Below are 60,948 nucleotides of genomic sequence, written 5' to 3'. Positions count from 1 at the left end.
GGGAGGAAAGGGAAAGAATCTCAAGCCCACTCCACACTGAGCACTGACTGTAGAAACCAAGTTGGGGCTGGATCTCACTACTCTGATCACGACCTGAGCAGAAACCAAGAGTCAGATGCTTAATGGACTGAGCCACTGAGGCACCCCTACCTTTGACTATCTCTTTAAGATAAATTAAAAGAAGTAGAGTAAGTGGATCAAATTTCGATCCATTGGGTAGCTTCAATTTACACTCCTAGCTGCCTAGATGGCAATGCCTACTCACCAGTATGAGTGTTTTAATGTTTGTTAATGTTCATGTTTTAATGTTTGTCAGGCTGACTGACAAAAACCAGTATCTCATTTTAATTCATTTGCTCCGTTTCAACTGAGGCTAAGTATTTTCACATTTCCTCAGAAAACGATAGCTGATCTGCTGCTTTTCCCTTCTCAAGGAGAGTAATTCCTTTTCATTCATTTGTCTTCTTATAAGGCCTTGAAACAAAGAACCACTAGGAGACTGGCTGGAGTTCTTGGGCTGACTGTCATATGTCAGTGACTGAGCTACTAGCTATAACCCTTGAAGGAAAGTTCCAGTGCACACAAAATTATCAAGGGTATATTTTTATTTTGGAATTGTTGTTTGTGTGGTAAACTTAGAAAAACTCTGTGGTTTCAGAGTTAACAGAATGCTATAATTTTTCTCAGGAAAGTGTGGTGGGGGCAGCCAGCTGTGTGTCTCCAGCAGTCACCTCAGGCACCCATAAACACCTACAGATGGAGTGATTAAGCTGTGTCACCCTTTGTCACCCCAAATGAATTATCTATATGAAAAATAAAAATAAAATTGCACCATTTCTTTAGAATGCCTTGGAGCTACTTTTAGTTTCAGTCTGAACGAGTCTTCTCAATATCCAGGAAGAGAGATAATGCAAATTATGACTTAAAGATAAAACTTCTGGAAAGGGCCAAAGGTGAGTGGCAGTATGTCATACCAGGAGTAAGTCTGACAGGAGCTGTCGGATGGCACACACATCCTTGGGTCCACGTGGGCTGGCCAGGCTCTCCAGGTAAGCCGGCGTGTCTTCCTTCCTGAAGACCACATTCTCAGGGCTCTCTAAGTGGTCTCTCTGGTCATCTCCTAGTTTTCTCTCCTCCAGGAAAGGACTGCACTTGCTTTACGACAGTTAGTAGAAGAGTTTGAGTAAATCCATTAGTAAGCAAATGGGATAACAGGAATCCCACAAGGCGAGGGACTGAGGGATTATCTGGTATCTTGGTTCTCAGCCTTTCTCAACCTACCAACTGCTAACCATTTCGGGTAACTGTCAGTGACCAGACCGATGTAATTGTCTTTTGAAGGCCCAATGGTCCCTAGGGAACCAATGAAGACTGCAGAGCAGGAATTTAAGTTTTAGAAGGGTCACTGCCTAGTCTATGGAAGAAAAGCTGCTAAATTGAAGTGGAAGGCAGGGAGCCAGATGAGAGGATTGGAATAGGGCCCTGAAGTCGCTAGAGACAAAAGCCTGGATTGGAGAGATACTTGGGAGATAAAGCGAACAGGGTTAGATAACTGACAGGAGAGGTGGTAGAAAGAGGGAGAGTAAAGACTCCCAGAATTCCAGGGGCACCCAGGTGGTTCAGTCAGTTAAGCCTTCGAGTCTGGGTTTGGGCTCAGATCATGCTCTCAGGGTCCTGAGCTCCATTCCTAGTTAGGTTTCCGCGTTTAGCGGGAGCCTGCTTAGGATTCTCTTCCTCCCCTCTCCCGCTACCTCTCTCTTTCTCTCTCTAATAAAAATCAATAAATCTTTAAAACAACAACAACAAAAAAAGACTCCCAGGCTTCTGGTTTAGGCCATCTGGGAAGACAGTGGGCCCATTACTGTAGGTTAGGGCAGAAGAGCAAGCGCAGGCTTGGCAGGAAGGCGTACCTACCGCCTCCAGAAGGAGGTGTACAAGTGATTGATATAAGGCTGTGGTGCCTGGGAGAGGGGTCTGGACGGTCGGCAAAGCAATGGAGAGGAAGCCGTGAGGTATGATTAACAAGAGTAAGTAACTGAAGTGGCTTCTCGGTTTGGGGTGTGCAGAGTGTGGGAGGTAAAGCGGTGGGGTTCCAGCCGGACGCTCAGCCCACTCACCATTCAGAGCCCAGGAGACTGGTGGGGATGGGTGGGGAGGAACCGGATTTGGTCCAACCCGCCCTGCCCGCCCCCTTGTCCTCCTCGGCTATTGGACAATTTCTCCGTCCGTCAAGAGCCCGCCTCCGCAGGTGAACCAATAAGAGCCGGCGAGAGGATGCTTCCTTCATCTAGATCTGCTCAAGGGGCCGCTTCAAGGAGGTGAGGCTGGAGGAGTGGCAGCCGCGGCACTGTGCGCAGGCGCGGAACTGACGGGACGGACCCGGCGGCGGTGGCGCAAGCTGGTGAGAGGAGAGCGAAGGTCCGAGGTAAGGAAGGGGGGCGATCGTGGGATGCGGACTCTTCCTCCAACACCCTGGGTGTCGCCTGCGCCTGGCTCACCCCGGCCCGCAAGATCGGATCAGGTGATGAGGTGGAGAGTCGAGGTGAGATGAGGTGAGGGGGCGGACCCGCAGCGACGGTCACCCCACCGCGCGCACGCGCCACGTGGGCTCGCGGACTTGCCAAAGCCCCTTGGCTTCGGACCCGGGCACCGCACGAGCTGTTTTAGTCCTTGGAGCACCCTTGTGAGCTAGGCGCCTCGACTGAATTTGCCTGTTTGGCAGGCTGAAGCTGGGGCTCAGGGACGTGGCCGGTGCGGGCTTGTGGGAGATCGGGCTTGGTGGACTCTGGAGCCCGAACTCTTCTTTATGAGGCTGTGGGTCAGAGACTTGAACTTGGGACCTGTTTGGTTTTTTGAGGGGCGCGAAATTGTTTGGATCCCGGCTGCGGCGGACCTTCTTGGTCTGGAAAGCGTTGCCTGGTTTCTCTTCAGGGCCCCGGAGGAGTGGGAGGTGCCAGGCGCCCTCTGTACTCCTTGACCTACCGCCCCGTCCCCAAGTTCAGCGGGGTGGGCTGAGGGGAGGAGGACGATCCTCCGTTCTGTAAGCTCCCAGTGCCTCAACAGACAAACTTGTGGAGGGCTGGTCTTCTGAACAAAATCCGAAAACACGTGGGAAACGCTCTTCTTAGGTCATCTGAGAAAATAAAATAGAGCAGGGTTTTTTTTGGTTTGTTTGTTTCTTTGTAGGTTTTTTTTTTTTTTTTGGTCTAAGAAAAAATGCCATCAGAGTCTGTTGAAGCTGCTAGGAAACTGTTCCTTTCGTGTCCTTGGGGAGGCATGTGAATCTTTTGGAAATCAGTTTGGCAATAGGAGTCTACACCCTTTGACCTACTGATTCCGGCCTTTGGGAAATAAGTAGGTTAAAACCTAAGTAGGGAAAAGGTTGGTGTGCAACACAGTGCCGTTTAGTGTTCCATAAATGTTAGCCAGTGGAAACGACCTCTAAATCTACAACAGTGGAGAACAGTTAAGTAAATTGAGATTGTTTATGCCAAAGTGGGGTATTGCACATGCATGAAATGTAGTATTGTGAATAGAATACTCTTAAAAAGAAACCACAGAGTAAGTTGTGGTTTCAGCTATATAAAAACTGTATACAGAAGGACTAGAGGAATCACCTAATGATAAAAGTAATAACTGTCTTTTTGGAGCAGAACAGTCATATTTCATTAAATCCTCAAAAAAAACCTCATGAGGCTAGTGTTCTCATCCCACCATCAGACAACTGGAGCTCAGTCAAGTGAAGCAGTGTATCTGATGTTAGAGAGCTCCTGTCATACCTGGTTTGCTCTTGGGCTTTTGGCAATGCCATGTCAACGAGTAGTTGAGGGCCTGTTGTGTACCTTGTGTAGGGCTGGGCCCTGGAAAGCCACTGGTGAGTAAGGGAACCTGGGTTCCTGATTTCATGAAGCTTATAGAACAGTGGAAAAGCAGATATTTAAATAAACACAATCTGCTGGGGAAAGTGAACATGGGAGCTAGATCCTGGGCTCTGGCAAGGGAAAGGATTCGGGGAGGAAAAGAAAAAGAAGGAGCCCCTGCGTCAGTTGTGAGGGATGAATGAGCCCTGTGAGGAAGCCTTCAGTGGCTCTCTAAGAGTGGAGAGCATATAAAAACCCTGTTTTCTCCACTTTCTGGAATGTTACTTATGTGTTGTAATGGGAGGTAGGGCAACTTACTTATGTATTTTGAATTTAGTCAACTCTTTTGAAGTTTATCTTAAACTGCGTTTGTTCAGGATGGTAGCACATGTTTTCAGAAGTCATTGCTTGTTTGTTTTTTTAAGATTTTATTTATTTATTTGACAGAGATCACAAGTAGGTAGAGAGACAGGCAGAGAGAGAGGGGGAAGCAGGCTGCCCGCTGAGAAGAGAGCCCGATGCGGGACTCGATTCCAGGATCCTGGGATCATGACCTGAGCCGAAGGCAGAGGCCCCAACCCACTGAGCCACCCAGGTGCCCCCAGAAGTCATTGTTTTTAAGAAATTGAATTTGAGCTTTCTTCGACTCTTTTTAATTTTCAGGTCTAAAGAAAGCCCCTTTTGCGGAAGGAACACACTTGCTGGTATAGTTTCATAATGCCAAGTACTTTGCCCTTCTGGATCTTAAAAAATTCTGCGAGGAGCGGCATTGCAGCATTACAGGGGGGCAAACGTTTATATTCAAGGTGGGCCTCAAATGGAAATGAAGCAAGGTGGAGACTCTTTTCCCACCTACCAGGCACCAGAAAAAGCAGTGTCCCGTGCAGTGGCTTCGCTCTGCAGAAAGCCTCCAGACACACATCAACAGAGGAAGATGACTTTCAGTTGCAGCTCAGCCCTCAGCAGGTAAATGAAGTTCTGCGAGCCGGCGAGTCAGCCCACAAGATTCTTGACCTCGTCAGTGGAGTCCCAAATTCGGTGTTACGGTTTGAGAGCAACCAGCTGGCTGCCAATTCCCCGGTGGAAGACCGTCGAGGTATCGCTACCTGCCTGCAGACCAATGGTCTGATGTTTGGCATCTTTGACGGACACGGTGGCCATGCGTGTGCTCAAGCAGTGAGTGAGAGGCTCTTCTACTATGTGGCCGTGTCACTGATGTCCCAGCAGACCCTGGAGCGGATGGAGGGAGCTGTGGAAAGCATGAAGCCCCTGCTGCCCATCCTGCATTGGCTCAAGCGCCCAGGGGACAGTATCTACAAGGATGTCACGTCCGTGCACCTCGATCACCTCCGTGTCTACTGGCAGGAGCTGCTTGACCTGCACATGGAAATGGGACTCAACATTAAGGAAGCATTAACTCATTCCTTCCAGAGACTGGATTCTGACATCTCGCTGGAAGTCCAGGCCCCCCTGGAAGATGAGATGACAAGGAACCTTTCACTCCAGGTTGCCTTCTCTGGAGCAACAGCTTGCATGGCCCACGTGGATGGAGTTCACTTGCATGTGGCAAACGCTGGTGACTGTCGGGCCATCCTTGGGGTCCAGGAGGACAATGGCATGTGGTCTTGTCTACCCCTCACCTCCGACCATAATGCCTGGAACCCGGCCGAGCTGTCGCGGCTGAAGAGGGAGCACCCTGAGTCAGAGGACAGGACAGTCATCGTGGACCACAGGCTGCTGGGCGTCCTCATGCCCTGCAGGGCCTTTGGGGACGTCCAGCTGAAGTGGAGTAAAGAGCTGCAGCACAGTGTCCTGGAGAGGGGCTTTGACACCGAGGCCCTCAATATTTACCAGTTTACCCCCCCACACTACTATACTCCCCCCTACCTGACTGCCAAGCCTGAGGTCACCTACCACCGGCTGAGACCCCAGGATAAGTTCCTCGTGCTGGCCTCAGATGGTCTGTGGGACGTGCTGGGCAACGAGGAAGTGGTGAGGCTGGTGGTGGAGCACCTGGCCGAAGCAGGTCGGCACAAGCCAGACCTGGCCCAGAGACCTGCCAACCTGGGACTCATGCAGAGCCTTCTGCTGCAGAGGAAAGCCCAGGGGCTCCATGCAGCCGACCAAAACGCGGCCACACGTTTGATCAGACACGCCATAGGGACCAATGAGTACGGGGAGATGGAGCCTGAGCGGCTGACAGCGATGCTGACGTTGCCAGAGGACTTGGCGAGGATGTACAGGGATGACATCACTGTCACAGTGGTGTATTTTAACTCAGACTCAATAGATGCCTATTACAGGGGGGGTTGAGAGGCTCCCGTCTGGCCAAGGTTAACTTAAATGCTTTGCTAAGACATTTTTCATTTATCCTTAAGCTGGCTCTTCAGACCTTACTCTTAAAAAGGCAGGCAGATGTAGCTTGCTTAAAAATAGACTAACGTGAGCGAAAAAAACTAGCCTTGGTTTAAAAACAGTAGCAGTGATTTCATGTCCCCGTGTGTTTTGGTCACCTTTTCTACGCAGAGAGGGCAGGGCATGGAGAGCATATGGGCTTGGGCCCATAGCCAAAGCCCTTTTATAAAGACACTGTTGTTAAACTGTCAGCCTGAGCCTTCCGAGGGTAAGTTTAATCATCGTTCTGAGAATGTGAAGAACTTCAGGATTTTCTGAGGTTATGCCGCAAAATCAGCACACTTGGCAGTTTTCCTCAGTTCACAGTCGTGGACAGCTAGACTTTGAAGGAAGGTTTTGTTTAGTTTTTATTTTTAAATTACTACGACCTAGGTTTACAAAGCATATTCTAGAATACTTTTCTATGCAACAGTCAAACTTTTTTGTGTGACTCTACTTGTGAAAACATTATGTGATGCTACACCCTCATTGTGTTTTAGTTTGGCCTAAAACCGAGTCCTCAGAGTTGCAAACGGGCCTACTTGTAAGCATGCTTGGAATGACTCGTCTTGGTTTTCAGCCAAGAGGGGTGAGGGTGGGTAGGCCTCTGCACCAGCTGAATTCACTTGCGCATCTGGTGAGCCCTTTTGCTGTGTCTCAACCCCTTGAACCTTGAGCCACTAGGAGGTAACTTCTGTCTAAGCCTTAATTCCTGGCCTTCCCTGCATTAATAAAATACCCTCCGGGCTTAGCCTCTGGGCAGGTTAATTGAGAGCACTTAGCCTTTCTGATTATACCTCTCAAACATTCTTCTGTGAATTCCACCTAATCCTCCTACCTCTGCTCTGCTGACTGCCTCGCTCTGCAGCTGCTGACTGCGCCGTGCTGTCCCGGAGGAAGGCTCCCTCTCCAGAGGGTTGCAGGGAAGGAGAAGATGTGATTATGTACCATGATAGTTGGGACAAGTCAGTGGGCAGGACTGGCACGTGCTATGAATTTTGGACTTAAGACTAGACCTGAGCCTGGACTGTGAAAACACAAAGGATTTGAGAAGTCACTAAGGAAGGCTGCCTGTTCACCTCCTGAAAGGCAGGAGGGAAGGGGGAGGAGTAAGATTGGTCAGACAGGACACTTGCCTGGAGACTGTGGGCTGAACGGCCTCAGCTGCTCCTTGGGGAGCAGACCATATTTAGTATAAGAGTTGGGGCAAAAATAAAAATGTGACCCGTAATGGCTTCTGTGGGCGGCACAGTCTTCGTGTTTATTTCAAATGAAGCCATGTGCCTCCTTTCTCGGGGAACGAATTTCATGTTCTCGTGAATTGCGGTGGCATTTAAACAACAGGAAGTATGTCCCTAAACAGAAACACATATAATCGCACAAAGCTGACCATTCTGTCTTCCCGCACTACATTGGTTGAACCCTCTCTTCGTCTCCATCTTGTGCCATCCACTGAAAGAAAAGAGAGTTTGACTTTTCGTGTCCCAGTGACATTCGTTCATGTGTTGGGGGACTTCTAGCTGGGAGACATTCCTCTGTCTGCTTTCCAGTGTAACTTTTTGGTGACAGGGGCTTCGTCTCTACTCAGTGCTTCAGGCTTGGTCATTCTATTCCAAAACCATTAGTGTTCTTTTTGATCTCCTACATCTTAATTGAGAAATGAAACGTGAATCACTGCTATTGTGCTTGCAGGAAGGTTTGTTGCTGGAGCTGAAGACTGCTTGTCTGTCATCCTTTGTTCTTGATGCCAGCTCAACCCTGGCCCACCTCGGGGCATTTACCATATTTCTGACTGTCTGAATCCTGTTTGGGAGCCTAGCGTGGGTCACAAAATACATCTGATGCAGTAACTCATGGGACAGCTGAGAGGACACAGACTTCCTGCCTGCTTCTCCAAGCATATCTGTTTTCTCTCTGCCTAATATATTGCCCGCTTTCTAGTCGGTATATTGAAGTGGAAAAAAGGCTGAATTGTTGTCTGCCTTTTTCCACAGTGAACTCTCTCAGGCTCTCTCCGCTCTTTCCCTGAATGCTCCAGGGAGAGCTTCCTGGTTAAGCCCCAGCATGTCTATGTCCCCGACCCAACTTCTGGTGTCACTGGCCTTTCCGAGACAACATAAGCTATTGCTGGAGGACACTGGAATTTGAGAGGGGGTTGGTGGTACTTGTCAGTCTTCCAGAGCATTTATCATTTCTTTTACGTGAAGCTTTCAATTTTGAGACATCTAAAATGAACTAAGAAATAAGATGGACCATTTAATATTTTGGATGTAACTTGAATACATTATGCTTTGGTTCTTTAAATTGCGTCATAGTTTAGGTAAGAGGCTTTGGTAATATTGGCATAACTTAGATATTGTTTTATGTATAAATAATACAACCCTGCTGATTCCGGGGATTGGTCAAAATAGAGAAGATGGTATAGTTCTAGATTCAAATTAGAATGCTAAGTCAAGTTACTTAGATTCAGTTTTTCTGACATAGTATTTGTAACAGTCAAGCTAATTTTGTTATTTTTTAAAAAGCTGATTTGTTAAAATGAAAATGTGAACTTTGAGGTATGTTAATATATAAACAGTTTTCCCAGAAATCGGATTGGCCTAAAAGATCGTTTGCATCCAAAAAAAAAAAATCGTTTGCATCAGACACACTGGGTAAAAGTTCAGTTTAGACACAACTAAGCTGCACCTTGTGTACGTCAGTGCAATAGAAACAGCTTGAACTTGAGTCAGCTAAAGAAGAGAATAATGAATTGTATGGAACAAAAAAATGTGTTCAGAACGAGTCTGGCTTGACTCTTTGGTCTCTCAGTTCCTGGTAACGTATCTTCACTTGACAGCTCTTGGGAGAACTCTGCTTCCCAGATTAAACCAGAGGATCCTGGAATGGAGCCATCATAGTTTCATTTTAAAGTGGTGCATTTGTCTCTGAACATGACTCCTTCCCCTGGCAGAAAAAAACCCTGGTGTAGCTCTGGAGCTGGGCTATGAAGACTGGTGTTGCTGTCATCACGTCGACTGCCTGGCGTATCACTGAGCGGGGACGTGGGCTGCTGTGCCATCATCTCCTGAGCTGGCTGAGCCTCTGTCCCTTCTACCTGGGGCACCTGCTGTGTAACGTGCTTCCTGGAAAATAATTCTTATCAAGCATTGACTTGGAAAAATGATTAACCCTGTTCTTTCATATTTACTGACATTTCTATTTTAAGATGTATAGCAATGTTCTTATTGGACATGGATTTTCTAACTGTTAGAGATATTTAAATGAAACTTGTCAATAAAAGAGGCTAAATGAAATTTGGTGTCTTTTGGTTTGAATAGTAATTTCCTTCATTCCTTAGGGTACTGGATTAGTCCAGTCTATGAGTCACCACCTTTATCTGGCCAGGGAAGATTTTAGTCTGTTCAAGGGCCCCCCCTCCCCCACGCCCCAAAAGAAGTTTTCTCTGCAAATTTTTTTTTTTAAAGATTTTATTTATTTATTTGACAGAGAGAGATCACAAGTAGGCAGCGAGGCAGGCAGAGAGAGAGAGGAGGAAGCAGGCTCCCTGCTGAGCAGAGAGCCGGATGCGGGACTCGATCCCAGGACCCTGAGATCATGACCTGAGCCGAAGGCAGTGAGCCACCCAGGCACCCTTCTCTGCAAATTTTTGATGGCTGCTGACCACACAGGAAGTCCTCATTTGGTGTTAACCCTGTGTGCAGGGGCCTGAAATGAAGGAAAAGGAAGTGAAGGCTTGTGTTGTAAGGATGTCCACACCCTCAGTGCCAAGTCCTGCTGGGGTTTCGTATTATTTAACTGAGTTCATAAAACCAGCTTGTGTTCAATGCAGAGCCAGCGTTAGGGAAAATTTCCAGGCAGTTACCTCCAGTGTTGAAGAGTCCCCTCCTTCCCATCCCCACTCCCTGAGCTCTGTCTTCCTGCCTCCAAAGAGAAAAAGCTCCTAAGGACTGCCCCCCCCACCCGCCCGCAGGGTGCTTCTTGATAGCAATCCAACTATTAAGTCATTAACACTTCAGTGTGGGCTAGGGTGGTTCACCTGGGCTTGAAGAGGAGCGGGTTTGCTGGAGGGAAAGGTGGAAAAGGGAATGTCTGAGGTCTGATGAAGATAAGAGGAAGAGCTATTTCCCTCTTTAATATCACAAAACTGAAAAACTTGCCCCAGACACTATGGTAGGGCTGAGGTTTGAACCAAATCCACAGTCCATCCACTTGTCCCAATAATGGCCCCTTCAAAAAGGGAACATAATGCATGAAAACTTAAATTGCACAGTTTCAGCCCAGGGTGGGTGGGGATGGGATGGAGAAGTAGGTGGTGCTGAAAAGAAGCTAGATATACTTAACACATGTGTTCCAATATTCCGTCATTTTGGAACATGATAAAAATACAAGGGGAAAAAATACAAGGGAAACGGAGAATTAAATTTTAAAGATTGAGCTCTTTGGACTCCTTCCAAGGGGAAGAAATAAATTCATGTCGTTTCCTTCATGTCTAGAGTTTTTGTTTTTATTTCACTTGAGGCGTTAAATCCCCTATAGTGGTTCCCAGGCTCGTGGCCCTCTGAATCCTGGGTGGCCAGTGCTCCAAGCAGCTCCCTCTGGAACGGGTGAGTCCCTACCAGACTTCTATGGGTCAGAGTGTCTTTGTTCCACAAGCCCTTGACCTTATCTGTCGTGTATGAGCAAGGCGGAAGTAGGCCAGGACACATTCCTTTCCCTCACGTCTGGAAAAGTGGTCTATGGAGGGACTTTCCAAAACCTGCTCTGTCCCACGACTTCACTCTTCATGCCTTTCGAGAATTCTGGAAAGACCTCACTGGCCCAACCTCATCCTCCCTACAGCAGATGAACAGAAAGAACGTCTGCCACCAAATGCTGCTCTGTCCCGTCCACCCTGCACACACCTTACGCCCTGGGTCCAAGGCTCCCGGGAAGGCCCCTCCCAATAGGGGGCTGAGAGGTGTGATCTTGGGCACAATGGCCATGAGGGTAGGCCAGACGGAGCAGGGAAAAGAGCATGAGGAGTGAAGAACAGGGGTGGGTCTGGTCCAGTGGGTCTGAGGACAGACTCTGGGGTCTTTATGGAAGCAGGGATGAGAATGCAGTGAGGGCTAAGGCGGGAGGTAGCCAAATGTGGCTGGGTGGGCAAGGGAGGCGCCTTCGGTGGTCTCCTGGGAGAGGAGAGCGAACGCCAACAGGCAAAGAGCGCAGAAGGGACTGTGGGCGTGGCTTACTCCTGGTCCGCGTGGAGGTGCGGTGGGCGTGGCTTTCTCCTGGTCGGTTTGGAGGTGAGGTGCGGGCAGCACCGCAGACCCCTCCGCTCCCCTTCACTTCCCCGGCAGCGCTGAAACCAGGCGCTTTGGGGCGTTGGTTCTTGTTTTTCTCCTCTCCACTCCACCGCTGTAATATCAGGCCTGGCCCCCTGTCCTGCTGATTGTAGAATGAACGAACGAGGAAGGATGGGGGGATTGACAGAGGGAGGGATGATTGGGGGGAGGGGGGAGCAGATGAAGAGGAATCAGTCAGAGAGAGGTCAGAGAAGTAGTAGCAAAACCGTGAGCGGTGGTGTGAAAAGGTGTGAGGAAGGGGGCTGAGGAGAAAACCGGTGGGTGGGGATAGACGAAAATGCACAAGTGATTTTCAAAGCATCGCTAAGGAGAGGCAAGGAATTCTCATGTGGGGCTCAGGACACAGGGTGGGCCTGGATGGTGGGGGCTGGCTCTGTGATAAGAGGCGGGCTGAGCTGCTGGGATGACCCTTCCTCTGAAATAATGTGGCGTGGTGGGTAGCGGTTGGGGAATGTCATTGGAGCTCACAGGTCTTTGGCTTGCGGGAAGGGAGAGTATCCCTGGGTTCACCTGGGGCTCCAGCAGCTCTGCTGACTCCAAACTGGACTTTGGCACAGAGGGAGGGACGGAGGAGCCAGCTCTTTTCTGAGCTCTGCCTGGTGGTTGGTCACTCAGTCCGGAGGAGGACGTGACAGGAACACCAATGGGGAGCGCTCGCGCCTGGCACCGCCTGTCCAGGCACTTTGCTGGGGGATTCTGCCCAGAAGCAATGTGAGACAGGAGTCTGCCTCTAGATGTCACCATCTGGCCATGTTGGTGCCAGCCACAGCTGGAGGGAGTGGGAGGACAGCATGCCTGAAAAGAGACCCTGAGGCATGGTTCTGCCAGAGCAGAGGGTCCCTGGGACTGCAGCCTGGGACACCCTTCAGGGAGCCTCACCAGACCCTGGACCTCCCTGGGGCTGGAGTGAGTTTGGGGTAGGAGAAGGACCCTGTCCTGTGATCACTTAACCCTGCTTTGTGGGGACGGGGCGGCTGAAGTCCCAAAACAGCCAGAGCCAGGTGGTGGCCGTAGGTGGTGGGGGACAGTTGCCACCTTTTCCAGTCTCCCCCAGTGTGGGTGCTCCCCACTGTGGACTGCTCCACACCTCTGAACCCTTCCCACCTCCTCTTCCTGCTCCCTGAAGCTGGGCCCCACAGCCAGCTGCCCAGCTCTGGAGTCCACTGCCCCATCCCCTGTCCCAGCCCCAAGAGCCGTTCAAACCACCTTTACCCGCCACCCGTCCCCACCCGCGGTCCCCAAACAACAGCTGCCCCCTCCTGTCAGCTCCACCCAGCACACAGAAGTCAGAGTGACCATGGTTAGACTCAAATATTATGTATACTCATCAGCTCCAAACCTTCTAGGCTCCCCCTCACTCTTGGGAGAAACCTCAGAATCTTCCTCCCCAAACTTCCTCCACTCCTCCCCAGGTGTCACACAGGAAGAAAGAAATGAGGAGAGAGAAAAAGGCCTTTTTTCCACAAGCTGAGGTCACCTCTTCCAAGAGTCAGGCTGCCCCCTGGTCACCTCTGGGAGGGAGGCTGGAACCGTCCCCCCTTTTGCTCCTTGTTGCGATTTTAAGGATGACCACAGATTCTTTGCCACCCCTCCCATCAGGCTGTGGGGTCTAATTCTCCTCCTCTTGAATCTGGGCTGAACTTAGCACGGTGATACTGGGGATTGATATTCGTGTGTGGCAAAGTCTGGATAACTGGTCAATCTGAGAGATGGCTGTGATGGTTAATTTTATGTGTTAACCTGACTGGGCTAAGGCATGCACAGAAAGCTGGTAAAATATTATTTCTGGGTGTGTCTGAGGGTATTTCCAGAAGAGATTAGCATTTGAAACAGAAGACTGAGTAAAGAAGTGGGTGGGCATCAGCCCCGGGCTGGAATAGAAAAAAGAGGCCAAGGGAAGAAAGAGAAAAATGTGCTGTCCCTTGAGCTGGGACATTCACTTGTGCTCTGGAACATCTGGTGCCCCTAGTTTTCAGGCCTGTGGACTCTGAGTGGAACTTAGACCATTGGCTCCCATGGTTCTTTAGCTTTGCACTGGAACCACACTGCTGCCTTTCTTGGCCTCCAGCTTGTAGAGAGCAAAGCATGGGACTTCTCAGCCTGCATAAGCGCGTGAACCACTCCTTCATAGTAAATCTCACGATTATATGAAGCAAGTATCATGAACCCATTCTACAGATGGTGAAACAGAGCCTGGAAAAGCGAACTGATGTGCTCAAGATCACAAAACTAGTAATGTGGAGCTGAGTTTTGAACCCTGGTATCTGACTTCAAAACTTCCTCTTCGCTTTCATGTTATTGCCTAAGCGTTCATGTGATTCTGTTGAATATACACTCATCTGATAAAAAAAAAAATACAAACATGCCCTCTCTGCTCCCTTAAATTAAAGTCAGGCAGGGAGGAGTGAGCTATCTGTGCAAGCATTCTAGCAGAAGCTAGAGGAATGTTTGGCAAGATGTGAATTGGATGTACTGTCAGGGGTCCCACCCTGAGGCTGGGTCTCCATCTCTGCCTGGAGCAGGGCTGTGTGGGTGCAAGACAGGATGCCTTTACTTGTGTTCCCAGTCAGCCTGGCCTGTGGGGTTGGGAGGGCAAAAGCAGGTGGAAACTGGGGGAGGGGTTGCCTGCCTCAAGCAGGTGGGAGGGGCCCGCAGATCAGAGCCTCCCTGGCTTTCCTGACCTCGGTACCCTGGACTGGTCTCCAGTCCCCCTCCCTGTCCTGGGCTTGGCACTTCTGGCTTTTAGGAGAGCCCAGAACTATTCTGCCACACAGTGAAACCTGCTCTCCTGCCCAGCACCTGTCAGAATGTATCAGAGAGAGAAACAGAGAGAGAAGGAGAGAGGGACAGGACCAGGCAGCCGCAGAAGGGGGGGGTTGGACAAATATGGCCGTGGCCCTGGTGTCAGAAAGAAAGAGAAAGTGGACACCGCTGACATGGCCTTGCTCAACATACTGGACAAAGAGATTCTGGTGCAAAGTCGGGTGGACTTTAAAGTGACAGTGAAAAAAAGTGATAGTGGAAGACCTTTATTATTAGATGGGAAATTGCTAAATGGAGATACTGTAAGTGGGGGGTAGGGTGGGAAATCACATTATGAAACTGAATGTACAGTGTGACCTCAAGCTGAAATCTTTCCCCAACCCCCCAGCCCTCACACATGCCCCTCCACCAGCTCCCTCGTGACTTAGCCCACAGGCCAGGGGCTGGCAGTGGAGGAGGGGACTGTGACTATATTGGGAAGGGGATGAGATCACCCAGAGGCTGGCTGATTTAGAACCGGGTAACTTTTTCCACCCATATGGCTCTCAGAGCCTTCTGCACTGGCTCATAAACCTTGGCGCCAGCCTGCAGGGTAGAGGGGAGCCACGATCCCCTCCCTAGGGGAGGAGATGGTGGCTGAAGCTGGATAGGGGACAGGTGCTAGGCTGAAGTTAAGATAGAAATGATAAGAGTGTGGGGCACCTGGGTAGCTCAGTGGGTTAAAGCCCCTGCTTTTGGCTCTGGTCATGATCCCAGGGTCCTGGGATTGAGCCCCACCTCGGGTTCTCTGTTCAGCAGGGAGCCTGCTTCTCCCTCTCTCTCTGCCTGCCTCTCTGCCTACTTGTGATCTCTGTCAAATAAATAAATAAAATCTTAAAAAAAAAAAAATGACAGAGTGGACCTAGTTGTGCCCAGGGCCCTGCTGGGATCCTACAAGAGCTTTGCTCCCAGAGAGCTGAGTGTTCTAGCACCACCGGGGACCTTTGTGGGCATTTCGTGGGTGCAGGAATATCCCAGAGGGTGGCGAGGGTGACCACCTTGTGGCAAGCTGAGCCAGGTCCCCTCGGGCCCAGCTGTAACACCTTGTTTTGTCTTGAGATTCCTATTTGCCCGCCTGACTCTCCCCACCGAGAAGACCCCACCCCCACCCCACCCCCATTCCTGGCCAAACCCAGGGAAAACCCTGGTTGGGGGTAGCTGTGAAGGCAGAGGCCCAGGCTGGGAAAGCAACCGGGTTCCAGTTCCAGCTCAGCAAATAACTAAGTTCAATTCATTTCCCACCCTTGACCATGGTGCCCATGGTCACCCTCAAACCTGTGCTCCAGCCTCATGGAAAAGTCACAGTATGTCACAGCATGTCCCAGTCCTCTGAGATTTTGCCCATGCTGTTGTCCCACCCTGGTTATCCTTTCCTACTCTGACTGCCTTTGTCAACTCCCACCCCCTGAGCTGGGTCAAATGTCATCTCTCCCCCAGTCAGTGTCCACCATGCTGGCTTATCCATTTCCATTGGGGTTGATCCTGAAGGCAGGGGCTGGTTCCAGGGAAAATGCTCAAACATGTTGGATGAAGAAAGGGGAGGAGCCCTGGAAGGGATGAGGGGTCAGAAGAGGACCAGCTGTGAGCCCAGCACCGTCCTGTGCCAGGGCCTCGAGTGGGACCTTGGGGCCATAGCAAACAACAAAAGCTTATGGTTTGAGGCACCCTGACCTGAGCTTTGCAGGCAAGGAGCAGGAGCTGGACAGAACCAGAATGAGCCAGAGCATCCCCTCCTTAGCCCAAGCCCTGGGCAGCAGGGCCAGGAATGGAATTCTCCAGTTGGATGGAGTTTTTCCTGGAAAATCCCCACAAGCCCTTCCAGAAACGTGCTTTTGTGCCTGACTCTGACTCCTTCAGACTGGTGGGTAAGAGACCTGTTGGCAGGTGGGCTATACAGACAAGGCCCTTGCCTTCTCTGGACCCCTTGCACTCTGGGACAGCCGAAATAGAGATTCACACATCGATTGCGCACTAACTGTCAGCTTCAGGGATCGAGGTCCCTATCATTTGAAAAGGACGCTGATGCTTGGAGATGCCAAGCGACTTGTCCAAGATCCCATGGCTGAGTCAGGATCTGAAGCCCACCTCTCGAGGGTTGGCCTGTATACAGCTCCGGTCCCCACACCCCATTCAGGATTCCTGAAAGGGCAGGGTGAGCCTGCAGGCCAAGGATGCCACTTCCAGCTCAGTTCCATTTGAGCAAGCCTGGCCTGGCTCTGTGCCTGCCGCTCTCAGAATAACCCTGGTAGTTCTGGGCATGGATCACTGGCCATCACCTGGGATCTATTTCTGTCCTTCGGGTAACAAGGAAGTCTCACCTTGTTCGGTAACCACTTGGGACGAGGGTGGAACAGGTGATCCCCCCGCAGCCCTAGCTGACCTTGCTGCCCTGTTGGGAAATGACCCCAGAAGGGAAGTGGGAAGACTGGCTTAGCCACTGTCCCTTCTTTTCCTTTCCCAGCCACTTCCCAGAATCTGGCTTTCTACCCCATCTCCTCTTCCCCTCTTCTTGGCAGTCCACACCCCCTGCACACACACACGCTATGACCCGGAGGCCAAGAGGATCTTCATTTCTCCTCATGATCCGTTGCCAAATCTTCCACATCTGAACAGCTGGAAAATTCTTCCTCACATCTAACTGTGGAAACAAGCCCATTTCCTTGGGTTCTAACTGGAGGGTTCTAGAATCTGGAGCTGTCTGGGGATCCAGCATGTAGAACTTGACCTTCAGTATCTGGGACCCTGAAGCCCTATGGGGGCAGGGGTTGATGGCATTTGAGATGGCAGAAGCTGCGGGCATATCAAAGACATTCTGAAATGTCAGGTACAATCTCAGGGGTCCAGAATACAGAGAGGGACACCCCAGCCGAGTTGGAGGAGCTCCTTTCTACAGAATCCAGTTGTGTTCCTGGAGGAATATTATTGCCCAAACTCAGTAACATAAATCAATTTTAAATAAAAAGACTAGAAGGAAACCTGATTTAAAAAATGTTACTGTAACAGGGACGCCTGGGTGGCGCAGTTGGTTGGATGACTGCCTCCGGCTCAGGGCGTGATCCTGGAGTCCCGGGATCGAGTCCCACATCAGGCTCCCAGCTCCATGGGGAGTCTGCTTCTCCCTCTGACCTTCTCCTCGCTCGTGCTCTCTCTCACTGTCTCTCTCCCTCAAATAAATAAAATAAAATCTTAAAAAAAAAAAAATGTTACTGTAACAACAAAAACAAGAATGACCGCCGCTGTAATGACAACATAAAAAATAGTAGTTCTTCCCATTTTCTGAGGGTGCCTGACATGCCAGCCCCTGAGCTAAGTAAGGGCTTTGATCATACTATCTCAGTTAATCCCCACAATGTGCTCTTCTCTCCACAGCCCTGGCCAGCGGCCTGCAGGGTGAGCCCGATAAATGAGGTTGGATTTTGCCAGATCTGCAGCTTCCCCAGAGGTGGATGGAAAGCCCTCAGCCCAATACACAGGGGATGCCATACTCCCCCCAACAGGCAGTGCTGGGTATCAGAGGGCAGGGTTAGCCCCCAGAGGCTGCCTTCCAGGAGCCAGCCAGGCCCACCAAGCTGACCGCAGCCCCCACTTGGCACTACTCCTGTAGGCGCTGGGGCTTGAAATAGTGGCCGTTTGAGAGCTGACAATCAAAGGGCAGCTAAAAAAAGTCCCCTTCAGTCTGGGCTCTGTCGCACACGGCTCTTAGGGCCTATTTTGGGGGAGAGGGTGCCGACGTGCCAATGGAAAATCTATGAGGCGGGAGTCTCCAGGGTGGGGCACCTGCGTGCCTCCCTCTCCCCATCCTGGCCACCCACCAGAGCATATGTGTGTGGACACGTACACACACACAAACACACACACACACACACACCTGCAGCCCTCAGGACGAATTCCTTACTGGACTTTGTTCTTACAACAGCCTAGGAAAGGGATGAAGAAACTGAATCTCAGAGAGGGGAAGCAACTTGCATAAAGTCATACAGCCGAGACATGGGCAGGACTGTGGCTGACCTGGGCTTCTGCAGCTCACGGTACAGTGCTCTTCTCCCAGAGGAAGCCCCGGCCTACGAACTCACCCGGGAACCCAACACATTGTCTTCTGGGGAATGAGAAACTCCGGGCTTGTGTCTTATCATTGGGATTGGGTGGGAAGCTGAGGACAACCTGCGGGTCTTGATGACCACAGGGGAAGATGTTCCCCTGGAAGTCCCACTTCTGATGGGACCTTGCTGGGCTGTGCAGGCAAGAGGCAGCTGCTGCAGACCTTGTCCCAAGTGAGCCCATCCCCCAACCCAGTCCATGTGACCATCTCACTGTCCCCCTACCCAGGCCCCCAAAGCTGGCAGCCCCGGCCAAGTTTCCAGAGAATGTGTCAGATAAGGGGCTGGTACTCATGACTCCCTCCCACCCAGCCACTATCTCTGACCCTGTGGCCACCACTAAGTAGGTAAGAATAGCAACAACCCCTGCGACAGGGCAGGCACACAGGGACAACACAGCGACATCTTCAGGCAAGCACCAGGCCCCCTGAGGCAGCAGTTCTAGCCCTATCCAGCTCCCCTCACTGTCCTGGGTCCGAAGTACCACAGCATCTTAGGAGACAGGGCCAGGCCTCAGCCTTGGCCTCTGTTGCCTCAATGGATGGGCTGTGGAAGGCATCTTGCCACCTTGTTGGGGCCTGCCCTCCGCTGAGGAACCGTGTGACCTGGAGCTGCATACTCGTCCCTCTCTGGGTACAGAAGCAGGACAAGGTGGCCCAACGGCCCCCTGGAGACTGGCAAACATCCAGCGAGTCCTCTCCTGGGGCTAGAGCCCTTCGTTGTCCTGGTAACCACAGCCTGGCCCGGCTGTCAAATACCCCCACGAACCCTGACCCTCTGACTTCCCAATCAGTGGGAATTTGGACGGGGTAACGCTGTGGGAGTCCCTAGGACATGAGTACAAGGTAGGGGGGCATGTTGTGACTGAGTCCCCTCTTCGAGTCTCCCTATGACACTCCTGTGGGTGTGCTCCACTGTGTCGCACGAGTGTGCGAGGGTGGCAGAATCACTCAGAGAGAAGAAGCTGTTGTCATAGAATCCAGGGTGAGCGTCACTGTGACACCAGAGTGAGGAGATGTAGGGAGCTTGGTGTCCAAGTTCCTGAGTCACTGTGATACCTGGGGGGTGGCGGGGAAGGAACAGCCCTCTCCCGCCCCCACCACCACGTCAGTGGCCCCTGCAGCTCCCACAGCCTGACTCACTGCATAGCTCAGACCTGGCCCAGGCCCCTCCCCCCCAGCCCCCTTGCCCTCTTCATCTTCCCCTGGAGCCTACCTCCTACCAGCCTCCCCCCAACCCCGCCAACCCCCACTGATCCAAGCAGTCTTGGGGAGAGGGGTCAGGGAAGGGGAGGAAGGGAGTGGCTGGGGTGAGTTCCGGCACACTCCCACACTGTGACACCATGCAGATCAGACTTTATTTATTTATTTAAAGATTTATTTATTTATTTATTTGACAGAGAGATCACAAGTAGACAGAGAGGCAGGCAGAGAGGGAGAGAGAGAGAGAGAGAGAGAGAGAAGCAGGCTCCGTGCTGAGCAGAGAGCCTGACGCGGGACTCGATCCCAGGACCCCAAGATCATGACCTGAGCCGAAGGCAGCGGCTTAACCCACTGAGCCACCCAGGCGCCCCAGATCAGACTTTAATATGAACGTACACACCCACATTCATACACACATGCATGCATGTGTGTGCACTTGGTGGAATGACAGGGCCACCAAGGGGTCCCTAATCTCAGTCTCTCAACACTAGCCCTGCCAGGTAGGCCCCCATAACCCTTGAAATCCTTTGGATCCTCCCATATGTCTTAGGTCCCCTCATTAGAAACATGCTATCCCATAGCAGCAGGAGGTGTGATCAGAGGAAGAACTGCCCTGAGGCCCAAGCTAGGGTCGTGGGGTGGATACAGGTAGGTGTGGGTGGGATCAGAGTCTCTGAGGTCCCCAGACTGTTTCTCTGTGAGTGAGGGCCAGACTGACTTCTGGGCCTCTCCCTTCAAGAGCCTTAATCTCTGGGGCTGGAAAAAGTTTAAAAATATCCTCATGTTTACATTCTTTCCAAGCCCGCCTCCCAATCCTCTCCTCAGTGCTGGGTCCCTTTGATCTGGTCCTGTGCCTCTGAAAGGGGCCTGGGAGAGGGGGAGCAAGAGCTCCCCACTGGGGCAGACCCTATGACTCCCTGAAGCTCTGGACAAGTCTGAACCCCGTGAGACCCCTCAGCATCTCCGCAGAGAGAACGTTAGACCTGGCAAGGAGCCAAGGCTGGAGGGGATGTCTTGCCCAGGGTCACCAGTAGGGCCATGTTGGGGCTAGAGTTGGGGCTCCCCTTCAAACTCCCTCCCAAAAGCCTGGACCTCATGGGGCCCTTGGGGAATGTGGGAGTAGGGGGCTGCAGTATGGGCCCCCACAACGTGTGCAGCAAGGAAAGTCACGTGTACAGCTCTTGTTGTGGGCCCAGTGCTGTGCTAAACACAGTTTAGCGGGGATCATCTCATATAGTCTTCTCAACAACTCTATTTTTGAGAGTCCCGTTTTATTAACAAGTAAACCAAGGCTCAGAGAGGTGAAGTGACTCATCTGGGAACACACAGCAAAGATGAGACAGGGCATGGACCTCATGTTCCTCTATCCACACTGAGCTCTCAGTTATTCCTCACCTTGGCTTAGCAGCTAGGCCCTGCCTGCAAAATGAAGCCTGCCTCCCGAGGGTAGTCTCTACCAGCACTCACTGACCCACGGCCAAGTCCACAGACCAGTACTGGCCCTGTGCTTCTGACCCTCTGGGACCCAGGAGGAGGCCTGACCCCTCTCTGATCCTCACTTTCCTCTATAGAATGGGCTGAAGATCATGGAGAGGCTTCTGTCCACAGACTCTCAGGGAAAGTGAGTCTGCGTCCCTGGGGATTATGGACCTTCTGGGCAGCACCAGAACTGACACAGTCAGAGGGTGGCCTGGGGCCTGGAAGCCAAAGCAAAAAAGGCCTCAAGCTGGGGCAGGTGCTTTAATTTGCCCTGTCACCATCCACTCCTTCCTTTGTTGGTACCCCACCGACCTCTTTACCAACCCATCCACCTATCCACCCATCCACCAACCTGCCCGCCCACTCACCCATCCACCTAACTACCTGTCCATCCATCCAGAACAAAGACCCAGAGAGTGGGGTGACACCAGGATCCCAGCTGAGGTGCTGTTGGCTGGACTTGGGAAGGTCCCTTCACTTCTTCATGATTCGCTTTCCCATTTTTACAAGAAGGAGCTGGCCTGTTAATCTCTAAGCCCCTTCTCAGGGATCTTGTGGGAGCAGAGGCCTGCTGAAGGCTGTGGACACTTGAGGAGAAGTAATTCTAACCTCGGCCAGTCCCACCTTGCACTCTGCTTCCAAGACTCTCAGAGGCAGCCCTTCACCTCTCTGACTTTCAAGAAACTCCAGGGGCAAATGGGGCCAATAATCCTGCCCTCAGGTTTATTATTAGTGGGAAGATCAGATGAGATGCTACCTTTGAAGAGCTTTGCACCCTGGAGATTTCTAAGTGGATGCAGGCCCAATAGAGGATCCTGGGAGAGGGGCAGGAAGCTCTGCTTGAACCACAGTAGTTAGCAGAACCTCCAGTTGGGATGTGTGTGTGTGTGTGTGTGTGTGCGCGCGCGCGCGAGCGTGCCTACGTGCGTCCTGGGCTCAGGATGGCGGGGACCGGCCTCAGAGTTCATTCCTGGGCTGGGGATCCTCTGTGAGTCACTCAGACTCTCAGACCAACCAGGATACCCACCCCATCTCTCTTGGTTGGGCTTGGCCCCCATCCCACAGAATCTGCCAGGAGCAGAGAGATTATCTCCTAAAAATAGGGCCTGGGCCCCACAGAGGTTGTTTTTCTCCCTTCCCCGTGATTTACCATCATCAGCTCAGGGTGCCTGGGACAGCAAGTCCCACCCTGGCTCCCCAGAGACCGTTGGGATGGGTGCATGGAGGATCAGTGTGTATCTAGGGTCAGTCAAGGGTCAGGGATTGGAGCTCCGCCCAGAGGTGTGGTCAGGGCTCACCAGAGCACCAGGGTCATGGTTTAATCTTGGGTTAGGGAAAAGGGTTCATTCACTAGGGGCAGGGGCAGGGACATCTCCAGGGTGAGCCATGGGGTTTCCTGTCCGTCTGATTCCCCCCTTCTCTGACTTTCTGCCGACCCTGCCCCAGTACACTGACCGTCATGTATATGAAATCCAGAGGTGCCCTGGGGCCTGTGCTGGGGCAGAGGGACCCATTCCCAACCTCACCTCTCCTGTTTCAGTCCGATTAGACCCTCATGATTCCCATACAGACCCCTCTTAAAATTATGGGACCTCTGCCCACCCACATGCAAATACAGCAGTGTGCTCCCACATAAGCACAGGAGCCCTCCCCTAGCAAACACAGTTTTCTGTGTCCCAGAAAACACAGAATGCACTCTCAAGGACATCATCCTCAACTTGACCCATCCAGGGTCTGCAGCCATGGTCTCCAAATGCCCGGAAAAATGACCCACCGTGCTCCAACCTCACATTCTCACCAAGAAGCAACGTGATGCCCCCATATCCCTCCTCAAAGGGGACCCAGGCTTGTCCCTCAAGTCCCTAGACCCTCTGTGCAGTAGGAGATGTGAAAGGAATGAAGGTTGACATGAGTAATGCACACATTCACATGACTCTGAGAAGCAGGCACAGGCCCTGTCTGCTCTCTGAGGCTTTATTGGTGGACAAACATGGCCCCATATGGAACATTCCCATGGGCAGCCCATCAAGTCAGTATTCAGGCTCTACAGACTTGTCTGATGATGTTGGCTCCACTACAGGCAGGGCAAGGGGCTCCAACTCTGTCCTAGCCCCCAGTGATCCACAGTGCTGGGCCCTCTCCCAGGAAACCCAGATGGAGGCAGAGGCTAAGCTCCCGGCTGGGGCTGCCTGGACCATTCAAACAGCCGCCTTCAGGGGTACGCTGTCCACTGGCTGATCTAGATCCTTCTTCCTCGCCAAGGTCAAATGAGTGAAGATGAGGATGAGGAAGATGCCTGAGGAGCCCAAGAAGGATGCCATCAGCTCTCAGGAGGAGCCATGGGATTGGTCCACCACCCTGCTGTTGCTATTGGTTTAATAGGGTAGTAAAATTTCCTAAGCAGCATCTGCAAAGCTGGGTGCGTATGACGGTGGTCCTGGGCCCAGAAGAAGCCTGACTGCTTGGACTGTGGCTATCCAGAACACCCCAGCCTCCTTCCCCTTCTCTGGGGAACAGTTTGGTGGAAGTCATCTGGGAGCCACTGAGCTGTTCCCATAGACTCAGGAAGCATTGTGCTAGAACCACCACCACCACCACCAACAACAAAAAAAAACAGCCAAGGGAAATCCAGAGGGCCAAAGAAATCAAGGGGATAAAGAGGGAGGCTTGCACTAAAAGGATTAGGCTAGGAAGACCTGGGCTCTGCCAAGTTCTGGCTGTGTGATCTCAGACGAGTCACTTGACCTCTCTGAACTTTAGGGACCTCATCTGAGAAATGGAGAGATGCCACAATCTACCTCACAGGGTTGTGAGGACTGACTCTGATAATCCTATATTACATAGTAAATATATAATCACAGAAGAGCAAATGCTGTCATCAATGATGATGATGGTGAGTAGGATAGTATGAAGCAGGAACAGATGACTAGGAGAGCTGTGGGGTTCCTTCTCCAGCCCTGGGGAGCCCCGCGGGACAGGGCACTGTGTACCCGGAGGCTATAACTCCGAGCGTCCACCATCCTCTCCCGCTAGCAAGCCCAGAACCCATTACCTATCGCCATCAAGGTGCCCACGAGGATGCCCACTGCCGACAGCTTCGAGGGCATGCCCTTCATGCGGCCGACCTTGCGCATGCACTGCCCCTCCACGTTGCAGCGACACACAATCACTGGGGGACAGGGGACGGGGAAGGTAAGGGTCTGGGGACCGGAGCTCCAGCTGCTCAGAGGCTTCTGAGCAGCCAGCTGATAGATGATTTGGGGCACACGTGTATATTTATGTGTGGGGGTGGGCGCCTACGCCTCTGCATGCAGTGCCTCTGTGCGCTGTACCCAGTCCCTCCCCCTGCACCCCAATGGTCGCCTCGGGAACTGCAGGCACACAGCGCCCTGACCTTACCTCGGACCAGGAGCTGCCGCGTCCCAGCATTGTGGCTGACAACCACTGGCACTGCGTGCTCACGTGGCTCCACCCAGTGCAGGGCCAGGGTGAGGTAGGCGTGGGAACCTGTGGGACCGCAAGCAGTGACCCTAGTCCCTAGTCGGGGCAGGCCCGAGGCCCAGCCCCACCACCACAGCACAGGGCCATCTCATCTCCGATGCCCCCCCCACCCCCGCCTCCCCCCCTGGCCATGGTCTCCCGCCTTTCCCCACCACACACCGTTGAGAGCCTGGAGGTGCCAGTCCCGCTGCACTGTAGGGTTGGGGCCAAGGGCAAAGCTGTAGGGACCGTGCCCACCAGCCGGGTCAGGGTCCTCTCTGGGTCCACTGATAACCACGCCATGGTCCTGGCGGGGCGTACAGAGGTGGCGGGTGGGAACAGGGTTCAGGGTTGGGGCCCAGGCAAACGGAGACTTCAGGAAGTGGATCACGAGGGTTGCAGAGGTGCTCAGTGTCGGCCGGTCTGCGGAGGAGGCCGTGCGAGCTAGTCCCAGGCTGGGAGATCTCACCCTGCAGCATCTAGGCCACACCAGCTCTACTCCCCCACTCCCCTGCCACCCCCAGCCGCATCCTCACACCTGTCTCTTCCTCACCGTGCACCTTGTCCCCTTCGCTATCCAAATGGCTGCCAGGCCTTTCTGTACCTTTCTGGATACCCCGCTTGCTCTCACCCCACCCCCCACCCCACCTCAGCCACCAGTGTCAGGGTCCGTGGAGATGCCCTGACTATAGGGACACTCGCCCTGCTGGGTCTGTCATGCATCACAGGACAGTCCAGCCCAGAGCAGAGCTGCCTCCCTGATAGAGCCATGCCAGGGCCAGCTTTTCATCCAGTCAGTGTGGCATTCAGAGTCCTCCATACCTGGCTTCAGTGGCCCAGCCTGGCTTACGTCCTGGCCTGCAGAGACACGGCCCCCAGCATTCCTTCCACCTGCCTGGCCCCACAGCCTCTGCTCCTAGCCTACATCTGAAGCCAACACCTGAGAGGCCCTCCAGGGCCAAGGGGCAGGCTTGGAGGATTGTAAGTGTCCAGGGAGGAGCGTGGTCTGAGAGGGGATGTGGATGCCAGGCATCTCAGAGACCGACGTTGGCCCCAGCCCTCATTCCTCTTTCCTGCCAGGGGCAGAGTGGATGCCAGGAAGGACCCCAGGAAGGAAGCTCAGCCTTGTCCATCTCTCTATCTCCCCAAGGCTTACTGTCTCTTGCAGAGGCCCCACAAATGCCCGGCCATACCTTCGTACTGGGCCTCCACGAGCACTGTGTACATGTCCCCAGGCTGGGCGCCCTGCAGGGGCCGGGCTGTGTGCACCTCCCCAGAGACCTCCTTGATGCAGAGCCAGCCCTCTGAGTCATTGAGCAGGGAGAACCTGAGGCCCAGAGAAGATGGGGGGGTGCAGGGAGGCACTGGGACCATATATGGGGTTTTATTCAGAGACACCCCCCCTAGGCCATGTGATCTGCTCAAGTTCCACATCCTCTCTGTGACTTGGGGGTGGCAGAAGCACCCAGGGTGCCCAGTTTCTCTCCCCAGCTTTAGGGACTTGCTGAGGGACAGGGCTTGAATCTTGGATACTGGGGTGGGGGGACTATCAGAGCCTATCAGAGACTAGTCTCAGGTCACTCCCTAAAGGGACAGGATGGGGCCGGGGAATAGACCTTGTCTGCGCTGCAGTCTGGGTGAGGGATGGGGTGGTTGGCATCCAGGACAGTGCAGGAGGCAGCCTCTGAGCTTGCGGAGCTCCGCTCCATGCCCTACCCAACTCTTCCAGCTCTGACCCACCCTCGGGACTCACAACCTCGCCATTAGCATTGGTTAGAGGAACATTCCAGGCCGTAGATAATGGGAGTCCGCTCTGAGGCCCTGGGGGTCATCCCTGGGGAGCAGGGAGGTATGGCCCAGTTAGGGGCTGGGCTTCTGGCTCACCTGAGGGGACTGCTTACGGGTTCTGAGGGTTGGATGGTCAGCAGGAGGGAGCCAGCTGGGGTGCTGACTGGAACACTGGCCTCGTAGCTCTGGTCCAGCCTGGGGGGTGGCACCGGCTTTTCCACCAGCACAGTCACTGTGGCTGTGGCTCCAGGGCCTGGGCCTGGCCCCACCAATTCTGCCACGCTCCGGACCACCACCACCAACCTGTGACTGGAAGCTGCCTCATAGCTGAGGTTCTAGAACCAATGGGGTCCGGGTCACTGTTTGGGCCAGGGCACACTTGTGCATTCACGTGGGTATACCCACATGTGCCCCTTCCCCAGCCCCAGCCCCTTACCTTGAGGAGTCGGAGTTGGACATGACTGGAGTCTGGCTCCCAATCCAGGCCAAAGGTCCCCTCCGTATCCCCTGCCTCAATGGCAAAGTCCATGAGGCGGAAGGCAGGCTCAAGGTCAGCATCAGTGGCCATGAGTGTGGCCACTAGAGTCCCTGGCTCTGCATCCTCAGGAAGGCTCACAGGCTCAATCTGGAGAGATGCAGAGGGGCTGTGAGCCCCTCATCAGTACCTTCCCAAGGTCTCCTCCCCTGTTCTTGCTTACCTGGGAAACAGTGAACTCGGGGGCATGGTCATTGATATCTGTGATTGTGACAGCGACCTCACACGTGCTGCTGAGGCCTGAGGCAGGAGAGGGCATGTTGGAGAGACCAGGAAGGGAACAGAGAGGGAGAGAACCTGGGTCACCATCGGGCACTTACCACCCTCAGCTCCACCTTGGTCAACGGCCTTCACCCGAAGCAGAATGTTCTGGCCAGCATGGAGCGGGGCATCCCCCAGTGTCACACTGCCTGAGGTGAAGTCCAGCTCAAAGGCTCTTCCATCTGCTCCCTCCTCAGGCTCAGGGTTCAGCAGCTGATACACAATGTGGGAATTGGGGGAACCGGGGGCATCCATGTCCTCTGCCAACAGCCTAGTCACCTTGGTGCCTGTGAAGACAGCACCCACCTAGGTGGGACCACAGCCCAATCTGGAAGCCCCATTCCACCCACTCGTCTGTAGTGCTGGACCGAACCTGAGCTCGTGGGAAGGTAGGGGCATGGATGGAAGGGCCTAAGGCTGGCCCCATCCCAGAAAAGAGCAGAATGGGACGGCTCCCAAGGACGCAACCCTCCCCCATCCCCTGTCAAGACGCATAGCCCACCTGGGGGGCTGAGCTCAGGAATGCTGACTGGGGAGTCCCACGGAGAGCAGACAGGTGCATTGTCATTGTCATCCATCACCACCACTCGCAGCCCCAGAGGTTCTGTGTAGTCCTCACAGTGGGTGTTCTGAGCCCGCACCTGGAGCAGGTACTGAAGTGGGCAGTGGGGGGCTTCAGATGAAGGCCAAGGGCAGTTTCAGCCTGGCCAGGGTCTGCGTTCCCTTCCGGTGGCCAGCTCCAGCTTTCTGGGTGCCCTTCCACTGCTTCAGTGCCTGCGGGGGATGTGATACCCCCAGAAGCCAACCGGACATTGACCGGGCACCCCTCAGCCTGCCCTCCTGGCTTCCCCCTCACCTCACCTCAGCCTGGGATTCTCGGTCTAGCTCCTTGGTCACGTAGACTTTTCCCTCTGTATCCACATCAAAGGGGCCAGGGGGCTGGCTCTCCAGGTGATAATGTACATCTCCCCCATTCCAGTGTACCTGGGAGGGGGACACGGAAGGAGGGCACCCTGGGACGAGGGACAGGGGCTGTCAGCTCTTATGCCACAACTCTTCCTGGGTGAGGAGCTTGGGCCCCTGCTGCTGGGGGACCTCAAGCGAGTTGCTCTCCTCCCTGGAGCCCAGGTAGGGTCCTCTTGTTTGCGACACTTGTAGCAAGTCCCTGGTGGCCTTGGTCCAAGCCTGGTCCCCGCCCAAAGTGCCTCAAGGACCAGGCTGTATTATTCTCTGCCCTCCCAGGCCAGGCCTGACCCCAGGGCATTCCTCGAGGAAGTCTGAGACATTCCAAGCCTGGGTGACAATCCCCATGGCAGCAGGGAGGTAGCAGCTGTTCTCCCTAAGGAAGCCAGGGGCAAGGTCAGGTCACGGGCCAGAGCCACACTGGCCAGAGGATAATAGGTGAGGGGCTGTGGCTCTGGTCCCAGGGCCCTAGAGACCCTACTCCATGATAGGAACCAATGGGGACAGTAGAGGGAGGAATATAGGTAGGGGAGGAACAGGGGTCAAGCTGGGCCTCAGACCCACCCCCCACATCTTGAGACTCAGGCCCAGCTGTACCAGCCATGGGGCGACTTCAGCCCCTGGAAGCCACACTCACCTGGGCTATGGGGTGTGGGTATGGAACTTTGAGATTCTCTGGCACGTGGACAGGGTCTAGGGGAACCCAGGTGTTCTTTACTATGAAGACATCTACGGTGGCAGTGGCCTGGTGGCCCGAAGCCTGGTCACCCATGTCCTTGACCTGTACCAATAGCTGGTAGAGCCCTTCCGCAGGCTGGCCTAGGCTGGTGCTTCCTAGAAGGGGCAGGGTGGCCAGCTGAGCAGGAGTCCAGGGCTTCCTTCTCAGTGAGTAACAAACACAAAGCCAAGCATATGGCAAGTGTTCAGGTGCCCTCTGGGCCCAAGGACAAGAGGTGCTTTGAGCACCGGAGTGAGCACCCAAGCAGGGCTTGGAAGTTGCAAAGCCATTTCCATATCTATGCACACAGTGAACGGCTGATGGACTGGATGACTAGGAGCAGGGTGAGGGTCCATGGGGGGATGTGTAGATGTGTAGATGACTGGCTGGATGAGTGGATGGCTGGCTAGGTAAATGGATGGGGAGTTGGGTGTGTGGATGCGTTCTTTTGGATAGCTGTTTGAGTAAATGGCAGTGTATGTGGTTGGGTGGCAGATGGGTGAATGGGGGACTGGCTGGGTGGGTATATGGTTTTTTCTTTCCATCCCCAGCCTTTGCCTCTGGCCTGAACTCCCTTACGATCAGTCCAAAGTTCTGGCAACATCCTAGGCTACAACCCCCCAGGTCTCTCCTATCCTTGCCCCTTAGGCTTGGGGGTCTAGAGTGTAGGGCTGAGGTTACTCTGTTCATACAATTTTTTTCTCTCCATGCATGGTTCAAGCCTTTTGCTTTGCCACTCTCCACCTAGAATGCTCTTTCTTCTTCCTCTCTCCAGCTCCGACCCCCCTTCCATGGCAGCTCACATGCCGCCTTCCTCAGCTTTCCCTGACCCTCTCCCCTCATCACACCCAGCTCAGGCTCACCTTCAGGGCTGAGGGCCAGAGCCCCCAGCTGAGGCTCCAGCTGGAACATGTGTGGGGAAGGCTGGGCTGGGGCCTGGTTCAGGATGTAGAATCGGAGATCTGAGTTGGCTGTGCCCGGCTCATCCCCGTCCGAAGCCTCAAGGAAGAGGAAGGGGATGCCTGGTGTGTGTGGAGAGGGCAAGCCGTAAGGGGTGCAGGGGGGTGGGGAGAGTTTCCCCGCCTCCCTCATCTCTCTATGGTACTTCCTTCCATATCTATCATTGTGTCAGGAAGCTGGAGGTGAGCCACAGATTTTCAGCCCACTCTGCAGGGGAGCAATCTGAGGCCAAGAGTGGATGGGACTGGAGGACTCTCAGTGGGGTATGGAGCAGGATGGGACAGAAATGGGAGGGGGCAGCTTGGCCCCTGGCTGCCCTGTCCTTATGCCAATGGCCAGTCATCTCTACTCTCTGTTTTCTCTTCAGGGCCCACCTGACCTGTTGTTCGCTGGTGGCCCTGGGCACTCACCCGGCTTGGTGCCCAGGCTCAGCTGAAATTTGTAGACGAGCTGAGAGAAGTGGGGCACCTGGTCATTCTCATCCTTCACATCCACAAGCACAGGCTGTGGGCCCCACAAGACACGTCCATCCTCAGTCTCCAGGGTGACCTGGAAAGGAAGGGTCATCAATGCCCCGGCCCGCCTACACCGTTCTCCCCAACACTGGCCCGGTCATACTTGCAGCTGGTACTCCGACTGTTCCTCTCGGTCCAGGGCCCTGGTCACCAGCAAGAAGCCAGACTCTGGATCCACAGCAAAGAGGCCCTCAGCTACCACGCCTGGGGTCCCCGACAGCACAATCTTGCCCTCTGTTTCCTCAGGGGGCAGTGGCAGCTATGGAGGAGAGCAGAGGTAAAGGCAGTGGAAACCAGGCCTGGGGGATGCCCCTCCACCCATTGGCCCCATTTTATATGTGGGGAAACTGAGGCTCAGAGAAGGCTAGCACTTGCCTGAAGTCACACAGCCAGTAAATCACAGGACCAACATTCAAAGCCAGAGCCCTTTCTCCTGTACTTGATGCGCCCGAGTACTCCCCACCCTCCTTTCTAAAGCTTGAAACCCCACCACCAATAGTTTATTAAAACTCTACTTTCTACTGGAATTGACATTTTGTTAGTCTCTCACACTCTATCACATTCTGTTTGGGAATGAGGATTGAAAGAAAGGCAGAGCAAGAAAGAGATAGAAATGCTGGAGGCAGGGGAAGCGTGACCTGGGGGAGGGCAGCCCACCCAGTTCTTAGGCTCACCTTGATCAGGTACAAAGGGAAATTTCCACCATAGTTTTCGGGGACTTCCACCTTCAGTTCTGCATACTGGTCTTTGGGGAAAACCTGGGGGAGGATTTTCTCCTTGTCTCCAGGCTTTACCTTCCTATCATGGGTGCCCAACAAGGAAGTGGAATTTCTGCCCCTTCTAGGGGCCTGGCCATACCTTAGTCCAACCACCTTCTGGCCTTTGACCTCCTGATCCCACAACGAGGTCTATAGTCAGCTCTGCACACCCTCCCACAACTAGTCCCTTCCATGGTCAGTGCAACTGGTCCAGGTGGAATGGGAGAGAAGGGTGCCAACTCCCAAGGCCAGGGTCTGAAGGAGACGAGTGGGACCCAGCTCACCTGGGCTATGGAGAGGCAAAGCAGCAACAGCCAGGCAGGGACCATGGTCAGGATGGGCCTGAGGGACAGAGCAGTAAGGATCCAGCCAGGATCGGTAGGCAAGGATTCCCTCCTAATACTCTCCTCCTAGAGAGTGTCCCTCCCTTCACTCCCACTCAGCCCAAGCCATGGCTTCCACAGGCCCCACAGGGTGCAACTCTCCCTTCTTCCAACCTTTTCCAGAAGTTGGACCTCCTGCTACCTGTCACTATGGGAAAGGCAGCCAGGCCTTCTCCTGCCCCTGTCCTTCTATACTCTCAGAGCTGCCCCTCCCCATCCCATCCACTTGGACATTGCCCCCCACCCACTGTCATCCTTCCATACCAATAGCCAGAGGGACCTCAAGACAGACTGGCCTCCTCTTCCTCCCCTTAGAGTCCATGGGTCCCCATCACCTGCAGGGTTGAGGGCCATCCAGCTCCTCAAGCAGGCCCACCCAGGCCCCCAGGCCCAGCCATCCTGTCTCTTGGTTCCCGCCCCCCCCCACCAAGAATCTCCATTGGCGTTTCACCTCCACACTTTTGGCTCCTTCCTGACATAGCCTCCCCAGTTTGTACGGAGATCCCAAAGTGGTAATTGCCCAGCCACCCCAAATATCACAAAAGTCTGAAGTTGGAAAGACCCTGACAACTCTGAGGGTCACTTTCTGCAGCCACCTCATGCTGGAGGTGAAGCCTTAAGGGCAAGGCCCAACCAAGGTCACACAGGACTTTACCACAGGACAATTCCTCCTGGAACAGAGGACCCACGGTTCAGGGTCTTGCGCCCTGTTTTCCCACCCACTGCTATCCTTCAGACACAGAGTCCCCTCAGGGAGGGCGTCCTGCCCTCGTCTTTGTATTTGCCAGCACACAGCGTGGAGTTGGGCCTGCAGAGCAATGGACAACCACTCCAGCCATTCCTGGCAATTCTTCCCCTGAACAAAGGCTGGATAGGACAGTGTTATTCCTTCACCTACCACCGACCCCAGCCTCAGCCCTGCTCACCCTTCCACTCCAGGGCACCCTCCGGTGCCTAAGGCGGGCTCCCTTGGTCCAGCTGCCAGGTGAGAAGGCTCTTTCTCCAGGGAGTGCTGGCCAGGCCGGGATGGGTGGGGTAGGGCAGGGCGGACACTTGAGCAGGTAGGCGGTCCAGCCATGCTTGCTCAGGAACGGAAAACACCACTGGGCCCACAGCAGCAGGCCTGGCCGTGCCCAGCCCCCCAAGTTACTCATTGACTTTGGAAAGCTGGGGGCTGCTCAGCATCCGTGACTGCCAGCCCCAGGAGGTGGGGAGATCATTGGCCTGGCACTGCTCCTGTTCCTATACAGCCCAGTGGGGACTTCTTGGCTCTCGGGCTTGGACATTACTTCTTTTTCTGTGGTTTCAGACTCAATTGCACTTCTCCACTGTGGATCAGCATATGCAGCTTTGCCTTGGCCCACTCTGTTCCTTTTGTCTGGAATGCCCTTCCCTCCCTTCACCTGTCTAATGAGCACCTACTCAGGCTTCAGTACTCAGCTCAAATGTTCCCTTCTCCAAGAAACCTTCCCTGGACTCCCAGGCTGGTTCAGGATTCTTTTTTTGGGAATACCCTCTACTGCATGCCTTGTGCTAGCTACCACCATCAAAGTAGAAAAGACACCAGATTGTCATTGTCTATCTCTTTCATCAGACTGGAACCCCTCCAGGGCAGGTCTCAGGAACCCGGTAATGACCTTGCCCTTCCTTAGCCTTGCCAGCTTCTAACTTGATCAAAAACAAGGAGCTGGAGGTTTCACACAAAGGATAAATGAGCATGGCCTGAACTGGATATTTGGGGCTCTAGACCACCCACCAGTGGGACCAGTGGGTGGGAGGCACCGCAGCCTGTGAGATCTCCTGAGGCTCCCTGAGGGCTCGCACCGGCTGCTGACACAGCCAGCCAGGGACAACAGCCTGTCTCGTGCCTCTGAGAAGGAAGAGCAGATTGAGCCAGCTCAGGTGACCTTGAGAGAATCACAGGGCTTGCCAGAGGCCCCCTCCCCCACCAAGGGCAGCCAAGTGGAGCCAGGAGAAGCTTCTGTGGCCTGGGAATCCAACAAGGGGAGGGGTGTGTGGGGGAAGGGTCAGGGATCCCGTTGTCAGTCCATCCTTGTCCTTGGAGTTTCCCATGGTCTTCCCTGAGTCCTTCCCACCTCATATCTGGAGGATGGGCGGGGACCCCTCAGCTGCCTCCAACCTTGTCTGCCACAAGCCCAGCGCACCTGCCTCAGGGCCACTCAGGCTCCCCGGGCACCTCAGCCTGGAGCAGGGCACTGTGGAGTTGTTGAAGGGGTCTCATATGGGTTGAGCTCCTACCATGCTCCCAGTACTGCTCTAAGCACATGACTTCATTATCCCCCCCACCTCCATTCTGAAGGGGCATTGTCCCCATGTCACACCCTAGGGCACAGAGATGCTGAGTGGCTTGCCCAGGGCCACACAGCCAAAAAATAGCAGGGCTGAGAAGGCCTGGATTCTTCTTCAGGCCTCAGGACATTCACCTGCTCTGAGAAAACCATGCCTTCCACACGCCTCTACGTATGTTGCAGGCTGGGAATGGAGAGCCGCAGCAGCTTGGAGCAGTTAACATTGCCCTGGGGGGTGTGTGGGTGAGTCAAGAGAAGTCCTGCACCTTAAGGAGTGGCTTTGACACCTTCTGCCATTGAACAACTGCCATCAGTGCTCTAACCAGGTTGCAAGAGCTCCTAGGGGTCTGTGGAGTAAATAAGTTGAACCAATGAAGGAAATGTATGGACCCTTGCCCAGAACCTTCTCAGAACTGTCCCATGCCTCACTACAGGCTGCTTTCGGCTCTGGAGACCAGCAGACATATATACCAGTTCCTACTCAGCCACTTCCACCTGTGCAACCGCAGGCAATCGCTTCAGTTTCCCATGTGCCATTGCTAAATGGAGCTATTCCTTCCCGAAACAATATGGGGAAAGTCCCAGCAGTTACCTGTGGCGGGTGTGGGTGGCAGGAAGACAAGGACACCTCTAGCAATCAGCGAACATACACACATTCCCACACAAATGCAAGGCCTCTCATTCTAGGCAGGGAGGGCCCTGGAGAGGGGCTCCTGCCAAGACCACATTACCTAACATTGAGCATGGGATGCTCTCTCCTGGCCCCTCCCAGAGGAGAGAACAGAGAGGCCCTTGCTCGGTAGCCCAGCCCCAGCCACTCACCTACTCCTTTCCCAGCTGGGGAGTCTCATAAGTATTCCACAGCTACCCTACCTCAGCAAATTTCCAGCCCCTCGGGAGGCAAAATGGAGACACCAGCCCAGAAGTCAGACCCAGGGTTTTTGTTTGGCCTTGAGACGGGGGCAGGGCATGGTCCCTCAGACAGCCTAAGTTTTCCTTATATATAGCGGGGTGACTGAACCCCTAATTAGCTAGGCAATGCCAGGCCCCAGGGCAAGAGAAAAATCTGGATAGCGGGCTGAAAGGGGCTTTTGTCTCCTCCTACTGCTTGGATCTCCGGTCAGGTCACAAGCCACACCTGCCCTTCTGGTCCATCTGGCTAGATCGGAGCCCAAATATTAGGAGAGTCAAGGCCACATGCTAGGGTAGGGCAGTGAGGCCCTGTCCCTCAACCCCAGGAACGCCCCCCTACTTTTACAGCCCCCTTCGAGAGGAAACACAGAGTCAACAGCCCTGATCTATCAGGAAATAGTCTTTATTACAAAAGTTTGCATGTAAACAAATAAACACTGCACTGAACAGCCTCCCTTCAGAGCATGCACACCCCAAGTGTGGAGAAAGCTGGAGTCCCATCCCCACACACAGGCCTGCCCCACGGGCTGGGCTCGGGCTGTTGCTTGGGACACATACACACCGGCCTGTACAGGTATCACTGTGGGCCCAGCCCTTGATGGCCCGTGGGAGCTGCCTGGGCAGCACCATCTGTCTGTCCATAACCATGAGGTGGGGTATGCCCAGAGTCTGAGCCAGCCCTGAGGCACCCAGGGCAGTTGGGTGGGCCAGCCCACCAATCTGTCCACTTGTATGCATAACGCGGTATGGGTCTGTGGAGTCTAGAGCACCGAGAGATCATGGCAGGACTTGGACTTGGCACGAAAGGCCATCTTGCGGCTGTTGCGTGCTACGATGCGGCCCAAGAAACGCTTTGCCTTCTTGCCAAGACTCTCTCGCCGCCGGGTACCTGCTTGTCGACGTGCATTGGCCTCTTTGCTGTCCCTGCGCAGGCGTATCTGGCGCACGACACCCTCGAACAAGGCCTGGACGTTGTGGTGCAGCGCCGCTGATGTCTCAATAAACTTGCAGTCGAAGACCACGGCACAGGCCCGGCCCTCTGGTGGGGACAGGGATGTGCTGGTTAAACTCTAGCCCCCCATAGCAGCTACCACTCAGGAATCCAGGGGTCAGAGATGGAGCCCCGGTGGTCCCCAGAAACACAGACCCCAGGTCCCCTACAGAGGATACAAGGCATTGCTGGGTCACCTAACTGGCAGAATGTGCCCACCTTTAAGGAGCTCACAAAGGCTCACAAGAGGAAACTCATTTATGGAAATAATTTGAAGCCTGATACTGAAATGGAAATGCCTTAGCAGTCAACACAAGACAAGGAGAGCTTTGATGGGCATCTTAATATTTCATGGTTTGATATTATATTATGATGAATAACCAGTGAAATTGGGAGGAGGATGTCACCAAGTCACTGCTAGGTTCCTCTGAGGGACTCAGTTCTGGGGGCCATAGAGGAGAATACTGAGCCCAAGAGGGGCAGATCCTCCCCAGAGTCAAGACCATGCCGAGACCAGCCCCAGCCCTGAATCCATGCTCTGACCTCCTAGCCCAGTTCCCTGCACTCTCCTCACTCCTCATCTGTCAGGCTAGGGCCAAAGGATACAGGAGAGGATGGCCCTGAGGTGGCCCAGCTCAGTGCCCAGCAGCTTCCTCCCCCCACCCCCAGCGCATCTGGTCCTTCCCCCAGGCCTCTCAGCCCTCTGGGAGTCCTGTGGGAGGGCAGCAGCTTTCCCCCTCTCCCCTTCAAGTATTCTTCCTGAACATTTTTAGCCACTTACTATCCCCAGGGACTTGAGCTAAGCCAAGACTTAATGGACCACAGGCCAGCCAGGATGTCCCTCCCTTTCCGACCCACTCCCTGCTCACCATCCACGGAGACCTCTCGAGAGCGCACCAGGTCGCTCTTGTTGCCCACGAGGATAATGGGCACGTCGTCCATCTGCCGTGCCCGCCGCAGCTGGACCCGCAGCTCTGAGGCTTTCTCGAAGCTTCCCTTATCTGTCACTGAGTACACGATGACGTATGCATCCCCCATAGCCATGCAGTGACCAGGCAGCCAGCGGCTGCTATCCTAGGAACACATACACATGCGTATCTGCCAATTGGTCTCATGCCTAGGCTACAAGGCTGTCCCTCTAAGCAGGCTCCTAACCCCAGGTCAGCCCTCCCACCCAGGTCTGGGTCTCAGCCTGCAGCCTACCTGCTCCCAAATGTCATAGACTATGAGTGATGCCTCTTCTCCATCCACCATGATGGACCGATCATACGTGTGCCCTAGGTAGGAGACTAGCAGTCAGGGTACTTGCTGGTTGCCAAAAGCCAAAGCCACCCTCCCACACCATGTGCCAGGATTCCTATTTTGGCCACACCCTCCAACTTCACCATAGAGGGCTCCCCACCCCCCCACCCCACACCCCCGCCAACCTTTCCCTCCGCTGATGGTCACTATGCAACAAAGAGGTGACAGGGCTGAGAAGCAGGATGTAGAGGACATGGTGTGCCTGACCTCACCTAGACAACTCTTCCCCAAGCTGGCAATGTCCTGGGTTGCCCCCTCCTGTGTTCCCTGCCCTCCTGTTGCATGAGCCCCAGGGTAGCTCTGACCATAGCAGCCTAAGTTAGAATAGTGACTGTCACATTCTTTGGGAGCCTTGGTCACCTAGGGCTCTTCTAGAAACTCCCTCTGGTTGCGCTCCCGCCACCCCTGGCAAGGAGGGATGTCCTATCCCCATCCTACAGAGTTGCCTCAGGTACAGCCTGGGACTGCTACTCTGGGCATTTCTTCCCTTACCAAGGGCTGGAGGTCCCTTCTCCCTTAGTTATTCCATCTGTGAAATGGGTAGGTAGAGGCATGACTCTGAAAGTGCCATTGTATGCGCCGCTTTTAATTCAGGTCCCCAGCCCCGTGCCCTCAGTCCTCCCCTGGCATCTCCCCTCCCTTAAATAGTCCCAGCCCCTCACCTGCAGCCTCTGCTTCAGGCCCATCCTCTACACCACCGAAGATGCGCGCCAGAGCGCTCTTGCCCACGCCAGGCGCCCCCAGCAGCAGCACCTTGTAAACGCTCTCGTCTGAGTCGCTGCCCCCTGAGCTGAGCGACTCGGAAGAGCCCTCGGGCCAGTCGAGCGCCGCACCCTGGGCCCCGGTCCCCGCCGCAGCCGACGCCAGAGCGCTCGGAGCCAGCGCCGCCTGCAGGTCACGCTCGTCCACCGGCATGCTTCGACGGTGCAGCGGGGGCGCGGGGCCCCAGGGTGTGCTGCCTCGACGGCGCTCGCGCTCCCGGCCCCCGCCGCGGCTCCCGCCGGCTCCGCTGCCGCCACCATTCAGAGTCATGGCGCCCGACGCCGTCTGAGGAACGGGAATGGGGACGTCAGGGTCAGCCGTGGGACAGACGGTATGGGAGGCTGGACCCCTGGCGCGCCTGCCTGACGCCGGGCTCAGGCTCGACGCTCGGGCCGAGGACCTGCGTCGAGGACACAGCGGTCCCCTCCCGGCCGTGGAGGTCCTGGCGCCCTGACTCGTGAGCCACCCTCCCGACTCGTCCATCCGTACCCCGGACGGTGCAACCACCTGCACCCGGCTCCGCCAGGACACTCACCCAACCGCACACGGACACGGTCAAGAGAAGTAGGTTCCAGGCCCCGACACAGTCCCCTCGCAGACCCTGGCTCGGACACCCGACGCTGCCGCAGCCGCAGCCTCCTCAGTCCGCTCTGGGTCCCCGCTCCAGAGCTGCCTATTTAAGTGTCTGCCAGTCCCCGTCCCCGCCCCCACCCCCGCCCCCGCCCTCACCCACGTCCCCGCTGCTGCGGGGGCTGACGTGTCGGTCCTCCTCCCCCTCGGGGGAATCCCCCGCCCCCCTCACAGGACCTCGCACCCACCGAGACCCCGCCCCAACCGACTGGACAGACAAAGCCCGGGCAGAGCGTGTGGGGGGTGGAAGGCAGGGAAGGAGGGACCAGGAGGGGGACTAGGTTGAGTGGTATGTGGGAGGGGCTTGGAGTTGGGGGTATCAGCATGGCTGGGGATCAAGGGGGAAAGCCCGACAAGCCAACTGTGCCAGCTCCCCTCTGGGGTAGAATTAGTTCTGGCCCTTTAACAATGAATTCTTCCTTTGCTTTCCCCCAGCCCTGGCCTGCAGCCCAAGCAAGATGACCAATACAGGCTGGACAGACTTCACCCTTCTCTGTTCAGGACACCCACTCCCTAAGGGGCCCGTATATGAGGTAGAACTGAAGGGTCCTAAATCTGAGCTTCAAGTCTTGGCGCCAAGTCCTGCCTACCTCCCCTCCCTGCTCTGGGGAATTGAAGGTTCTACCTGATGAGCCTGCCCTTCAGGGTGAGGGTTAGTGTCACCCTGTGAGCCTCTGGGAGCATGTGGAGAACTTTGGGGTGGGGGGTGAAGAAAAGGAGGTGCTCTGGCAGTGTAGTGCAGGTAGAGATGCATGCCTGATTTGGGGGGAGGGAATAGAGGTCCAGAGAAGGGAAATGATGAACTCAGTCAGCACCACCTCACCTCCCAGCACCCTCCAGACAGCTGCCAGCAACTCTGCTAAAAATACCTGGTCCTGGCCCTTCCTGGACTTTCTGCTCCTGGTCGTTCTGCTCCTGGGCTGGAGGTTGCCCAAAGCTGGGGAAATCCTGGCAGACAGGTGTCAGATGGCAGTAGGAGTGGCTAGGGGTGGGACTGGACCAGGGCTGGATCCAGCTGCTGTAAGTCTTCAACGTCTGTTTCCTTCCTCTGGTCCCAGATGGGCCTGTAGTTCAGGGCATATGCAGGGCCTGGAAGTTCAGACTCCCATCTAGGAGCATTGATGTAGAGTGCAGCTGGGGCAGGGCTGGAGCTGGTGGGTGGGATGAGCCACCATGTGGAGTCCCCATTGCCCAGAGCTCACCTACCCCTTAGAACTAGGGTGGGTACCAGAGCATGAAGGGGAGGAGATAAATGAGGGAGCTTGGTTTCTAGACCTGTCTCTGCCTCCAGGCTTCTGTGTCTTGCCTCCTCTCCCTGCGTCAGGGTACCCAGCTAGAAAATGACCTGTTCCCTCCCTGACTCATGTCTGGGTGTGTGAGGATGGGGGGCGAGGGAGGCTATGAGGTGTTTTGTGACAGGGATTTGTTACCAGACTCTGACGTTTGATTGTGATGAGTGTGGTGGGGGTGGGGGGGGTGCCCATTCAGGCTCAGGTGACATCACTGATGGAGATCCTGGTGGGTTGTGATAGGTTGCTATGGAGACCTGGGTGGGGCTCTCTGGAGGCTCTATCAGTTTCCTTGGCAACATCTCAGAGGGCCTTGGGATGAGGAAGGCCTGGCTAGGTAAGTAGGAGGCGGTTCACACAGGACCCTCTGGTCTTGAGATCCTCAAAGTAGGCAGGGGCTAGACTGAGGGGTGACCTGGCCACTATTGTCCCTCCCATGGTCCTGTCTTCTTGGGGGCCTGGGCAACCCCCTACTGTCCCTAGCTTCCTGGATGAGATCCAGTAGCAAGAATCTCATCTTGGTGGGTGGAGCCTCCAGCCAGGACACAAGCCTCAAAAGCCAGCAAACTACTTCCCATCAGGAACCCTGGCCTCGGCCGTTTATGACCCCTCCTACCCCTGAAAATACCCCCCCAGTGTCCAGCAGAAGATAGGTATGCGGCATAGCAGTGATACTTCCCAGCAGGGAGCCGTGCGAGGAATTAGGGGTGGGTTTCCCCTCCAGTAACCTGAACCCTCGACTTCAGCAATGTTTCTTCATTGCCAAGGGAACTGCATCCACACTGGGCTAGTCAGGCCCCAGGCATTCCCCAACAAGCCAGACACACCACAAGCCTAGGTATGGCCAGGGGTTCCAGAAACCAAGACCAGGACATGACCTTGAAACATCCCCACTCCCACCTCCTGGTCCTCCCAGCTCTGTGGGCTGAGCTTGGCTGCCCTGGAGCAAACTGAATCTGTCCTAGTAACACACCTAGGACAGCCCAGCCTTCAAATCCCAGCTCTGCCACTTACTAGCTGTTTCTGTCCATTTATCTTGGGTGAGCCTCAGCTTCCTCCTGTGTAGAACAGAGATAATGTTTGTATGGGGGTTGTTATAAGATGTAAATAACAATATGAAATGCAGAGGTAAAATGCTTGGCATATAGTCACATTTCAATACGAACACTTTTACCATTCTTGTTTGGATGGGACAGGTTGAATGAATCTGTGTCCCCCTCCTGCTGCTTCTTTCTTCTGTTCCATTCTCTCCAAAACAGTGGTTTGCCTAGAGAGGGGCAATGCAGATACCCTTCCCCGTCACTCCATACCCACCTTCCCTCTGTGGGATGCCACACCTTTCCCCCTCCCTCTAGTAACAAAAATTTGCAGAGGGAACTTGGCTGGTTTTCAGTATCTCCAGCCCTCTTCACACAGCTGCTATGCCCCACACTGTTTGTTCTAGGGCTCATTTCATTCAGGGGTACCTGGCTGCCTCAATCAGTAAAGCATGTGACTCTGGAGTTGTGAGTTTGAGCCCCACACTGGACATGGAGGCTACTTAACAAAAAAAGTAAAAAATACGGGGCGCCTGGGTGGCTCAGTGGGTTAAAGCCTCTGCCTTCGGCTCAGGTCATGATCCCAGCGTCCTGGGATCGAGCCCCGCATCGGGGGTCTCTGCTCTGTGGGGAGCCTGCTTCCTCCTCTCTCTCTGCCTGCCTCTCTGCCTACTTGTGATCTCTGTCTGTCAAATAAATAAAATATTTTTAAAAAAAAGTAATAAATAAATAAGGCTCCATTCATTCATCTCACTGACCTGTACTTAGTACCTACTGTGTGTCAGCCCCTGTGCTGTGGGCATGATAAGCACAAATGGACATAGCTGGGCATGTTCATACAGGTCATCTAATCCCTGCGCCAACCTCTCCAGCTATGATTTGTTGTTCCCATTTTGTAGACATGGTAACCAAAGCCTGAGAAGTCACGGGCCAGAAATAGCAGAGCCAGACACACCTGACAGAGGGCTTCAGAGACCTCAAAGCTCACCCCATCTCATACCCATATACAACAGATGGAGTTCCAGAAAGTTCCCTGGGCCCTAGCCCAAGATTCACAGATGGTGTCTTTGCAGGCAGCCAGGGGCCACGCACAGATGAGTCAAGACTGACAAGGGGACTATCTGATATGCCAGCTGTGATATGAACAGCTTGATATCCCTTGCCCATCATGGCCTGGCTGCCGGGAGGACCAGCTGAATCACTCAGTGACTCCTATGTCCCTCATGACCTCCCACCCCCAGCAGACCTTAGACAGAAGGGGTAGGCAGTGCAGAGATACACACATGGTGAAGCCCACATGTGGATATAGGTGGTCGGGAATGCTCCCTGGGCCCGAGGGACCCTGGCTGGTCACCTTGCCTTTTCCCTGGTAACTGTCATAACTATGCCCACATTACACATGAAGAAACCAGGGAATGTGGACTGATGACTTCATCTGTCTGAGCGTGGACAGCTAGATCTTGGTCACTAGGTGGCAAAGCCCCTCCTTCCTGGAATTGGGGGTTGGCAGCTGTGTGGGGAGGGTGGGAGCCTAGGCCCTTCCATCCAGGCAACAGCGCCCCCTGCCAGCTGAGGAGTATGAGCCAAACTGCTTACGTTCCTCCTTACTCCCTGACTGGAGGTCTTGGGGAGTTAATTATTTCAGAAGCTTGTTTTCTCATCTGTGAAATAGGGATAACAAAGGGTAGAAACAGCCACACAGGGCTGGGTGGAGGACTGACTGACTAGGTAGTATATGCAAAGCTCTCAGCTAGTGCCCACTCTCAGGACAGGCTCAATATTGTCAGCAGACGGGGCACCTGAGTGGCTCAGTGGGTTAAAGCCTCTGCCTTCGGCTCAGGTCATGATCCCAGGGTCCTGGGATCGAGCCCCGCATCGGGCTATCCGCTCCGCGGAGAACCTGCTTCCTCCTCTCTCTCTCTGCCTACTTGTGATCTCTGTCTGTCAAATAAATAAATAAAATCTTAAAAAAAAAATATTGTCAGCAGACCCTCAAGAGATCTGCAAAGAGCCTCTGGAAGTCTCTGCCCACAATCACACCGGAGCCTTTGCAGGGATGAAGTGGCCAAGGCAAGGCTTCTTAATATCCTTTGTATCCTCAGAGAAAGAAACTGAGGCAGGGAATCATGGCATTACAGTTCCTAACTGGCTGATCCTAGATCCAAGCCCCATGGACCATGCTGGTGACAGACTGTGCTTTGGGCACAAGGTTGGGGGAGGCAGAGGGCCCAGACCCCAGCACCTGAAGTGACACACATCTCTGGGGACGCTGGTGGAACAGGTGCTTCAGGGTCCTTTCAATAGAGAAATTGGCTGTCACTGCCCTGACCAGGGGACCAGACCGGGCATCACCAACAGTGAGACAAGCGGGCATCATATAGCTACAGGTGGATGCTAAAGGATATACAGGAAATTCTTGAGTTAATAAACTCAAATCAGAACTCAATCAATTCCAGTTAATAGGAAACATAACCGACAAAGAAGAAATCAGATTGCAGGACTTCTTCAGGACAACTCATCTTTCAAAGTCACTGTCAAAAAAAGATCAAAACATGGGGAGTGGGGAGACAGTTTTAGAAGATGCTAAAGAGAGATACCAATGCACATAAAGTTTCACTGGAGCATGATTTTTTTTTTTTTTAAATAGGCTCCACACTGAGTATGGAGCCCAATGTGGGGCTCAAGCTTATGACCCTGAGATCCAGACCTGAGTTGAGATCAAGAGTCAGATGCTTAACTAGCTAAGCCACTCGGGTGCCCCAAAGCCTGATTTAAAAAAAAAAAATTACCAACTATGAATGACATTTTCAGGAAATTCATAAACAACTGGATTATTACATAGTGTTAGGGAATTTTTCTTTCTTTTTATTTTTTAGATTTTATTTAGCTGACACACAGGGAGAGATCACAAGTAGGTAGAGAGGCAGGCAGAGAGAGAAGGGGAAGCAGGCTCCCTGCTGAGCAGAGAGCCCGATGTGGGACTCGATCCCAGGACCCTGAGATCATGACCTAAGCCAAAGGCTGAGGCTTTTTAACCCACTAAGCCACCCAAGTGCCCCGGAATTTTTCATTTTTTGGCCAGATAACAGTACTATGGTTATAGTACTCTTAGGAGACCGAGTTGAAATACTTAGAAGTGAAGGGCCATTTATCTGCAGTTTACTCTCAATATATTTATAGTATGAGACCGGTGACGTAACATATTAACAACTATTAAATATAGATGATGGGTATACAGGTATGATCACTACACTACTCTCTCAAAATTCTTGTATGCCTGTAACTTTTCAATTGGAAGAAATTTTTAAAATGCACTGCATCTCATCCACTCAGCCTATAGAGGAACTTGCATTCATGATCACCATCTCCTCTCAAACCTGGAATGACCCAAGATGAAAAATTCTGGACACACTGGAAATGAATATAAATTAAGGGTTTATTACAAAATGTAAAGTGTTAGTTTAATGACTTGTCAGTGATTCAAAAAAACAAGGCCTTGAACCCTGGGTGTGACTGGGGGCAAAAAGCCAGGCTCAGGAGCGGGCTGACAGGCACTGGTTCACAACCTCCAGCAGGTGGGTATTCTCTAGAGCAGCTGCTACCCGTTCCTTATCTGCTAGCTGCTTGTTCACTGGATGGAAAAAAAAGAAGGAATGGGGAAGGAGGATCAAAGCCAGGCTCTGGCCACCCTGCCAGCCAACCCCACTTCTAACCTTTGCATACATAGGTACACACTTGCACCAACCTCCTGTCACCTCCTTCCCATGACCCCAAGCCTCAACCAAGCCACACAAACCACCTGAGCCAACACCTACCCCCACCCTATTAGGATCCCTCCCACCTGGCTGCCCGTGTCTGCTACCTCCTGTACTATCACGTCTGACACACCCTGGTGCTGTGTCCTTAGGAGAGGGAGAGAGCAGGAATGGAGAAACATGGTAAGCACAGGAGACTTAAGCCAGCTTCACTCTAAGCTGCCGCCTTCCCTGAGGAGTCACCCACCCAGGCCCCTTCCTTCCATCTTGCCCTGCAAACCAACAAGGCAAGGGGGAAGCCTCAGGGCCAATGCCTCAACATCAGCCCACACTCACCTGCATGCTCCGAGGCATGAGTTCCTGGTGTAATGTGCACATCCATCTGGGAGGGAGACAGATGGGGCCTGAGCATTTATCACCTGTCTACCCCTTCGACCCCTTCCCCCCACTCACCACCTCCCACTGATCCCACCTCCTAATGGTGACTGTGGACTCTGGACCTTCCATTATGCCCCAAACCCACCCAAAGCCACTCCATCTCTACCCAAAGAACTGGGTGCTACTGTTGGCTTAAAGGCCTGCCTTTGCCCTATCCCTGTTCCAAATCTAGCTACAGCTTCCACTCCCCTTCCTGCCACACTCACTACTTTTCTGCACTTTCCACCTCAGGCCTTTATCCTTGTTGTCCCATTCAACTGGAAAGGCTCCTCCCAGTTTCATCATTGTTAGTTGGGATCCTTGCAGGCCTCACTCTGATGTCCGTGTTCATGTTCTCCGAGGCTTCTTCAGCAGCACAAGCTCACCCCTGCCCTATCTCTGGGACTCAGTTCCAATTTACCTTGAAACGCTGGGGAAGGGATCGAAGAAGCTTGACTTTGATGGACAGACCGATAAGAGTGGCCATGCTGCAGTGTGGAATGGTGGGTGTGAAGGCCACAGCCACCGTACTCTCGGGGTCGCTCACCTGGTTGGAAGAATGAGATCTCAAAAGGACTGCCTTCTCCTTCGCCTTAGTATTCTGCTTCAGGATAATCGTCTAGCCTCCATAGGCCTGTTTCCTTATCTATAAAATGGGCACAGCAATCCTCCCTTTCCGAAGATATCCTGATGAGTCCGTAAGCTCCTGGTGCAGATAAACTTTTCTGACTCTTCCGAACCATCTGCCTCCCTCGGACGCAGGCAGTGACTCACCTGAACCCGGACTTGCTCCACTACGTTCAACTCTTCCAGGGTCAGTGGATGCTCTGGGTCATTGATGGAGCGAATCAGATGTGGCAAGTGAAGGAAAAGGGACTGTGTGCGCTGGCCCACTCAGAACCCTCAGCGGGGAATGCCCAGGCCCGATAAGCTCCACTAACTACTGGACAGCATCACTTCAGCCCCCTCCCAGGCCCCAGAGAACCCAACCCCGCGCGGCAGCGGCGGATATCGAAGATCTCGCGCGCGTCGATGCTGTCTGGAACCTGCTCGTCCTCCTCGCCTGCGGTCACCGGTCGCTCCCCAGAGCGCTCATAGATGAGCGGGTTAGCGTTCTCCAGGAGGCCGCCCCCCATCCCACCGCCGCCCACCATCGCGAAACTGCTGCCGGCCGCCGTAGGCGTGCACTTCCGCTCCGGCCGAAGCACTTCCGGGGAACGTGGGGGGGGCGTGGGGCGTGGCGTGGCGACGGGGTCGCTAGAGGGACAAGCTGCCCTCTCGTCCCTCAGCCTGCGGTGTAGGGGGAGCGGTGGCCTCGGCGCCCTCTGTACGTTAACCCGGGAACGTGCAGACTGCCCTGGCGAATACACAGAGAAGCCACTCGAACGGTACGGGGCGTTCGAGCGCGTGGGTGCTGGAGCGCGGCGGTCACGGCTGGCTTTCTTCGGTCAGGCGTAACTTCGGGCACCACTTCCTCCAGGGAGTCGGCCCTCAGGCTGGGCGCGTCGCTACGGGCCAAGTGTCCTCTTCCTGGCACCGTTTACTGCGTTTCGGAGCCTCTAGGTTACGCTCCTGCCTCGCCGGTTCCACCCAGGGCCCCAGAGTGCCCCGCGGAGTCGCTAGCACATGGACCCGCAAGCACTCTTTAAACGTTGTCAGTCTGTCAATAAATGAGTTTGAGCTCGATCTTTGCGGAAGGTGGGGAGAAGGAAAGCCATAGGATTGGGTTGCGGTTGTCATAGTCATGGGTGCATTGGCAGGCTGTGGCTGAGGAGGGAGAAGGCCCACGGAGACTCTCAGATCGGGGAAAATAGGGCATGAGGTACCTTGAAGGTGGACCCAGAAACTGAGTCCTGAAAGCAAGAAGGAGCTCTCAGGATGGGCATTCACACCTCTCTGCTTTTCCTCATGCAATTCCCTTCACCCTGAGTGAAGGTCGTTCCCATTTCTACATCTGTGGGAGTCCTGATCACACACCTCCTCACAGAAGCTCTCCTGGGTTCCCCAATCACAGCTTATTGCTCCTGCCCCGAACACCCTTATCAGGCCAGTGACCATGAGGACAGGGAACCCAGTGACTCCAAATTTGAGGAGACGGTTGTGGGTATTGTGGAGGGGCTGCAGAAGCCTCCAGCCCCTTCTGAGGAAGCCCCAGAAGCTTGGTTTTTGTGCCCAGAGGCACTGGTTTTTGCGTGTTCAGTCTCAACCCCCTTTCCCCTCCCAGCTTGCCTTTCCCTTCCCAGCTTGCCCCGCCTACTCCCTGCAGAGCCTAAACTCCAGATCTGGTCAGGACACTCCCTGAACTGCATGCAGCAGGAAGGGCCCCTGGGCAGTCTTTGGGAGTAGACAATGCTGCTGGACCGACTTTGCCTGCGGCTGAATGCTGTGGTTTGTGGGCTCCTGCTTTTCCTCGTCCTGGGCCAGGGTGAGGCTCTTTCACTGGGCGGCAAGGACTGGGGGTTATCTTGCCAGATTCTGCAGAGGCAGGATGTGAAGCTGCAGGAGGGAAGGCCCCAGGGAGGTGGTGAGGGTGGAGAACTATAGTGTGGGGAAACTTGCACCTGACCCAATGCTTTGAAAGCCCTGAATGGGGCCCTGAGGTGCAGAGAGAATGGTGGCTGACCGAGATCACATAGGTCATGTAGTACGGAAGGGCAAGGGAGGCCAGGAACTCTGAGCACAGCCTGATGGGGTAGGTGGAAGCGGGGGTCGTAATTCAGAGCGTTTCCTCCTTAGTGTTTGTGATAGAGCTAGCACTCCCTGTGAAAAATAATAAGTATCTTCCTGCCGCGGTTTGGCCCTGAGTGTTGTGCCCTTGGCTAGAGGGATGTCCTGGCACCCACTGAGTGTCCTTCCAAAGGGGCCCCAGTCAAGATTACTGGCTCTTGGGGAATCTGGCTGCATAAGCCCCTACCCTTGCATCCTACAGCCCATGTGTTGGAGAGACTGTCATATCCTTCTCTTCACCCCATGCACCCATCCTGAGTGAGGGCGCTGTCTGGCCTTCAGAGCAAAGGTGACTGCACTTCGTGTCAACTTCCTGGCTCCCCCTGGCTGTTACCAGTAGCTTAGGTTATTCCGGCACCATGCCTGAGGCCTCCACAGCATCTGTGTCCCCTCTTGCCAGTGTGATCCTCTCACCCCAAATGGCCCAACCATGAGCCCCGACTGTCCTTCCCCTTCCCAGGCCAATTTACTTGGGAGACATCCGCATTAATCCGTTCCGCATGGCCCACCCCCAGGGGCTTCCGCCCTTAGTAGCCACTCACCAGGCTCTTAGAGGTCACCAAGACCCTCCAGCAGGACAATTTGTTAGGCCTTGCTGATACCTCCCTTTGAAAAATGTTTAATATTTCAGATTGGACCCATGTTCAAAAAGGAAAAATGGACAAGGTATTAGAGGGCACAGGTGATATGTCTGACCCTCTCCTGTCCCATCCTATCCTGGCTCCTTCACAGGGGCCATTAGGATCCCTAGGGCCTTCTACACACCACTCAAGAGTTTCCTCAAGAATGAGTGTGTGTACACATCCTTGGTTTTCACCTAAATGATCACAAACCCCCTCCCTTTCTGGCACACAACTTTTCCACTTCTTGACATAGAAGAACTTTTCCACTTCTTGACACAACTTCCCCACATCTGTATGTGCTAGAGCTTCTTTGTACTGTTTCATGCAAGGGTTTCTCTTCGAGGAGAAAGGATCCTTGATGTAACTAATCAGGGACATCAGGTTGTGTCCTTTGCCATAACAACCTTCAGGCATTGGAAGCCAGTGGCCACAGTGAGTTACATGGACAGATATCCCAGCTGCCAAGGAACTGTGTGTAGATAGATGTTACTGGGGAGAGGGGTGGGCCTTTGACTTGGAAAGACACTGCTCGGTTGCCCTCTGTGGAACCTGTGAGTGGCTGTTGACTTTGACCAAATCCACCCACTATTGCATCAGGCATGGCCTGATGTGCATCAGTGTGCATCAGTGTTGACCCAATAGGTGATCTGAGCAGGGAATGGGCAGGCGAGCTGGGAAGGGAAAGGTAGGTCTAGCAGGAGAGTGAGACCGAACAGGCAAAACCCAGTGACAGGCAGGCATTGGCATGGCCACTTCCCCTTTGCCAGGGGGGCCCCCTTGGGCTTCCTCAGAAAGGGCTGGAGGCTTCTGCAGCCCCTCCATAATACCCACAACCGTCTCCTCAAATCTGGAGTCACTGCATTCGCTGTCCTCATGGTCACTGGCCTGATAAGGGTGTTCAGGGCTGAAAAGCAGGAGCAAGCTGTGATTGGGGAACCCGGGAGAGCTTCCGTGAGGAGGTGTGCGATCACGAGTCCCACAGATGTAGAAATGGGAATGACCTTCGTTCAGGGTGAAGGGAACTGCATGAGGAGAGGCAGGGAGGTGTGACTGCCCATCCTGAGAGCTCCTCCTTGCTTTCAGGACTCAGTTTCTGGGTCCACCGCCAAGGGCCCTCATCTTCTGTTGTCTCTGGTCTGTGGGTAGTATAGATCCCTGAAGCTGTTTTTTGTTTGTTTGTTTGTCTGGTTTGGTTTTTTACTTCTTATTATGGAACCAGGCTCAGATTGGCCAAATTCTGCAGAAGCAGAACCTGAAACTGCAGAAGGAAAGCTTCAGGCAGGCAGGAGCCAGTGGAGGACACCAGAGGAACTGGGAGCCTGACCACTCACCTCCCTGCACCCCGAGGGATGGAGGGGGTTGGGGCTGCCTGCAGCCACACAGCACCAAAGGGTTTCCAGTCTGTGGTAGAACAGTATAACACATAAGCTTTTTTTATTTTATTTTATTTATTTATTTGACAGGCAGAGATCACAAGTAGGCAGAGAGGCAGGCAGAGAGAGAGAGGAGGAAGCAGACTCCCCACTGAGCAGAGAGCCCGATGTGGGGCTCGATCCCAGGACCCTGGGATCATGACCTGAGCCGAAGGCAGAGGCTTTAACCCTCTGAGCCACCCAGGCGCCCCAACACATAAATTTTTTAAGATTCACCCATGTCAACGTGTTCAGTACTTTTTTCTCTGTATCGCTGGATGATATTCCATTGTACGGACGCAGTACATTTTATTGCTCCGTGTATCAGTTGATGGACCTTTGGATTGTAGATTATAGATAATCCTGCTATGAGCATTCTCGAGCAGGTTTTTGTGTGGTTGTATGTTTTCAGTTCTCACAGGTTTATACCTAGAAGTAGAATTGCTGGCTCATATGGTAAGTCTATGTTTAACTTTTTGAAGAACTGCCAGATTGCTTTCCAAAACACCTGCGCCACTTCACCTTCTCACTAGCGAGGTGTGAGGGTTTCAGTTTTTCTATGTCCTTACCAACGTATGTTGTTAGCAGAATCTCTTACGTGAATCTCTTTGAATCTATTTTCCTTGTAATTTTGCTTTTCCATGGAAGAAACCAGTTCAGTTCTGGAGAGGATCCCAGAGTTTGGGCTTTGCTTATTATATCCATATGGCATCTTTTAACTATTTCTCTGCCCCTGGCATGCCTGTAAAGTTGTACTCATTACTTGTATTCTACAGGCTTGATTGGATTTCGGTTTCAGGTTCTGCTTTGTTATGTTTTGGGGCAAGACTACTTTGTGTAGGGCTATGGACTTCCATCAGAAAACATACATTGCTTGTCTTGCTTTGTGTGGCAAAGTAAGTTGGTTGACGTCACAGTCAGATTTCAGCAAATGTTTCTCTTAGCATGAATGAGGTGAACTTTTCTTCCTTAGCATATGAGCCATTTATTAGTATTCCTTACTCTGTCCCTCATTATTTCATATTCTTTAACCAAGTATGCGTAGCTGGCACATTTCTTCATCTTTTGTAGAAATTCTTTGTGTGTTAAGAATATCACCGGGGCTCCTTGTGTCAGGCGACTTTCAGTCCCTTTCTCCCTCCCTGATTCCCCTAGTAAGGCAGGGGGTCGTTCTTACCTTCTAGTTACAGTGGTGCCTCGTTTTTGTAGTTGCCCTCACCATATCATCACTCTTGGTTTGAAAGATGCTCTCTCTTTATTTTTTTAAGATTTTGTTTATTTATTTGACAGATACAGATCACAAGTAGGCAGAGAGGCGGCAGAGAGAGAGAGGAGGAAGCAGGCTCCCTGCTGAGCAGAGAGCCTGATGTGGGGCTTGATCCCAGGACTATGGGATCATGACCCGAGCATGAGCCCGAAGGCAGAGGCTTTAACCCACTGAGCCACCCAGGTGCCCCTGAAGGATGCTCCCTTTATGTCATTTCTTACCACCTAGAGCATGAGATCCCTAAGGACAGGAGCCTTGAGTGTCCAATTCCCGCAGTTCTACTGCCTCATGAGACCCACACAGTTGACAGAAAGGATACACCCACCCCTTCAAGCTTATGTGACCCATTTGTTTGAAGCTCCTGGGGCTAAACTGTGGTGCCAGGTCCCCGGAAGCCTCACTGAATGTGATGGGAAAGACTGGGGCCAGACCCAGGGAAGAGAGTGGGGGGAGTGGGCAGGAGTTGGGGGGACAGTGCACACACAGGGTTAAAGGCAGGAAATTTGTAAAGCAAGTGTTTGTAGATCAGAGTCCCTTGAGCTGAGGACAGGAAGCGGCAGGCAACATCAGTAGCCTGGGAAGGCCGCTGATGGATAGACTCAACCCTGGTGTCTGTTTCTGTGCTCACAGGCCAGATTTCTGCCAGCCCCGTCCGGACCACACACACAGGGCAGGTGCGAGGGAGCCTCGTCCACGTGAAAGACACTGATGTGGGGGTCCACACCTTCCTGGGAATTCCCTTTGCCAAGCCGCCTCTAGGACCCCTGCGATTTGCACCCCCCGAGCCTCCTGAACCTTGGAGTGGTGTAAAGGATGGGACCTCCCACCCAGCCATGTAAGTGGGGATTCCAAGGAACTCCAGTCCCTCGGGTGGCGGGTACCCCGAACCCCGGGCCAGGCTGCAGATGTCATTTCATCTAAACCCCCACGGCCAGTCTCCCCTCTGAGTTTGGTGGCTCCCCACATGCATTTTCCCATGAGCATGCAGATGCTTGGAAGGGTAAAGTAACTTGCCCAGGCTCTGGGCTTGGCACTTAAAACAGAGATACACACCTGCCTCAGTTCTAGTCGTGTTAGGCATTCTCTGCCACCAGTGGAGGCTTGGGTTGGCTCCATGAACCCTGTAAGAGCCTTTGACTCCAGCAGCAGATGCTGAGATCCCTGAGGGGTGGACGACCCCCGCTGTGTACAGTTACTGGGCCAGGGCTAGGGCCAGCTGCCTGGGGCAAAAGGGCATGTGTGTGTTCTTGCATCTGGAAACAGTGGAAGAGATGCGGTTCCCTGAGAGCCTGACTTGAGATGAAGGCTGTCCCATTGCCCTTCTTCTTTTTTTAAAAGAGTTTATTTATTTGACAGAGATCACAAGTAGGCAGAGAGGCAGGCAGAGAGAGAGGAGGAAGCAGGCTCCCTGCTGAGCAGAGAGCCCAATGCGGGACTTGATCCCAGGACCCTGAGATCATGACCTGAGCCAAAAGCAGAGGCTTAACCCACTGAGCCACCCAGGCGCCCCCCATTGCCCTTCTTATGAGGAATTAATCTCCATTCGTTCGGGCAGCACACAGATGTGGGCTACTCCCTGGTTCCACGCCGGTCCAGGTACAGGAATACAGTGGTGAATGTCAACATGTGCAGCCCGTGGCTCTCGCAGAGACCCCGAAGAGTCGAGATTTCCCAGCCTCGGGGGGATTGGTATCCGAGGCCTTCATGCCCTTGAGGCCTCCCTGGAAGACTGGGCTCTATCCCCTGTGGGACTAAGGGCAGCGGGGAGAAAATTTGGGCCCAGGATCTGGTTTTGACCATGGCATGGCCCCACTAGGTGTCCGCAGAACATCACAGTCTTCAACACGATGGCTATGAAGCTGATGAACTTGAGCCTGCCCTTGATCTCCATGTCTGAAGACTGCCTGTTCCTTAACATCTATACGCCTGCCCACGCCCATGAAGGCTCCAGTCTGCCGGTGAGTGCCAAGCCCCTGCCACCTGGGGGGCGAGAGCATGTTGCTTCTGCAAGAAGATCAGAAGGGACAGGATCAGCCTGGGCCCCCCTGCAGTGTGACTTTGTTGAGAAGCCCCTCACCACTGGGTCTAAGAGTGTTTCTTATCCAGAATGAGTGCTGACCCTTGGGCCTGGGGTCATAGAACCCTGGCTGCTCCCAGAGGTCAGAAGCTGGATGGACCCAAGACTCATCCAACCAACTCATGCCCAGGAAACCCACTCAGGGGCTGGATCTGTGGAAGCAACGAGAATGGAGAAACTTCAGTAATGTACCTGTGGGATGATCAGGAAGATGCCCCTTTCTTCTAGCTCAGAGAGTGCCAGGAGAAATGAAGCCAGACTTCGGTACATAGGGTGGGACCCAAAGTATGAGAGATCTAGTTTTCCTGATAGAAATTAGGTCCTTTTCAGTCTAAGTCATGAAGAAGGTCACCCTGTCCTGCCTGAGTTCTGTTTATGCAGCTTGGCACTTAGAGCCAAAGTGGTGGAGAATCCGGCTAGCAGCCCCCGTGGGGTCTGGGCAGGGTGGGAGCCACATGGTGTCTGTGCCTCGATTTCCCCAGGTGTTGGTGTGGATCCATGGTGGCGGGCTTGTGATGGGCATGGCTTCCATGTATGACGGCTCGGTGCTGGCGGCCTTTGAGGACGTGGTGGTGGTCACTATCCAGTACCGTCTGGGTATTCTGGGCTTCTTCAGGTGAGACTGGGGCTGGGCAGGGCAGCGCTGGTGGAGAGACGCCAGGACCGCCCCGTGAGCCCTGTTCGTGCCACCTTTCAGCACTGGAGACAAGCATGCCCCCGGCAACTGGGGTTACCTGGATCAAGTGGCTGCGCTACGCTGGGTCCAGCAAAATATTGCCTCTTTCGGAGGAGACCCTGGCCATGTCACCATTTTCGGCGAGTCTGCGGGTGGCACAAGCGTGTCCTCCCATGTTGTGTCCCCCTTGTCCCAAGGACTCTTCCATCGTGCCATCATGGAGAGCGGCGTGGCCCTGTTGCCCGGCCTCATTGCCAGCTCAGCTGATGCATTGTCTGCGGTGAGTGCCCCCAGCTGTGGGAAACCAGATCACTGCCTCATCTCAGACCTCTCAGTCTCCATCACTCTGCTAAATGAGGATGATGAGGGGCCCCTTCATGAGCAGGACTGTCTAGGCAGCCCCTCTGGCTGAGACCTCTGAATCTACACCTAATACCTTGTGAGATTTGGGGTGCACCTGCCCCCAGCTGCGACCCTGGGCAAATCCTTCTCCCCTGTCTGGAAGGATGAGGCAGCCCCTGCCTGGTCTCTTTACAGATGGTGGCCAACCGGTCTTCCTGTGGCCAGGTTGACTCAGAGGCCCTGGTAGGCTGTCTGCGGGGCAAAACTGAAGAGGAGCTTCTGGCCATCCAACAGGTTGGGCCGAAGGGACATGCGTGTGGCAGAAGGGGACCGGTGGGGGTGGGGAGCAGGTCCTTTACATTCTCTGGGCAAGTTACTCCATCTCCACACCTTGGTGTCCTCACAGCCCTGGGTGGGAAGTTGAGGTCAGGCCATGCAAAGCCAATGGCAGGATCTCTTGGGGGAGGGGGTGTGAGCTAGGACCTGGATGAGCTAGGAGGGGGTGAATGGGACCCAGAGCCCATTAGAAAATGTCTGGGACCTTGCTTTGTGGGCCCTTTCAGCCCCTGTTGATCATCCCTGGTGTAGTGGATGGGACCTTCCTGCCCAGGCACCCCCAGGAGCTGCTGGCCTCCGCTGACTTTCAACCTGTCCCCAGCATCATTGGTGTCAACAACGATGAGTATGGCTGGATCATCCCCAAGGTGAGGCCCAGCCCCAAGCTCCCAGGTGCCGGGGGGCACAGGGCGGGTGAGGGGATTCTGGCAGGGCTCAGGGCATCATAGCTGTAGGCCCATCCTACTCTCAACTGGAGATTCCCTCATTACCCAGGGCATGAACAGCTCTGAGACCTGGAAGGAAATGGACAGAGAGACCGTGAAGGCCATTCTGCAGCAAATGTTGACAATGTTGGTGAGGCTTCTGGGGTCCTGCCTAAGTGGACGGGGACTTCTTTCCTGTCCAGAGGAAAGGGAAAACCCATCCCCAAGATAGCTTGTCCATGCATTGTCCCCCATGAGCAAAGGCTGGGGTCACCCCAGACCTCGGCCTCTTCCTCCCCATTCCCTGTACCATCCTAGGATCCGTCTTCCCAAACCTGACTCTGCAGCCTCCCTGCTGCTGCCTGCTGCCTGACCTGCCTATTTCTGATCCACCTGGGCTAGATGTTGCCTCTTGAGTCTGTTGACCTGTTGATGGAGGAGTACATGGGGGACAGTGGGGACCCCCAGACCCTCCGAGCTCAGTTCCATGAGATGATGGGGGATGCCATCTTCGTGATCCCTGCACTCCAAGTAGCCAGTTTTCAGCGTGAGTACATCTATGACTAAGGCCACAGCAGTGAGAGGGCAGCTCTGTGGGTCCCACGTGAGGTCTGTTGGTGTCCAGGTGCCAACCCATGCCTGTATATTAGGTCCCTAGGTGCCAGGCACTTAATGTCCGTCATCTCAGTAAATCCTCAAAGCTAGTCTAAGAGATGGGCATTTCCCCCACTTTATAATGAGGACCTTCAGTGACTTGCCCCAAACAATATAGCTAGGAAGTTCAAAGGTCATGATTTGAACCCTTGTCCTTCCCACTGCTCTTGCTCCAGCCAGGGGCTCCCTCACCCCACTGTTCAGATTTAGACCAGCTTCAGACCTAGCTATCTTGTCACCATGGGTGATGCAGGAGAGCCCCAGGTAAGGAACCACCACGTCACAGCCTGTGCTCCCCACCCTCTAGGCTCACACGCCCCGGTCTACTTCTACGAGTTCCAGCATCGGCCCAGCTTCCTCAAGGACATCAAGCCGCCCCATGTGAGGGCAGACCACGGTGATGAGTTACTTTTTGTCTTTGGAACCATCTCTTGGAAAGGCTACAGTGAGTGTTCCTGGGCGGGGTCCCTCAGAGACTCCTTGTTCCCAGAATGTGGGATGGGACCTTGCCTGGGTCCCTGCATGAGGGTGATTGTCCTCTCTGTACAGATGAGCAAACTGAGGCTCATAGAGAGGGTGGAATCAGGTGCCCAAGATCTTACAGCTAGAGAGGCTGAGCTGGAACTCATTCCCCTCCACCCCTCCCCACCCGAGCCGTGGATGCATGGCAGGGGTGCAGAGGAGGGTATTTTGGAGGCATATTTGTTTCTTAAGTGACTTCCTAGAGTCAGAAGGAAGAAGGGAGCCTTTTTGGTCAGGAATGAGCCTAGTTGGGATGAGGAGAGGGCCTGGCACCCCAAGGCTGTGGGGGGAGTGGGCAGAGAGCCAGGCCGGGGAGGGCAGAAGAGGACCTGAGTGTGGTGGGGGCTGACCCGTGTGCTGGACTGGAGTTGACCCCCACCTAGACCCTTGTCCTCTTGCTCTCTGTAGTTGAAGTCACAGAGGAAGAAAAGCTGTTGAGCAGGAGAATGATGAAGTACTGGGCCAACTTTGCTCGAAATGGGTAAGATGTCACACCCCACCTCAGCTTCAGGGGGTGGGGCTTGAATCCATTCGGGGGTCCCCCTTTTCTGTTGTGATCTCATTAGTGTACATATATCCTTAGTTGTAAGGTGGCTCCTTCCCCAGTTCCAGGTCCCACATAGACCTGGGGCCTTGTGGGTGCTGGATGCTCCGCCCATCTCCAGGTGACCTGGAAGAGGGGGACAGTGCCATGTTACCCATAGAGCCTCTCTGATGGGAAACAAAAAAACAGTCCAGGTCACCCTGCCCCCTGGTGACACTCTAGTGGGAGGTAGTTTCTTTCCTAGATTTAGAAACATCCCCCTGTCACTCCCCAACCCCACCTGGCCTGTTGGATGCCTCACCTGACCCCAGTTGGGGTGCCAGGCCTGGGCTTAGCAGGGCTCCAAGTGACTACCCCCTGCCCTGCCGGGAGGGCATGTCTACAGGAACCCTAATGGCGAGGGTCTGCCCCACTGGCCCGTGTTGGACCACGAAGAGCAGTTCCTGCAGCTGAGCACACAGCCTGCCGTGGGCCGGGCCCTGAAGGCCCACAGACTTCATTTCTGGACGAAGACCCTACCCCAGAAGATACGGGAGCTGATGGAGGCAGAGGAGAAGCACACAGAGCTGTAACTCCCTGTGTCTGGGGGTGAAGGGCCCGGGATGGGGGGCTTGAGTGCAGGTGGGGTTCTGCTGGATATACCCACGCACACCCACTGAGGAGCCAGGAGCTTTTCTTTCCTTCCTGTAGCCATTCATTCATCCTGCCAGCCAGCCAGCCAGCAAACATTTATTAAGAACCTAGTGCATTGGGGTGCTTGGGTGGCTTAGTTGTTAAGCAGCTGCCCTCAGCTCAGGTCATGATCCCAGGGTCCATCGGGCTCTCTGCTCAGCAGGGAGCCTGCTTCCCTTCCTCTCTCTCTGCCTCCATCTCTGCCTACTTGTGATCCCTGTCTGTCAAATGAATAAATAAAATCTTAAAAAAAAAAAAAAGAACCTAGTGCATAATGTTAGTTGCCAAGCCCCCCATAGGTCCTGTTGTGTTAGACACACTCAGTGAATCCCCCCAATGAAGCTGTGAATGAGCAAACCTCAATGGAAATTCACCTTGCGCTGAGCCTCAGGTCCCATCCCCTTTTCCTCCCCTCGACCCCACCCCTACCCTCCCTCTCCTCTCCCTTTGAAGAAGGGTTCTTTGGGAAATGGTACCCACATCTGGCTCTCAGCGAGCTCCACGGGCTGTCATATCTGTAAGGAGCCAGTAGAAAGCCTGGATGCCAGGAACCCAGGAGTTCCGACATCTTGGCCACTGAGGCCACCAAGTACTGAGGACAAAGTCCCCATCCCCACCCATTGTCCCTGGGAGTAAATGTCATCTACCACTGACATTTCAACACCCAACCAGTCACTTACCTGTGTCCCACGAGGTGACCGACTCCATTTTTGTAAGAAGACTGAGCTTGTCCATGGGCCCCTGGAGCCTGGACAAGCTGTTTGGGGGCCAGGAGAGCCAGCTGGGTCCCTCAACCTACCACAGGGTTGGGGGAGGGGTGTGGGGGGAGGCGGTGCAAACCTTACACAATTGTAGCACATCCATCCAGATCATGGTCCATATCTGCGAGATGGTTCCTGGAAGTTGGATTGGGAGACCAGGAAGTCCAGAGTAAGGGACTCTTTGTTTCCAAAGGTCTCTCCATCCAAGGAGGTCTCTCCTCTTGCCTTTTGGAATTCTCCTTGCCAGCCATGCCCCCCACCTTGCTGAGCTTCCCCCAACTCCCCATGGGCATCCACATGATTAGTTTTCCTTCTTGCCCCACTGCTTTCCCTAAACTCTTCCTTCCCTCACCTTGTGCATCCTCCCCGCAAAGGAAACCCTCTCTTCTGCAGTATTTGATCTCAGCGCACAAAGATACCGAATTATGTTCACTCTGCCTCTTTGTTTCACCAAAGCACTTTTTTCTCTGTCTCTCAGAGGCTTTATCCTTCTTCTCATAGACCTAGGAGTCCTGCTATGCCCCTGCCTCTGACCGACTTGCCCTCTCCAGGCACTAGATCTTCCAGGAGGAAAGTCCCCTTCTTTCCCTCCACTGCATGTGAGCCCAACCACAGAGCCTCCTGAAGAGGGCCCTGAGGGATGGAGACTGGCCACCAGATGGCAGACAAGGATAACCTTAAAACTAGGGAGAGGGGAGGGGCTTTCCTGTTCGTGGCCTCTAGTGCATCACGCAGCTCCTGCATCCCGGAAGCATTTGCTGAGCACCCACAGCATGCATGCCTCTGTAGGTCTTTCAGTCCTGCAGATGCACGATATATTTTCCAAAAGTGGATTCCCAGTATTAGTTTCTTAGTCATCTTATTTTTTAAACAGTTTTATTGTGGAATAATTTACATATAAATAAATTCACCCACTTTAGGTGTATGGTTTCACAAAGCTGGCTAAATATTGGAGACATACAACCACCATCACATCAAGTTTTAGAATATTTCTCTTTTTTAATTTTTTTTTTTTTTTTTTTTTGTGGTCAGAGAGAGCACAAGCAGGGGGAGTAGCTGGCGGAGCAGGCAGAGGGAGAAGCAGGCTCCCTGCTGAGCAAGGAGCCTTACGCAGGACTCCATCCCAGGACCCTGGGATCATGATCTGAGTTAAAGGCAGATACTCAGCTGATTGAGTCTCCCAGGCATCCCTCAAGTTTTAGAATGTTTCTGTTGCTCCAAAGAGTTCTTTTGTGCCCATTTGCAGTCAATCACTGCCCTGATCCTGGTCCAACATAGCCACCAAATTGCTTCCTGTTGCAATAGTTTGCCTTCTCTAGAATGTCATAGAAGTGAAATCATTTGTTACCGGTTTCTGTCACTTAACATAATGTTTCTGAGATTCAACCAGTGGTTTCCTTTTTATTGCAAAGTAGTATTCCATATGTGCCATGCTACATTTTTTCTATCCACCAATTAATGGATGTTTAAGTGATTTCTATTTTTTGACTATTTTTATTAAAGTTCCTGTGAGAGGTGCATGGGTAGCTCAGTGGGTTAAAGTCTCTGCCTTCGGCTCAGGTCATGATCCCAGGGTCGTGGGATCAAGCCCCACATTGGGCTCTCTGCTCTGCGGGGAGCCTGCTTCCCCCTCTCTCTCTGCCTTCCTCTCTGCCTACTTGTGATCTCTCTGTCAAATAAATAAATGAATAAATCTTAAAAAAATAAATAAAGTTGCTGTGAACATTTTCAGACAGGTCTTTGTGCAGACATGTTTTCTTTTCTTTCTTTTTTTTTTTTTTTAATTTGTTTGAGAGAGAGAGCACAAAAGCCGGGGTGGGGAGGTCAGAGGGAGAGGGAGAAGCAGACTCCCAGCTGAGCAAGGAGCCAATGTGGGGCTCAATCACAGGACCCTGGGATCATGACCTGAGCTGAAGGCAGACACTTTAGCGACTGAATCACTGGGTGCCCGATGTTTCATTTTGGGGGGGAAAATAGCTGAGTGGAATTGCTGGGTTATATAACAAGTGCGTGTTTAACTTTTTTTTTTTTTTTAAGATTTTATTTATTTATTTGACAGACAGAGACCACAAGTAGGCAGAGAGGCGGGCAGAGAGTGAGAGAGAAGCAGGCTCCCTGCTGAGCAGAGCCTGATGTGGGGCTCCATCTCAGGACCCTGGGATCATGACCTGAGCCGAAGGCAGAGGCTTTAACCCACTGAGCCACCTAGGCGCCCCGCATGTTTAACTTTTAAAGAAAATGCCAAGCTGCCTTCCAAAGTGACATGTTTATGCCCCCACCAGCCATCTAATTAATTGCTCCCTAGCCTTGTGCACACTCGGTCTTACCCGTCTTCCACCGTTGATTAATTGTAGCGGGTGTGTAGTGGTATCTTAGTGTGCTTGTTCCCTGTTTCAGTGTCTTCCTCTGTCTCTGTCCTTGTCTCTGTCTCTCTCGCCTCCTGGCTCCTGCTCTGCTGCATGTACCAATGGATCAAGGTGCAGGGAGAGGGATGGGCCCCACCTGAGAGGCTGCCAAAGACAGTCCAGGGAGGTGCACTGGTTATTTTTCATGGAGGGAAGTTTGACCCTGGGCCTCTCCAGCTCTGAATGCCACTTGGAACCCCAGGAGAGAATCTGGAATGTCTAGGCATGACCCTCACCCAGCTCCTCACTGAGCCAGCACTTCTGTTTGAATCAGTAAATATTTGCCAGAGCCTCACACTCCCACACATCCCCCACATGCCGACTCCCGGCCAGCCACGCTCCCAACACTAAGGCCTAGAGGGAAGTCCTGCCTTTACTTGGGCTAGAGGCTGTCCCAGAGAGACAGACCCCATGACAGACCTCCCGGCCTGTGGCAAGAACAGGCTCAGGTTCCGTGTCTTGTGTTTTCACACATGTAATCTCAGACCCTGTGAGGTGCTTCCGAGGATCGTCACTGTTTCACAGATGACAAAACCAGACCCAGGGCTCTGGGTAAAA

General features: G+C 53.7%; 5 protein-coding genes across 6 annotated transcripts; 2 read left to right on the top strand and 3 right to left on the bottom strand.

The window, feature by feature from the left end:
* The first annotated feature begins 2,319 nt into the window (after nucleotides 1-2,319).
* On the top strand, nucleotides 2,320-9,550 carry PDP2 (pyruvate dehyrogenase phosphatase catalytic subunit 2). 2 transcript variants are annotated; one of them, XM_044256004.1, is made up of 2 exons: nucleotides 2,320-2,425; nucleotides 4,524-9,550. In XM_044256004.1, exon 2 carries the CDS (start codon nucleotides 4,578-4,580, stop codon nucleotides 6,171-6,173), a length of 1,596 nt encoding a protein of 531 aa, XP_044111939.1. In that variant the 5' UTR covers nucleotides 2,320-2,425; nucleotides 4,524-4,577; the 3' UTR covers nucleotides 6,174-9,550. The 2 variants fall into 2 exon arrangements, with proteins under 2 accessions (XP_044111939.1, XP_044111940.1); XM_044256005.1 differs by lacking the exon at nucleotides 2,320-2,425 and adding an exon at nucleotides 2,432-2,552.
* Nucleotides 9,551-23,106: 13,556 nt separating this feature from the next.
* Nucleotides 23,107-32,629, bottom strand: CDH16 (cadherin 16). The gene is made up of 18 exons (XM_044256003.1): nucleotides 32,470-32,629; nucleotides 31,445-31,502; nucleotides 31,077-31,160; nucleotides 30,506-30,661; nucleotides 30,298-30,436; nucleotides 29,791-29,949; nucleotides 28,847-29,043; nucleotides 28,108-28,230; nucleotides 27,749-27,899; nucleotides 27,306-27,533; nucleotides 27,149-27,225; nucleotides 26,887-27,075; nucleotides 26,547-26,785; nucleotides 25,856-25,989; nucleotides 24,843-25,085; nucleotides 24,582-24,689; nucleotides 24,235-24,351; nucleotides 23,107-23,478 (listed from the first exon to the last, which is right to left on the bottom strand). The coding sequence occupies exons 1-18, from the start codon at nucleotides 32,619-32,621 to the stop codon at nucleotides 23,381-23,383; spliced, it is 2,652 nt and encodes an 883-aa protein (XP_044111938.1). The 5' UTR covers nucleotides 32,622-32,629; the 3' UTR covers nucleotides 23,107-23,380.
* Nucleotides 32,630-35,151: 2,522 nt separating this feature from the next.
* Nucleotides 35,152-38,369, bottom strand: RRAD (RRAD, Ras related glycolysis inhibitor and calcium channel regulator). Its single transcript, XM_044260395.1, has 5 exons — nucleotides 38,355-38,369; nucleotides 37,720-38,104; nucleotides 36,959-37,032; nucleotides 36,625-36,829; nucleotides 35,152-35,803 (listed from the first exon to the last, which is right to left on the bottom strand). The coding sequence occupies exons 2-5, from the start codon at nucleotides 38,087-38,089 to the stop codon at nucleotides 35,526-35,528; spliced, it is 927 nt and encodes a 308-aa protein (XP_044116330.1). The 5' UTR covers nucleotides 38,090-38,104; nucleotides 38,355-38,369; the 3' UTR covers nucleotides 35,152-35,525.
* A 5,824-nt stretch (nucleotides 38,370-44,193) lies between these two features.
* On the bottom strand, nucleotides 44,194-46,151 carry CIAO2B (cytosolic iron-sulfur assembly component 2B). Its single transcript, XM_044256002.1, has 5 exons — nucleotides 45,960-46,151; nucleotides 45,722-45,801; nucleotides 45,369-45,494; nucleotides 44,867-44,912; nucleotides 44,194-44,406 (listed from the first exon to the last, which is right to left on the bottom strand). Exons 1-5 carry the CDS (start codon nucleotides 46,099-46,101, stop codon nucleotides 44,309-44,311), a joined length of 492 nt encoding a protein of 163 aa, XP_044111937.1. The 5' UTR covers nucleotides 46,102-46,151; the 3' UTR covers nucleotides 44,194-44,308.
* Nucleotides 46,152-47,229: 1,078 nt separating this feature from the next.
* CES2 (carboxylesterase 2) lies at nucleotides 47,230-57,289 on the top strand. Its single transcript, XM_044256001.1, has 12 exons — nucleotides 47,230-47,372; nucleotides 51,607-51,811; nucleotides 52,793-52,934; nucleotides 53,536-53,669; nucleotides 53,751-54,009; nucleotides 54,267-54,365; nucleotides 54,635-54,775; nucleotides 54,903-54,983; nucleotides 55,235-55,379; nucleotides 55,794-55,931; nucleotides 56,417-56,489; nucleotides 56,938-57,289. Exons 1-12 carry the CDS (start codon nucleotides 47,297-47,299, stop codon nucleotides 57,122-57,124), a joined length of 1,680 nt encoding a protein of 559 aa, XP_044111936.1. The 5' UTR covers nucleotides 47,230-47,296; the 3' UTR covers nucleotides 57,125-57,289.
* The last annotated feature ends 3,659 nt before the right edge of the window (nucleotides 57,290-60,948 follow it).

This window comes from Neovison vison, chromosome 7 (genome assembly GCF_020171115.1).
Source record: "Neovison vison isolate M4711 chromosome 7, ASM_NN_V1, whole genome shotgun sequence".
NCBI lineage: Eukaryota > Metazoa > Chordata > Mammalia > Carnivora > Mustelidae > Neogale > Neogale vison.
The sequence above is the reverse complement of the archived record's forward strand: the minus strand, read 5'-3'. Positions and strand labels throughout refer to the sequence as shown.

Excerpts from the sequence above, each read along its gene's own strand:
- RRAD (XM_044260395.1), bottom strand. The coding sequence starts at position 38,089 with ATGACTCTGAATGGTGGCGGCAGCGGAGCCGGCGGGAGCCGCGGCGGG. Across the intron at positions 36,830-36,958 it reads TCTATGACATTTGGGAGCAG|GATAGCAGCCGCTGGCTGCC; the intron begins GTAGGCTGCAGG and ends ATGTGTTCCTAG. Across the intron at positions 35,804-36,624 it reads TCGAGAGGTCTCCGTGGATG|AGGGCCGGGCCTGTGCCGTG; the intron begins GTGAGCAGGGAG and ends TGTCCCCACCAG.
- CES2 (XM_044256001.1), top strand. The coding sequence starts at position 47,297 with ATGCTGCTGGACCGACTTTGCCTGCGGCTGAATGCTGTGGTTTGTGGG. Across the intron at positions 47,373-51,606 it reads TTTCCTCGTCCTGGGCCAGG|GCCAGATTTCTGCCAGCCCC; the intron begins GTGAGGCTCTTT and ends CTGTGCTCACAG. Across the intron at positions 56,490-56,937 it reads GCCAACTTTGCTCGAAATGG|GAACCCTAATGGCGAGGGTC; the intron begins GTAAGATGTCAC and ends GCATGTCTACAG.
- CIAO2B (XM_044256002.1), bottom strand. The coding sequence starts at position 46,101 with ATGGTGGGCGGCGGTGGGATGGGGGGCGGCCTCCTGGAGAACGCTAAC. Across the intron at positions 45,802-45,959 it reads CGACGCGCGCGAGATCTTCG|ATCTGATTCGCTCCATCAAT; the intron begins ATATCCGCCGCT and ends TTCACTTGCCAC. Across the intron at positions 45,495-45,721 it reads TGGAGCAAGTCCGGGTTCAG|GTGAGCGACCCCGAGAGTAC; the intron begins GTGAGTCACTGC and ends TCTTCCAACCAG.
- CDH16 (XM_044256003.1), bottom strand. The coding sequence starts at position 32,621 with ATGGCTGGACCGCCTACCTGCTCAAGTGTCCGCCCTGCCCTACCCCAC. Across the intron at positions 28,231-28,846 it reads ACCCACACCCCATAGCCCAG|GTACACTGGAATGGGGGAGA; the intron begins GTGAGTGTGGCT and ends TCCCCCTCCCAG. Across the intron at positions 23,479-24,234 it reads GGGCACCTTGATGGCGATAG|GCATCTTCCTCATCCTCATC; the intron begins GTAATGGGTTCT and ends TGGGCTCCTCAG.
- PDP2 (XM_044256004.1), top strand. The coding sequence starts at position 4,578 with ATGCCAAGTACTTTGCCCTTCTGGATCTTAAAAAATTCTGCGAGGAGC.